This window comes from Columba livia, chromosome 23 (genome assembly GCF_036013475.1).
Source record: "Columba livia isolate bColLiv1 breed racing homer chromosome 23, bColLiv1.pat.W.v2, whole genome shotgun sequence".
Taxonomy (NCBI): Eukaryota; Metazoa; Chordata; class Aves; order Columbiformes; family Columbidae; genus Columba; species Columba livia.
The window spans coordinates 5,884,557-5,954,444 of record NC_088624.1 but is presented as its reverse complement, the minus strand read 5'-3'; the positions used below and the strand labels follow the sequence as shown (position 1 = coordinate 5,954,444).

At 50.0% G+C, this 69,888-nt stretch overlaps 4 protein-coding genes, 1 long non-coding RNA gene and 1 other non-coding gene across 6 annotated transcripts in view; 3 read left to right on the top strand and 3 right to left on the bottom strand.

The window, feature by feature from the left end:
- Positions 1-1,146, top strand: part of LOC106145821 (olfactory receptor 6F1) — a 9,344-nt gene extending 8,198 nt beyond the window's left edge. Inside the window, 2 exon segments of the mRNA XM_065039893.1 lie at positions 546-797; positions 800-1,146. Of these exon segments, the coding sequence (XP_064895965.1) occupies positions 546-797; positions 800-1,146 (599 nt within the window).
- A 19,573-nt stretch (positions 1,147-20,719) lies between these two features.
- Positions 20,720-21,864, top strand: LOC135576230 (feather keratin Cos2-3-like). Its single transcript, XM_065039989.1, has 2 exons — positions 20,720-20,872; positions 21,179-21,864. The coding sequence occupies exons 1-2, from the start codon at positions 20,798-20,800 to the stop codon at positions 21,500-21,502; spliced, it is 399 nt and encodes a 132-aa protein (XP_064896061.1). The 5' UTR covers positions 20,720-20,797; the 3' UTR covers positions 21,503-21,864.
- Positions 21,865-24,655: 2,791 nt separating this feature from the next.
- Positions 24,656-27,287, bottom strand: LOC135576228 (uncharacterized). Its single transcript, XM_065039983.1, has 2 exons — positions 27,081-27,287; positions 24,656-26,482 (listed from the first exon to the last, which is right to left on the bottom strand). The coding sequence occupies exons 1-2, from the start codon at positions 27,130-27,132 to the stop codon at positions 25,911-25,913; spliced, it is 624 nt and encodes a 207-aa protein (XP_064896055.1). The 5' UTR covers positions 27,133-27,287; the 3' UTR covers positions 24,656-25,910.
- A 10,597-nt stretch (positions 27,288-37,884) lies between these two features.
- On the bottom strand, positions 37,885-41,494 carry LOC135576227 (uncharacterized). The gene is made up of 2 exons (XM_065039966.1): positions 41,336-41,494; positions 37,885-40,212 (listed from the first exon to the last, which is right to left on the bottom strand). Exons 1-2 carry the CDS (start codon positions 41,385-41,387, stop codon positions 39,395-39,397), a joined length of 870 nt encoding a protein of 289 aa, XP_064896038.1. The 5' UTR covers positions 41,388-41,494; the 3' UTR covers positions 37,885-39,394.
- Positions 41,495-53,390: 11,896 nt separating this feature from the next.
- Positions 53,391-55,354, top strand: LOC102083920 (uncharacterized). The gene is made up of 2 exons (XR_010467836.1): positions 53,391-54,249; positions 54,629-55,354. It is a non-coding gene; the product is annotated as an uncharacterized LOC102083920 (transcript).
- An 11,715-nt stretch (positions 55,355-67,069) lies between these two features.
- Positions 67,070-68,585, bottom strand: LOC135576226 (uncharacterized). Its single transcript, XR_010467835.1, has 2 exons — positions 68,156-68,585; positions 67,070-67,739 (listed from the first exon to the last, which is right to left on the bottom strand). It is a non-coding gene; the product is annotated as an uncharacterized LOC135576226 (long non-coding RNA).
- Positions 68,586-69,888: the final 1,303 nt, after the last annotated feature.

Genomic DNA, 69,888 nt, shown 5'->3' with positions numbered 1-69,888 from the left:
CCTGACTTTCAGGGTCAGATCTAATAGTCCAAACATATTTCTGCAGCAAATGATTTCCTTGATAATTTAACTTAGGGTAGATGCTGTTTTCCCATGCTCTGCACCAACCACTTTGTCAGGGATGATGGCTTTGTTTCACTACTAGCAACATCTGAACAACCGGCACAGGTATGCAAATTCTCACAGAACCCTTCCTGTCTTTACAGATGAACCTCAACACTTGGGGACACACTGTAAATAGGACAAATGTGGAAGAATTAATCCTTCTTGGCTTCCCAGGCATTTGGCATTTCTAGGTCTCCCTTGAGTGGTATTTGCACAGATGTACTCCCTGGCAGTAACAGGCAATGCATCCATCATAGCCCTCGTGTGGAAAAACAGCAACCTTCATACCCCAATGTACTTCTTCCTCTGTCATCTCTCCTTTCTGGAGATCTGATACACTACAGGTGCTGTTCCCAAAGCCATAGGAGTCATGCCGGGGACTAGCCAGACCATTTTCTTCAGTGCTTGCATCCTCCAGTTGTTCTTTCTTCTCCCCCTAGGCTCCACTGAGTGTTTCCTCCTGTCTGTCATAGCTTATGATCAGTTCATAGCCATATGCTACCCTCTGAGATACAGCTCCCTCATGAACAGTGTCCTCTCTGCTGGGCTGGTGCTCAGCTCCTGGCTGGAAGGTTTTCTGGCCATCTCTCTGCTGGCCTTTCTGACATCCAGGTTGACATTGTGTGGGCCAGATGTCATCAATCATTTTCTCTGCAGTATTGATACCTGCCATGCCCTCTCCTCCAGTGAACATGACATGTGGAACTAATGATCTTCCTTGTCTCCGTAGTTGTTGTGGTAACCCCCTGTGTGGTCACTCTCATCTCCTACATGTACATCATCTCTTCCATTCTGAAAGTCCAGTCAGTCCATGGCTGGAAATAGGACTTTTCCACTTGCTCTGTCCCTCTCAATGTCATCAAGATTTGGTATGATTCCACCAAGTTCCAGTATGTCAAACCATCAGCAGAGAACTCCCTGAGTCTGAATAAACTTGTGATAACCTTTTACACGGTTTTAACTTCTTTGTTGAATTTCTTCATTTACACACTCAGGAACAAAGTGAAGCAAGCTCTGGGGTGGGCTTTCCAGGAAGTGTGAAGTGGCTTTTCAAAAGGCTGCAGTGGGAGCAAACAGTTTCATCCCCAACCTCCCATGACTTCTACCCTGCAGAAGTTTCTCCCAAAAGTGTAAGTGCACCTGGACATCACAGGCAGTGAGAAGCCACAAATTGCCCACTCACAGCCACCTTAGGCTGGGCTGAGCCTCAGTTCTAATGCTCCCACCTCCCTCTGTTCACTCCTGGGTAAACCCAGAATGCCTTACTGTGCCCTTCAGACCAGCACTTAGAAAGGGTCACAAACACCAACCAGAAACAGTTCTCTGATACAGCACTGGAGGAGTGGTCTTCCCACAGGTTTGTATTCCAGTTTGTTGGGTGCTTCATTTTGTCAGGAATTCATGTGAATCCCCTAAAAAGCATGAGCAGTTGGCTCACTTCTTCAGGAAATGGTCATTTCTCTGTTTAGTGTGACATTTCCTGGATGTATCTGGGCCCTATTCTTGTGGATTTTCCAGAGAATCATGCTCTGGTTCAAGAGAAAATTTGGCAATGACTGGCATCTCTCCCTATAGCCGTCATTCCTAGCACGAGACAGTCAACAAAACTTACACTCCCTTTCCTTCCCTCCACCCAGTATTTTTTTTTAATTAAAAATATGCAAATCACTATGTTTCATGCTAGATATGTCAGGGCATTTCCACATCTAAAATTTTCAACAGTCCATCGTTCCACTTTGCTTCATTATGGAAACACTTCAGTGTGATTGGCAAAGTCCCCAAACTGCAGAGCTGCAGGAGGCTGGCTGGTAGCAAGTCCCTCTTTACACTCACTGGGAGGATATTAACACTTCCAAAGGGCATTTGCTTTTCCCCTTCTGATTTTCATTTCAGAACAGAAGAATCATGTTCTCAAAGCTCTTTCTGCATACTGATAGTGGAGTCCATGTCACCACTTTATAAGCAGGCATCAACATGGCAGATACACCTTTATCAGCAGTGTGGGATTGATTTCACCTAAGTGCAGAGCTCTTCAAGTGAAAAGATTGAGTCTGGACTGAACGTCTGCTCCTCCCTTCTGGAAGCAGTGGTGCTTCTGGGGGCAATTCTCCTGTGCCCACCAGTGTTGGGCACTTGGCTCTTTGTCCTGCAGTTAGGCCCAGGCACCAGTGCCCAAGGACAGGCTGATGCCCACCCTTGTCAGCTGTGCTCTCTTTCTCAGTGGCATTTGGGAAAATCCCTGGGACAGGCCACTGAGGCTGGAGAAAGAGCCTGGGCCTGGATCTGTCTTCAGGTAGCTACCACTGCTTGCCATTCTTTGCTTTTGGGGGAAAATTGTGTCTGTGGAGCACTGAAGCCCTCTGAACTCCTAGAGAGCAGCCAAAAGCAGGACCTGAAATGTACAAGGGACATGAGACACAGCGGAGTGCAGGACACTGAGGGCTGCCATCAGCTCCTGGTCAATGCTGTCTAGAGCCCTCTGAGATAAATAAGGGCATGCAAAGGCTCCAATAGGGCTGGCAGAGCAGTCCTATGTCACTTGGGAGAGGTGGGACACCCTTGAACAGCAGTAGGACAACAACCAAGTGCCCTAGTGTTTCTCAGGTGAAGGAGATGATGCTTCATGAGCAACAGACTCCAATTCACTACATGGGGTTTGTCACAGTTGAGATGGACAAACGACATAGATCAGGTTCTTAAGTACAAACAGCAGTCTCCATTTATTGCCACAAACACTTTTTTATATAGTCTTTATTAGCTCATGTGTTTTTTTGCTATTGGTTATAGGTTGCAATAATAACATATCATTGGCTAATTTTACTATCATCAATGTTACTCTTTAACTCCCTTCTTTCTCATAGGTACACCTTAATATCTTCAAGGCCAATCTCTGTTCCCATATCCTCTGTCAGGGAATCCACAGACCCACCGCAGTCCCCCACGTGGGATCCAACTGGAAAGTCAGCACCCTCCAGCTGAGCTACCACATGCAGTGCTGGGGTGGGTGCCTGAGCACAGGTCCCCAGAACCAGTCTTGTGTCCTATGAGAGGAAACAAGATAATTGAGATGTGGTTGCCAACTGTGGGACTGAGAAACAGCATGGACTCAAGGAAATAGGGGTTCCTCCCAGCACTGGTAGTTTCCCTGAGAAGGAGAAGAGACATGAAAAAGAGTGGGACCACTCCCTGGCAATGGATGAGTGTGGGAAGGGTTTGAAGAGAGAATCTTGTTCAGCATTTGGGTGACAAGTCTTATTCAGTTACTGATGTCCAGGTGCAGCACAAGCATTGCCTCTTTAGTCCTTGGGCTATTATGGGCACACGGCAAAACCCTAAGACATGTTGTGCCTCCTTTCACAAGCTTTGCTTTGCAGCTGTGGCCCTCTGTGGAGACAAAAGGAAAAGAAACAAGAAGACAAGCTGATAGGTTATTTGCTGAGAGGTAATCAGACCACTGTATTAGCTTTTTTAAGGAAAAGGCATTTACAGGCCTGGTTGGGTTTGTTTATGGTGTAGCCTCCAGTGGGTCTGCTCCAAGTCAGTTTTCTTCACTCTTTTCTTCATCAAAGACCCTGAATCTAGATGCAGTTCTTGAGGCATGCCGGCATGTTCTTCACCACAGCACAGGCTGGGGAGGCAGAGACCCAGCCTCACCACAGCCTCCAGGTGCCACTGCTGGACAGGTTGATCTCAGAGCTACAAGCAAGCAGTGGCAGGAAGAGAATCAACCTCAGAGCACACACCACATTTCTGTGCAGTGCTGCAAGCTGTGGGCACCAGTGTGGGCTCAGTGCACAGTAATAGGCAGCGCTGTCCTGAAGCTCGGCATCCTGCACATGCAGAATCACCTGGGAGGTCTCCACAGACATTGTAGAGGAATATCTCCCTGAATCCCCACGAGTTCTGTACTTGCTCACCCACAGCAGCATCTGAGGGGGCTGGTTCTGGTGCTGTTGGTACCAGAAGATGTACGGATCAGAAAAGCTGGTGGAGAAATTGCAGTGCAGAGCTGTGCTGTGTCCCACCTGGATGGTCATTTCTGCTGGGAACTGGAGCACAGAGTCCTTTTGGGCATGACCTGTAAAGCCAGAAAGGAGTTTCAGCTTTGCTTACCTGTGTACCAGTCTATCGCTTCATCATCTTGCTCATTTTCCCCACTTTCCATCTCACTGTTCCTAAACTCTGAAATGCTGAGCTCTTTGCCCCTGCACAAGTCTCTCTGAAGGTTCTTGCCACTGCTCTTCCCCCAGATCGTCTTCCTATTCAGCAAGACTGACTGATCTTCCAGCCCACATATCTGTCTCTGAGCTACATTAAACGCTGGTCTCCTCTTCAGCACCAGAAGACATGAGCTCTTTCTTTCTCATCTGTGACCAGATCTTCTTGCTTTTACAGTTCCTCCATATGACACACCACATGCTCTGCCCTTGTCCTGTCCTTGTATGACATTTCAGCTCCTCTCACATCTTGTTAACCTATATGCTGCATTGCTCTGTTCCCTTGCATCTTTCCCTCTTTTGGGCTTCATATATATTAGCATCACATTCAGGAATTCTCAGTACCTGAAAATTTAAGGCGACGTCTTCTTGCTCCTCTTATGTCCATTACTCCTGGCACCTTCCAGATTATTTGTCACACTCATCTGCAGCCTCTGCTGTCCCCACAGAAACACCCCCAGATACCCCAGGGAGTTGGGACTCACATCTCCCCACTACCACCATCAGCAACACAAAATCTTGCCTCATTATACCCAGCCTGAAAGTCACATCTCACCAAAGTCAGTCATTTCCACCAGGGCTGCCAGGAAAATCAGGACCATGTCATGCACTTCCTTCATGACGTGCCCAGGGACCTGCCAGCATAAGGGACTGGCTGCTTGCAACTTCAGCTCTTCTGCTTCTGCCAGATCAAAGAGGCCTCCAAACCCCAGCCCAGAGGGTGGAGCAAAACTCTCTCCCTGCTGCTCCAGACAGCTTCTTTGGGTCTGTTCCCCAACCTCCACCACAAGAGGACTCTCTAGAGCACAGGTGCCAAACACAAGGCCCATGGGCCCAATCCAGCCCTCCATCTTGTTTTATCCAGCCTGACGCTTTGTTTCTACCCAGCAGTAGTACCAAGCTCCTTGTCCCCAGGCTCCTGTGAGTGGCTAGTCCCATGTGCAGCATGTGTGACACACGTTAAGCTGCAGGAGCAGGAGAAGGGCAGGAGCTGTGGTTGTCGCTCCAGGAGAGTGGTGAGCCTGTGTAAGAGTCATAGGTGAGACTGGTAGGAGACACTAGTAACTGCCTTGAGGCATTGAAAGACAAGACAGACAAGAATTATGTGGCATGGGGGAAGTGGGCAAGGGGGCCTTAAAGGGGCACTCTCAACTGGGTAAACATTTCACTTAATTTTTTAATAAATTAGTCAGATATATGAACTTTAACAATTACATGTTATTTAAAAATAAATACCTGTAAAAAAGATATTTTCTAACTATCAGCCAGGGTCCCACTCATTAATTCTACATTGTTTTCCATGGGTAAGGCCATCTGTGTGGTCCATCAGTTGTGGCCATGCTTGCACAATGACATGCTGATGTCATTTAATAATATGTTGTTTAATAACAGGACAGCTCTGGGGCATGAGCAGTAGTTAGGCATTATTCTGCAGTCCTGGTCACTTGCTAAAGTTCATGTACCTGGCTAATTTATCAATTGAAATGTGACTGCCCAGTTGGGAATACGTCTTTAAGGGGAAATGTCTTGAGCAGATGGGGTAAGAAGGGAAGTGCCTGCTAGGATTTGTAATGGTGAAATAAAGCAAAAGTCTCTACTGGGGGGCAGGGGATGGGGGCATAAGGAGAATGCTCCTCATGGGGAGTGATAAAAGGAGAATATCAGTAGGCATGTCCACCCCTAAAGGAACATTCTCCTTATTCCACCATGGAAGAATAAGGAGAATGTTCATACCAGGGAATAGCATTAAGGATAATATTGCTGTCCAAGGGATTGCCGATGGTGGAATGAGGAGAATGCTACTGGGATAGATGGAGGGGGAGAATTGGTGGAGAAAGAGTGACTGCTGTTGATGGGGAAGGGGGGTTGAAGGAAAGGTGAGCCTGTGTGAGAGGGCCTGACTATTATTTAACCTGTTCCTAAAGGACGTCTTGGTCTTTGACTTAGGTGGTGCACCATACCATCCCTGGTGGAACAATTTTAATCCCAAGATATCCAGTAAGAGAAATATTGATGCAGAAGGAAAACAATTTAATGACAGATGGGAAAGCAAATACTTGTTTGTGTTTCAAGGAGAAAAAACAGTAAAAAACAGAAAAAACAGTCTTTTGTGCTATGAGACAGTGTTGGTGACAAAGGAGTACAATGTTTGCAAGTGGCAAACACAAGGCCCAGAGGTGGAATCCTAAAATTACATTCAGTCCTGAGAAGGCAACTGTGAGGCTGATGTGGCCCCTGGTGAAGATAAGCTTGACACCCCTGCTCTAGAGAGGTAACAGACTCATGGCTTAAGCAGTCCATCAAAGGGACAGGCATCGCAGGTGAACTTCTCCTGACATCAGTCACCTAGGCAGCTGCACAGGCCTGCACCCAGCTCTGCAGGAGATGCAGAAGGCACCCCTGCACCCACCCACGCCTACCCTGTCCCTGGGACTATCTGGATGGAGGGAGGACCAGGCACACACTGAAATGCCTGGACCCAGGTCTCACACACTCTCTCCCTTCTCTGGCCACAGAGGAGGAACCTGAAGAGAAACTTATTTATAAAGAGCATCTGCTACAGAAACCAGCCACACAGGGACAGACACAATCCCGCATCCTGACAGCCCTGCTGGGGGCCTCTCAGGCCACAAGGTTTGTCCTCCTGGTGGCGCGCAGTTCTGGGCACACCCTCTTCCTACCATTCCTGTGGCTCTGGAGACTGCCCCAGTGCTAAAAGCAGATGAGGAGATGAACTTCTCCAGCAGTGGAGCTCCATGAGCTCTAATGAGTCATGTTAACTGTCAGACATAAGGGTTTGGCTCAGGCAGTTTGAAATCTCCTCCTGATGACACCCAGTATTTAATATTTGTTTGCCTTTTGATGACACAGTATTTGTATTAAGGCAACTTCCTCTGGCCAGCTTCCTCTCTAGCATTCCAGCCTCAACATGTGCAGCTTCAGGGCTTCTAACTTACCCCAGACACACAACCCATTGTTACTGTGTGAGTACGTCAGGGCAGAACCTCTCTCTGAGTTGAAACTGGAACTGGTCCCAGACCTCCACAACCACCCTATGGTGATCACCAGGGGCGATCCAGAACTTGTAAAACTTTGGGATTATTTTGACTTGTGGAGTGGGGAAGAGTGGGGAACCTGTGGAGCTGCAGCAATAAGGATGTTCTATAGCTCTGAATTTGTTTCTCATGCACATGCTTCGCATGTGAACAAGCTGAAAGTTGAAGAAAGACTCCACAGCTTGTACATCAACACATCTTCTCTCTTTTCTGTAATGAGAATACAATTTATTGTACAACTTCTGTCCAACCCACAAAAGCCTGAAATCCCCCTGCTGTCATTAAATCCACCAGGAGTGGCTGGTGCCTGATTTAGCTTCTTAGCACTGGTCTATCATGGACTTGCCTAAAGTTGACAGGGGCACAGAGGCAGAGAGCTGGCCTGTAGAGTCCTGGTTCTCAGAGCATGGGGAGAGGCTGTGCTGAGAATCATTGAACTATTTTGGTTGGAAAAGACCCTCAAGATCACAGAGTCCAACCATTAACCTAACAGTGTCACTAAACCATGTCACTAAGAACCTCATCTAAGCATCTTTTAGACACCTCCAGGGATGGTGACTCCACCACTTCCCTGGGCAGCCTGTTCCAAAGCCTGACAACCCTTCCCATAAAGAAGTCTTTCCTAATATCCAACCTAAATTTCCCCTGGAGAAACCTGAGGCAATTTCCATGCTGGCTCATATTCAGCCACTGTTGATCAACACCCCCAGGTCCTTTTCCACCAGGAAGCTTTCCAGCCACTCTTCCCCGAGCCTGTTGTTACTGAAGGTGCACTCAATCCCCTCGTCCCAATCACTGACAAAGATATTAAATGAAACAGAACTGGCCCCAATACTGAACCCTGGGGAACACCACTTGTAACAAGCCTCCAGCTGGATTTGACTCCATTCACCACAACTCTTTGGGTCCAACCATCCAACTAGTTCTTTACTCAGAGAAGAGTATGCCTATCCAAGCCATGAGCAGCCAGTTTATCCAGAAGAATGCTCTCGGAAACAGTGGCAAAGGCTTTAATGAAGTCTAAGCACACAAAATCCACAGCCTTTCCCTCATCCACTGAGCAAGTCACCTTGTCACAGAAGAAGATCAGTTTAGTTAAGCAGGACCTGCCTTTCATAAACCCATGCTGAATGGGATTGACGTTTTAGTTGTCCTGTATGTGCTGCCCCCAGGCGGTGTTACAGGCTCAGGGAAGAGTGGCTGGAAAGCTGCCTGGCAGAGCGATCTGGGGGTCTTGATTGGCAGCCGGCTGAATATGAGCCAGCAATGTGCCCAGGTGGCCAAAAAGGCCAACAGCATCCTGGTTTGTATCAGGAATAGTGTGACCAGCAGGACTAGAGAAGTGATTGTGCCACTGTACTCAGCACTAGTGAGGCCCCACCTTGAACACTGTGTTCAGTTTTGGGCCCCTCATCATAAGATGGACATTGAAATACCAGAGAAAGTGCAGAGAAGGGTGATGAAGCTCGTGAGTGACCTGGAGCACAAGTCTTATGAAGTTGAGTTAACTGGAGCCGTTAAGCCTTGAGAAAAGAAGGCTGAGGGGACACCTTATTTGTGTCTGTAACTACTTGAAATGAGGTTGTAGCATGAAGGGTGTTGGTTTCTTCTCCCAAGTAACAAGTGATAAGACAAGAGGAAATGGCCTCAAGTTGCACTAGGGGAGGTTTAGATTGGATATTGGGAAAAAATTCTTCATTGAAAGGGTTGTCAAGCATTGGAACAGGCTGCCCAGGTCAGTGGTGGAGTCACTATCCCTGGAGTTAAAAGGCTTTTAGATGAGGTTCTTAGGGACATGGTTTAGTGCTAGAGTTGGGTTATGGTTGGACTTGATGATCCTGAGGGTCTCTTCCAACTGAAAGGATTACATGATTCTATGGCACTCAGGATGATCTGATTCATAATCATCCCTGTCACTAAGGTAAGACTGACAAGCTTGCAGTTCCCTGAATCATCCTTCCAGCCCATCTTCTGGATGGGCATCACAGTTGCCAATTTCCAGTCCACTGGGACCTCCCTGGTTAACCAGGACTGCACATAAATAATTGAAAGCGTCTTGGTGAGCAACTCCACCAACAGAACCCTTGGGTGGATCCCATCTGGCCCCATGCGCTTCCTCATGTGCATACACATCTGTCTGTGTCTGTGGGTCTATTTGTGCCTGTGTGTTTGCATAGTTGCAAATGCACATGTGGAAGTGGGTGTCTGCCTGTGTGTGTGAACAGGCACAATTCTCTGTGTGTATGTGCATGTGTTTCTGTAGATACATGTTTTTTGCACATGTGTGTGTGATGCCAGTGAGCATGTGTGTAAGCGCATGTGCAGATGTTTCTGTAGATGTCTGTGTTTGTCGACGAGCTTTTCAGAAAGATGGACACAATTCCAAAGATATAGTGATTTCAAAGTGGGTCCATCTTTCTGAAACACATGCAAGTGTTAGTGTGCAAGTACTTATAAGCACATGCAAACACGTAGTTGACTATGGGTCTTGGGGATGAATGTGTGTGTGTGCATGGGTTCCTGTGTAACTGGGTGTGCACACACGTGTCTTTTATCCATCCTGACATCATAGAATCATAGGATATCTCGAGTTTGAAGTGACCCATAGGGATCATTGAGTCCAAATCCCTACTGCTCGCAGGACTACCTACAATTAAACCATATAGCTAAGAGCATCGTGCAGATAGTCCTTGAACTCTGTCAGGCTTGGTGTCATGACCACTTCCCTGGGGAACCTGTTTCAGTGAAGAACCTTTTCCTAATGTCCAATCTGAACTTCTTGGATAGAGATTCATTCCATTTACCTGTGTCTTATCAATGGCCACCAGAGAGAGGAGATAAGCACCTCCCCATTCACTGCTCCCCTCAAGGAACGTGCACACTGCAATGAGGTCCCCCCTCAGTGTTCTTTTCTCCAAGATGAACAAACCAAGTGACCTTGGCAGCTCCTCATAAGTCTTGCCCTGGAGACCTTTCATCATCTTGGTCACCCTCCTCTGGATAAACTCTGATAGTTTGATGTTCTTACATCATGGCACCCAAAACTACACACAGTACTCAAGGTGGGGCCACACCAAGACACTGTAGAGTGGGATAGTCACCTCCCAGTTGGCCCTTTTGGCTGTCAGGCCACACTGTTGATTCATATTCAACTTGCCATAAACCCGGACTCCCAGATACTCTCCAAAATCTCATCCCCCAGTTTGTACATATAACCAGCATTACCTCATCCCAGGTGGAAAATTCAGTACTTGCTCTTGTTAAATTCATATGGTTGGTGATGGTCCAGCTCCCTAGTTTACCCAGATCTCTCTGCAAGGCCTCTCAACCCTCAAAGGAGTCCACAGTTCCTCCTAATTTAGTTTGTGAGTAAAGGGAGGATGGAGCCCTTGGCCATTCTCTTTCAGAGACACTGAGCATCCTCGGCTCTCCGTGCAACGTGAGGGTGGAAGGGATCAGCCTGAAAGAATGGCACATGTGTGACCTCTCCTTCTGCTCCTCCCTCCCCGGGGTTCTTGCACAGCCAAGGAAGCTCCCTGCACCAGTGTGTCTTGCACAGCACAAAGGTACAAGGCACTGTCAGACATCTCAACTTCCTCCACCTGCAGGACGCTGTATTTCCCCGTGGTGTTCAGAGATGTGCTGAAACGGTCGCTGCGCTTCAGGCCAGATCCTGTGTGATATGAGACCAGCTGGGGAGCCTGGCCTTTCCTCTGCTGGTACCAGAGCAAGCCTGGAAAGTATGAGGTCTGGTATGTGCAGGTTGTTTGGAAGGTGCCTCTCTGCTTCACTGTGACTTGTCCCTCTTGCTGGGTGACAGTGACCTGCCCCATGGTGCCTGGAAGAAAGTGAAGGTCAGCAGTTTTGCAGGAAAAGGCTCTGGAAAGCAAACCAGGAATGGATGTAAACCCAGGCAAAGAAAGCTCCTTGTCCCTTGCCCTGCAGGAAAGCCCAGATGCTTGAGGACAGTAAGATGGAGAGCACTTCTGGGCACAAGATTGGAGATCTCAGCCCAGTGTGCATTCTGAGGATAGTTGTGCTGTGTCCCTGCTCCTGCTTCGACTGCTCAGAGGACCATGGAACAGCCTGTCATGCCTGACCTGTGTGTCTGGGGACCAGCACCCCTCCAGCAGGTTGGGCCATCCATGGAGCTATGGAAAAATATTCATGTTGCTTCCCCACAGCTCTCATCTCAGAGGGCTCCTGACTCCCTGAGTGTATAGAATTCTGAGCCTGACAAAAGGAAACCCTGACTGTGACAACAACTAGGAGAGAAGTGTAAGCCATGGCTGGTCTACCAGATGAGAGGCAGAATAGGATATCCTATTAATGTAAATCACATGAAAATTTTATAATCCCTGAGGCAGCTTTGAAAAGATCTGCTAATTTCTATTGAAAAGGAAGAAATGTGAGAGTGCAGAGACATCTGGGATTTTCCGTGAAGATACCATGTGGATCGGAAGAGTGAGACAGAGAGAGATGAGTTGAAGGTGAGAAGAGGAGAGATCTCTCTCCTCTCTCAAACAGTAAGAGCATCTTGAGAGAACCAGTGTAAAACCATAAATGTGAGGTGAATTTTCCAATGTTTTCCTGTAATTCAAGAATATTTTCCCAAATGGACCTGATAAGGCTGGTGAGGCCTTCCACAGGAGAAGAAAGACTGTGTTGAGGAAAATCCAAGACTTACCCAGCAGTTGCCCCAGAAAGGCAGTGAGGACGAGATACCCGAGGTGCATGACAAGACCGACCTGCCTGTTGAGTGAGAGAGTCAGAAAAGCACCTCCCAGCCCCGAGATACCAGAGCTACCGGAAACCACTCTGGTGGGGGAGCAAATGTAGAAGTGGGGAAGACAACTGATCTGTTCTTCCTGTGCCTCAAATGCTCCTTCTGAGTTTCCTCCTCCTCCAGCAGCAACACCTGTGGCTCCTTCAGCCAAAGGCTTCGTCAACATTTCCACAATGAGGGACCCTGGGTCACGCTGCTCTCTGGGATTGTTGCTACTTTTTTGGTAATAGAATATTCTTCTGTTTCTCTCACATGTCCCCTTCCCTGCCTCAGATGCCTGTGAACAACACCTCTCTCCCAAATCCCCCAAAACAGGAGATGATTCCTGCTGTGGAACTGCCCAGAGATTCTGGCTGTGCCCTTTTCAGATGGGATAACCCACAGTGTGGGAGAGGAACCTGGCTCTAGTGGGGTTGCTGAATGCCACAAACCCAGAGTTGACAAGGACAACATACTCCTAGTCTAGGGAAAAGGGTGAGGGATCATCAGGGAACAGGATGAGGGACCAGTGGGTCACCACCTACTTACTCCCAGGGAGCACATGGGGCACCCATCAGAGTGCTGCACTGTGAAGGCTGGGGACAGGTTAGCCCTGCACCCCAGAGCTGAAAGGGTATGTGAATGGATGGGGGTACTGCAGGTGGGGATGCCTACTCCCATCCCCTTTCCAGATTAACTCCAGAGTGCACCAGTTATGGCAGATAACAAACTATACATTACTGTTAAACTGACCTAAACAGGCACAGACCTGTGTTGTGCTGAGCTGTATATATCTACTTGGCAATCCTGTCAATGTTGCCACAAGCACATTCTTGTATTGATTGGAGAGTGAAGCACTGTTTTTTCACATAAATGTCCTTTTGCTCATAGGTATAAATTAGGAGTGGTTTATTCCCCAGAATATCCCATGAAAACTTAAAAGACAACAATGCCAGCAAATCTCAGCATGGCCAGGATTAGGATTATGTGCTAAAACCCAGCTTGAGCTCCACCTCATGCTCTGTAACTCAGGGCTTCCAGCATTGAAAGGGCATAACATCACCTGTGCCATCCCATTTTACACTCTTGTCTTATGTCCAGTTAATGGCATTTCAATAAACACTCTTATTCTAAATGAGGTCTATCTCCACCCATGCTCCACCTTCATCATTAAAAAAATACAATTCCAAATTTCTAGCAGATATTTCCTCTGTTCCCAACCAGATCCATTGCCTTTTGCAATATGCTCAAGCAGAGTTTGGCTTCATCTGGCTCTTCATTCTGCAGTCAAGCATTAGAAGTATCAAAAAGCTCTCTTCAGCTTCTTTGCTCAAGGCTGAATAAGGCAAGTTCTCTCAGCCTCTCCTCATGTCTCATGTTACAGACACACAGATGGGTACATTTGGAAAGGACCTCTGGAGGTCCTTGTGTCCCAGCCTCACTCCAGGGAAGGTAACCTAGAGCTGCTTGCAAAGGATCATGTCCATATGTGTTTTGAGCACCTCCAAGAATGGAAACTCCACAACCACTCGGGAGTGCCAGAGCTCACTCACCCTCACAGTGAAACAGTGTTTCCTGGTGTTCAAACAGAGTCTCCTCTGTTTCCCTTTGTGCCAAGTGCCTCTTCTCCTGTCACTGGATACCATGAAGAAAAGCCTGGCTTCATGTTCTTTACAACCTCCCTTCAGATACTTGTAGACATTGATGAGATCTCCCTGAGACTTCTCTGCGCCTCTTCATGATCTAAGCGTCCCTTTATTGGACTGTCTCCATTATGCCTGTCTCATGCAGTTCCATAGTGCAAACACACCCCCCCTCACCCTCTGGAGTCACCAGCACACCCGCATTCCTGCACTCCTCAAATATCAGCATGGGCCCTCAGCCCATCTCATAGCCCTGCCTGGAGCCAGGGCCTTCTGACCCAGCACCTGGTGCTCCTCCTTTTCCCTGGCATGGCCAGTCTGGTGTTCACCGGCAAACAGATGCACAAAATCAACCACTCATCTCACACTCTTGGATCCCTCAAACGTTACCACAGCTTGGTAGCATCAGTCTGTTGTGCAGCCGTGTGCTGGCCTTGGGCCACCTTACCCATCGCTGGCTTAGACTTTATATACAGCTTTTACTTCCACTCACTGGCTAGGCCAGTTTGCAATATGCAAACATATTCCACAAACACACATGTGCACATCCAGTTAAATTCAGAAAGGAAACCAAGAAACACACTTACATCCCTCCCATCGCTGGTCCATTGACCTCCCACACATGCATGTGCAATGTTGTCCCTCCACTTGCTGACAGCAAGAGGAAGAAGCCCTGTGATATGTTCTTCCTTCTCTAGTTGTTAGCGCACAGCCCTTGCTTACACCCCAGTGCCTCCAGCTGCTGGCACAGAGACCAATAGACCCTGTGAGCAGAGGTCTCCTCTCCAGCTGCTGCACACACCCCAGTCTGTCCAGTTACTGGCACCCAGGTCTCTCACACCAGTCTCTCCAGTTATTTGCATTCACACCTGGGAAGTTACACAGAAGGATGGTTAGGAAAGGATTTAATAAGATGGCAGGGGGCACTCTAGTGGTCAGGCATAGGGATCTTCCCAACAAATGCACTGACCAGTCCTTGCTTAGATGCAGCTACCACCTTTTGTACTTCCTCCTCTCTATTGCCTCATCAAAACAGACTTAATACAAGATGTGTGCACAGTGGGAAAAATTAGATCCCAGAAATATATGTCCCACAAATGCAGCTGCCACAGCTGTCTTTCGGTCAGGGGAAACACAGGGATGTGTTTTCCTGTTCCCAGGGGAGCCACCATAAACTCTTCCCTCTCTTTTTTCTCTCTGCCTTTGCTTGTGTCCCTTACCCAGGACTCTTGAGTCCCCTCTGGGTAGTCTCTCATTGCCATCATCTCTGTCATTATGACTTTGCTTGCAGTTACACCTGCCTTTCCATGCACGCACTCTTTTCTCTGTGAATTCAGCAGTTCTTATTGCCCTGATTTCAGCCCACTGTCACTGTAACACACTCTCAGATGTCCTGCATTTCCTACAAGATCCTGAATCTTCTCTCACAGGTGTTTGTGTACACCCCAGCATTAGGACAGGCCCAAATTCCACCTGCAAGTGGGATTCAAACCAGAACTTTCTTACCCATCCAGGTGTGAATGGGGCTTCTCATCCCCCCTTTCCAGTACATCACAGAGACACTTTTCTCCAGGTGTCTCACTTTCTTTGATTCCTCCTTTCCTCTGGCCCATGTCTCCTTCGGACATATCCCCCACCCTCTCTCTTCCACAAAGCCTGAGCTTTCCCTGTCACCTCAGAAGGCCTCCCTGGAAACGTCTGCTGTCATGGTCTACTGAGGTGACATCAATGCAGTAATTAGAGCATGTTGGCCTGTCGCCATGTTTGCTTTTGTCAGCTTTTACCATGGATGTCCTCAAGGCACAGCTCTTTCCTTTCCAAAACAGACTTATTACCACAAGAGCTGTGTGCACAGAGGGAAAATATAGACCCCAGAAATATATGCCCCAGAAATGCAGCCACCAGTACTTGTCTGTTAGTCAGGGAAATCACAGGGGCACAGGGACTCCTCCTAGCAAAGCACTGGTGAGTCATCAGAGCTGGAGGAGAGCCATGAAAAACAGGGCAACAGCTCCAACAGTTGAACAGAAACTCTTGTCCAGTGCCTGCCTGGCAGGTGTTGCTCATATGTTGAATCTTTCACTGATACTCAAATGCAGGACTAGGAGGGCATTTTACCTCTTTGGGGATTTTTTGGCAATGACGTAAATCCAAAGGAGCAGTCACATCTCCTATCAAGAGTCCTCCAATGGCCATCATTGGTGGGCTCTGAGGGAAGAGTAAGAGCTGGACAAGCATCTGGGATACTTCTCCTGAATACTCACTGCTGTGTCCTGCTCAGTTTCAGCAGCTCTGAGGTGTTCCTGTGTCTGCTGTGGCAATGGACCCTCATGGCAAGGAAGGCCAACAGCAGTCTGGGCTGCAGTGGGAAGAGAGTCAACCAGCAGGACAAGGGACCTGATCCTCCCTCTCTACTCATTGCTGGTGGGGCCACCTCTGGTGTGCTGGCTTCAGTTCTGGGCACCCCAGTACCAGATAGTGGTGAGAGACAAGCAAAATGGTGCAGGGACCGAAACATCTTTCCTATGAGGATATGCTGAGAGGGATGGCAGTGTTCAGCCTGGCGAAGAGAAGGCTCAGGGAAAGATCTTGGCAATGTGTATAAAAAGCTGATGGGAGGAATGAAGAAGAGAATCTTCTCAGCCAGGTGTGCTTGGGATTCCCCACCTCTGCCGTGAGGAGGCTCTGTGGAGAGATCAATTACAGCTTTTTGCTCCTCCTGGGGAGCAAACTAGCCCCCAGCGAGGAAGAACTGTCCATGGAGAACTACTCCTGTCATTCAGAAAGGTCAGGAGAGAGGATCATCTTACAAACTCAGGGGTCTGAATCAATGTGGGAGTGCGGCTGGTGCCCACGGCAGTGCCGATACAGGGTCGCGCAAGCTCCGTGCGGGACGAGGTAGCCCCGGCTGGCGGAGCGGCAGCGCCCCTTGGCGGGTGCAGCAGGACTGTCCTCCCGCCCCCGCCACAGCCGCCCGGCCCCGCCCGCGGCGGTTCGTGTCCGGCCGCAGCCCCGGCTCCTCTCGCCGTGTCTCCCACGGCGCAGTAATACACCGCCGCGTCCCCGCGCAGGGGCCGTTCGAGCCACAGGGCGCTGGACCGGCGGTCTGCCGCCACCGACAGCCAACCCGGCGGGTCCGACAGCACTTTGGAGCCTTTGTGACCGAGTGTGAGGAATGCGGGACCTCGGCCCGGGAGCTGACGGTACCAGAGGATTAAATCAGTGGTCTGTATGTTGGGGTGTGAGCAGTTGATGCTGGTGCCAGTGCCCTCGGTGGTCTCTGCCGATGGCTCCTGCTGCACCTGGGCTCTTCCCGAAGCCACTGCAGAGAAAGAAGGAAAGACCAAAGATCATCAAAGGTCTCCCAGCTCGGATTTTCCCCAATAAGTGGTTAGGAAGAGTGGCAATGAAACAGCTGGACCAGAAGGGATAGGAAGATGTGCCAATGAACAGAGATTGAGAGTGGTCATGTGCTGGATGTGTGTGGAGTGAGGGAAGAAGCCTGGGGGGATTTTGGAACTGATGTACCCAGAGACAGAATGACAGATTCATGGCTGAATAGATGAAGAGGTACGAGGAGTCTGGAGAATGGGTGTGTTACAGTGAAGTACAGAAGGCTGAATTCGGAAAAAGAACTTAGAGTATGTATGGAATAATGGAGAGGTGCAGGAAAGCGAACTTGCTCCTACAGATATGAAGGAAGCAGAGGGAGATATGAGAGGGTTCTCAGAGAGCAGGAAGAGAAATTATTTATGGTAGGGGCCTGGAGAGATGGGTAAAAAGAGGAGTGGAAACAGGAATGAGGAGAGGAAAAGTAAAGAGCAAAGAGTGAGTGCTATAGTGACAGAGGGTTGAATCACAGCAATAAGAACTGCTGAATTCGCAAAGAGTGTGTGCGTGGAAAGGCAGGTATATCTGCAAGCAAACTCGTAATGACAGAGATGACGGGAATGACAGACTACCTAGAGGGAACTCAAGAGACCTCGGAAAGGGGAACAAAGAAGGCAGAGAGAAAAATGAGAGGGAAGAGTTTGTGGTGGCTCCCCTGGAAAAACCCCAGGCTCAGCCCTGTCCCTCACCCAGCCCTGCCAGCCCCGTGCACCTAGGAGCACCGCAGCCAGTCCCGCCAGCCCTGCGCCCCAGCACCACTGCATCACGCCGCTCTGCCGCCCGTGCCTCGCTCCTCTCCTTTCCTCCTCCTCTCCTCTCCTCTCCTCTCCTCTCCTCTCCTCTCCTCTCCTCTCCTCTCCTCTCCTCTCCTCTCCTCTCCTCTCCTCTCCTCTCCTCTCCTCTCCTCTCCTCTCCCCTCCTCTCCCCTCCTCTCCCCTCCTCTCCCCTCCTCTCCCCTCCTCTCCCCTCCTCTCCCCTCCTCTCCCCTCCTCTCCTCCCTACAACTTCACCTCCTAGCAACTGCACTTTGCCCCTCCTCCGGCAAGAAGAAGCCCGCACAGCACCAGCTGCAGCCTGAGGCAGCTGCAGAGCCCTGACTGAGGAGACGGACCAGCTTCCCAGAGCTGTCTCTGAGCTCAGGGGCTGGAAACAGCAGCCACTGATTTCCTGCAGCTGGCAGTGAGGAGGCTGAGAGCCTCCCTTCAGCTGCCTCTCTGTAGTCCCAGCGCTATGCAATGGGCACTTCCCCTCTGTCTCCTGGGCACTTCTAGAGATTAGGTCCATCTTCTTGTGTTCCTCTAAAAAGCAGTCGTATAAAGCCAGGAATTATCCCAAGGCATCTCCAAGATGAACAGACCTAGTCTTTTCAACTTCTCCACACATGTCATATTCATCAGTCTTCTAATATACACGGTGGCCTTTGCCAAACTCACTTCAGTGTGTTGATACCCTTCTTGGACCAGCGAGACTACATGTGGCAGCAATACTCCAGATGTGATCTCAAATGGGACAGAGGGGATGGGACACTTTCCTGCACCTGCTGCCAACACTGACCTGCTGTCACTGCTCAGGATCCAGTTTGTCTTCTTTGCTGCAATGGTACATTACTCTCTGATGTTCAGTTGTGTCTGTCTTAAAACCTCACATTATTTTCTGTGGATCTGCTTCCTAGGCAGCCAGCCCCCAGCCTGCATGTCTGCATAGTTTGGTACTTAATATGCAAAACCTTGCCCTTGATCTTTTTGGTTTCCATGAGGTTCCAGTCAGCCCATATGTCCAGCCTATTCAGGAGCCATGTCTGACAGTTATGGCCCATTCACTTCATTGTGTGTTATCCACAGACTTGCTGGGAGATCCCCACTTCCCACAACTCATAGTGTTCATGAAATCATAAAATAGTTCTGGTCCTACTACTAATCCCTACTATTAGACCCCACTAACAAGTGTTGGACGGATGGGTTTTGCACTGTGGTTACAACTCTCTGAGCCTGATAGTACAGAAAATTTTCTACCCACCTTATAATCTTTTCACTGAACTCATTCATCTCATATTGGGTCATGAAGGAAGTACAAGAGAATCTCTTGAAGGTCTTGTTATACTCTAGGTGCACACATCCCCTGCCTTTCCCTTGCCCACATTGATTTTTATCTCGTAAGAAAACAATGAAGTTGGTGCTCAGGTGCACTAGAGCCTCAGCTCAGAAGCAGCTTCATGGAGAGGGGAATCGGCCCTGGCTGAGCTCTTCCAGCAGAGCTCCCTGGCACTGATCTTGCTGAGGTCACTAAAGGGAAGGGGGAAAGCCCTCGATTGCACTGGCTGAAAGTTGGATCCGTGCTCCAAATGACAGACCTTCAGGAGGGGAGGCTTAGAAAATGTGCCTACTGAGACACAGACCTTGTTAGAAAGAAGGACAGCAGCTGGGTATTGGGGACTCAATCCCAAATCCGGTGTAGTGGGCTGTATTCCATCTCAGCCACATTCTGCACTTCATTGGAAGCAGATACACTCTGGGATGGCCAGGACATGGTCTACAGGATTCCTCAATCTTCCTCCTTGCCCACAAAGCAAACCTCATCCTTTTGAACTCTCTAGCACTGGGAAGAGCAGCTGTGTCCTAGCCTGGAGATGCAGGGAGGGGAGACTGCCAGCCATGCTGAGACACACCCAATGTTGTTATACTGAATTTAACCAAGGATTCAAACTGGACTGAAATCACCCTTGTTGCTTCCTGAAACTGGTAGCAGAAGAGTGAGAACTTTGGACAGGCAGCAAAAGTAGGGCTCAGGAGACAGGGGCTGCATTTAAGGGCCTCTCCCCTGGACAGATCTCCAGCAGGCTGACGCCATCACCACTCAGCTGCACTCAGGCTCCTTCTGACTCTGGGACCCTGCTGCTCTGTGGTGCTCATGGACAGAGCAGTGGAGAGTGTCTCTGCCATGAGCAGCACATTCCCTCATTATCAGTGACACACAAGGACAAACACACACACAGACTCATGCAGAGTGGCATGGTATTATACACAAATATGTACTCTCACATGTACCCACAACAAACTGTCTGCTTACAAGTACACACAGGAAAAGAACATGCATAACAACAACATGAACCATGGTGTTCAAGAAGTCCATGGACTCTGCTGAGGACCTCTGAGGATTGTGCAGTGTTAGGCAGGATGGGGTCAAAACAAAGCAACACAATACTCATACCTGGGAAGGAAAAAGCAAGGGACAATAGGGGTCACCTGAGGAGGGCAGGAAAAATGAAGGCTTGGCATGTCCTCATGCACAGGAGCCCCTGGACATCCAATTAAGGGTGGTTAGATCTTCCTGAGAATGGCATTTCAAAGAGCAGCAACAGAGTGACACAAAGTGACATCATTTACCTGCTCTTCTGCTTTTATTGTTGCATTTGTGCCCTACAAATCCTGCTGCCTCTCATCCTAGGGATAAGAAGAAGCCTTCATTGGGAAATGGGCACGGCACAGATCTGGAAATGAAAAGGCAGCAATGCAGGAAACCAAAACACAGCCCTTATCATTAGCTGTGATGGTTTGCATTCAAGATGAGCTTGTCAGAAAATTGTTACCTCTGCCAAGGTTGCCTCTGGTCCTGCAGCACTGAATGGCAAGTATAAAAGGCAGGCGAAGGCTCTGCTCTCTCATCGACTTCTCTTGCCTCCTTCTGCTTGGGAACCAGGTAAGTCTGAAGCCTCTTCTCCTCTTTAAAATCGACAGCTCTCATTGATGGATATCTTTGGTGATGTTGGCTGTTTCTTGTCATGGGGTTTGCATCTGGGATGTAGCAGAGGGGGCCTCTGGTTTATTCACTAGGAGAGAGCCTCCCTGGGCCAGGGTGATTTTTGTAGGTCAATGAAGACTGTGTGGCTCCTGGCACATCTTCCAGCTCCCCACTCACAAGTGGCCTTGGCTCCTTTTTGACCAGGGAAACCAGTCTGCTCTTCACCCACCCTTGTGCTCTGCTTCTTCCCTGATTCTCTCCCAGGTTCTCCTCCACACTCAAGACATGTCCTGCTATGACCAGTGCCTGCCCTGCCAGCCCTGTGGCCCGACCCCACTGGCCAACAGCTGCAATGAGCCCTGTGTGAGACAGTGCCAGGACTCCAGAGTTGTCATTGAGCCCTCACCTGTTGTGGTGACCCTGCCTGGCCCCATCCTCAGCTCCTTCCCACAGAACACCGTTGTGGGCTCCTCCACCTCTGCTGCTGTTGGCAGAATCCTCAGCTGTGATGGAGTGCCCATCAACTCTGGCTGCTGTGACCTGTCTGGCATTTCCAGCCGCTACTTTGGCAGAAGGTACCTGCGCTGATAAAGATGCTGGGAAAGGCCCAGGGAGACACCTCAAGGAACTGAAAACATGGTGCTGAACAAAAGATGGAAATATTGGATGTGTTTTCAGGAGAGCTGAATGACTTTACCTTTCTTTCCAGTTTCCTTGTTTGTTTCATTTCCCTTTGGCAACAAGGTTTCCCCAGGGAGCATCTCTCTCCACCCTGTGTGGCAGATAGACGAACATAATGCACAGACTCCCTCTTGATCAAGGACAGCGACTTCCTTTTGACCAAGGACAGCCAACTTTCAGATTCCTCTGTGGATTCCTGCACTGCTGTCCTCCACTTGCAGTGACTTTGTTTCCCTCTTTTGGCTCATTAAAGTTCTGCTGCATTCAAACCTGGCATCTATGTGGTTCTTCCCTCTGTGGAAACTCCCCAAGCTGCCAAAGGAGAATGGTGTTACTCTGGAGTGGAAAGGGGGTGAGGGCACAAGGGGATCCTTCTCCATTGGTAGAGGAATGGGAGGTTGGGACACTCTGCAGTGACTTCTCTTTTGGGCATGATACCTTGGAGCTGAGGAAGTCATATCTGGCTGCTCTGCTGCCAGTGGCCATCAGGCCTTGCCTTGCTGTGTCTCTGCCCACAAATGCCCAGAAAGGCAGGAGCCCCTGAGGGGTCAGCAGCCCCCTGAGCTCTTGAGGAAGGATGTTTCCTTGCTATGGCCAGAGCTGTGCTGGGGTGACAGGGGATGGGTGTGAGGCTCTAGAAGATTATTTACTTTGGCAAGAAGAGTGAAGCCTGGAACAGCCCTTGGGATGGTCCATAGCTGCTGCTGCACCTTCCTCTCCCTTCCATCAACCAATATAGGGGCCATGGCCAGTGGGCATGGGCAGGAGTAGCAGGGAAATTTCACCCACTCTTCTGAAGGTGTAGATAGTGGAAATTGGAGCTAAACATGTGGGATCTGAGGGTGGACAGCACAGAAATGGGGACAATGAAATGGTGCGTTTCTGATGGAAATCAAATTGCTCTGACACCGAACATGAAGGCGAAAGAAAAGATCAGCAAGGACAGGGGTACTGGGAGCACATGGCAAGAGAGATGCAGGTGGGCTCTGAGCTCTTGTATGAATGGATGGAATACCCTCAGGGATGGCCACGGCCTCACCTCTGTCTTCTCCTTCCCCCTCCACTGATTGTTCTAGGGCTACGGCCAGCACACATGGGCACCTAGGGATTGGTGGGATTGGTTCCCCCAATGCAGCCTTAACCACCACCCCTACAAAACCTGGCAGGACCCAGGACTGAGCAGGTGTGCAAGACTGACACCATTCACAAATCAGTATTGGGATTAACTACACTTGGTCACACAACGGAGGCCCTGGAAACCCATCACCCCCATGGGCGAGGGCAGTCCAAGGACTGTGACTAACACTCACAGGCCCATCACTGCTCTGTGGTGCCTGGTCATCTGCAAGCATGGCTGAAGCAGCTTTGCTCAGGCCCAGACCTCTAAGGCTCTGCTATGTCAGCATGATCTTTGCTCCAAAAAAGCTCTGTGAGGGAGTTGATCACCCTGGTGCCCTTGAGATGTGTATGTGACAATGGGAAACACTCAGCAGTATCTGTGAATTGTCTGTGGTAGACAACTTTTGTTCATGAGCATCCCTCTTGCTTGGCTGATGCTCCTGGGCACTGGTTTGATCAAAAGCACATCAGAGGCATAATCTAGGAAGAGCCTGAAAAACGTAAACCATTCATCCATGCATCCATCCATGCACCCATGCACCTAGGGACTAGAACATATTGCCCTTTCCCCAGCAAATAAGTTCAGATACGGGTAGAGGTCCTTTTCTTCTGGATGGACAGGTTCCAAAGCCCTTCTCAACATTACCTCTTCTTGCCTGACTGCTTAAATAATGAAGCAGGGTGACTGAGGTTTTGAGGTACTGATCTCATCTCCCTTGCAAACGAGTTGATGACGGCTCTGTAAGCCAAGCTCTCCAGGCCTCAGTGACACAAAACATCTGTCCTCTGAGCACCCCTGAAGCAACCTCCCAGTTTTCAGCCATTCTTCCACAGTTTACAGATGGTGTCCCTACAGAATGTTGGGCACTCTAGGGTCCCACAGCCTTCTGAGCTCAAATTTTGGGCTCAGGCACACAGGGCCTAACAGACCAGGCAAGGTTCCATGCACATTCCTTCTGCTTTAGACTTCGGACAGAGCCACCAACTCTTTCCATCTCTTTGGCGACAGGACACATTCTTACCATGCCCAGAGACCAGGGCCTCATCTTCTCCCACACAAGACCTGCACCACTACCACTGGGGTGAATTGCCAGTACCTGGGTAATCCAGCTCCTCACCCTGCCTGGGACTGCCAGAGTCCTCCACTCTCCCCCTGCCCCAAAGGCAGCCCCAGGGCACAAGCACCAATCCTGCCCTGGGGACGCAGTGGAACGTGCAGACACCAGCCCAACCACAGAGTACACGCTGGGACATCCCCCATGGGCACCCAGCTGCCCAGCAACTCCAGCACCCCTGAGCCAGGCCAGGCTACAGCTTTGCTTGTGGAACACTTGTCCCAGCATAGGTGTGGTGGGTTGACTGAAACCGCTGGACTTCTTGGCACCAGAGGTTCTGGTCCTGCCCAAACAAAATCCCTACATTCTGTGGAAGGAGAGAAGGTCCCCACAGAGCACATAGGGAAATGGCCAGGACCAGGAAGAAGGGAGGGGTGGAAGGAAGGTATTTGAGATTGGTTCTTACTGCTCATTATCCTACTCTGATTTGATTGGTGATAAATTCAATTAATTTCCCCAAGTTGAGTCTGTTCTGCCTGTGAAGATAATTGTTGTGTAATCTCTCTGTCCTTATGATGGTTATCCAAGAGTCTTTCATTGTATTTTCTCACCCTCTCTGGTTGGTAGTCGGGGGGTGACAGAGCAGCTTGGTGGACACCTGTCATCCAGCCAAGGTCAACCCAGCCCCAACACGCCATGCTCATGCTGGCCCAGCATTATGGTAGAAATGGTCAAACACTTTCTTGGCACACAAAGGAGGCTGCAGCAGCAGAGCCACCTGGGAGAAGATGACCACAAAGCCCACCGCCCATGCTCCCAGAACCAGCAGGAAGCAGACTTTCTTTGTCAAGATAGAGTGTTTTACAGAGTGGTTTGCATATGGTGATATAGTGATCAAAGAACATGGCTAAGAGGATCATAAACTCAGTCATGCTCATGAAGATGTGGAAAAATTGAAGCAGCAAACAGAAATTATAGTCCTGGTGCCACAAAAAGTCTCCAGCATTAGGGGGACAAGGGTGGTGGTGCAGGAGATCTCCAGGAAGGAAAGTCTGCCAAGGAAGAACTAGATCCAGATCCTCAGGGGCTGCTCACTCCCCACTGTGACAAGGATGAGGCCATTCCCACCATTGTTAGGAGACCTGTGAAGAAAGCAAAGACAAGCAAAACCATGTACCACTTAGGGAGGTAAGCCTGCTTAACTATGTTTTTGTTTTATTCAGGGCAACGTACTGCTCTGTTTGGAACAGATTTGTCATGTCCAGAGGAATCAACTACCCAGGCTAGGGAGAGGAAGCAGAAGTGTGCTGTGGTCTGTTGGTGGCAGAAGAATAAAAGCAACCATGGCTGCAAGGCAGGGTAACCACTTGAGTGCAGATGAAAGTCTGGCCCTGCCAGAGCTGAGGAGCAGGTGGCAGACCACAGTAAAGAGAACATGGCAGAGCTCTGACAAACCTTTCTGGTTTGTTGGAATGGACCTTTGCCATGTAAGGGCTGACTCTCATTGCAACTCTGGAAACTCCTGGGGGCATTGGTTTCTTCATTGCAACATTCCTAATTGCATCATTTGAATGCCCAAGGATCCTATGAGTTTTATTAAAAATATAGGGTTGAAATCTTTGTGTGTGCCCTTGGGAACGGAAAAAAAAAAAAACAACTGGGTGGGATCTGTTGGTGTGTTTTCACAAGGGAGATAAGCTTTGATGAGACACCCACTAAGCTGAGCATCTCTTTGGAGCATTTGCTGTCAATTTATTTGCATCACCATTTGCATCACTGCCCGGTGCTGTGTCCTCATGTGAAGGACCTACAGCTGTCACTTTGCCTTCCTAAAATGAAAAATAGAGCTCAGCATCCTTGGCACAGCAGGAGGACAGAGGCAACAGGAGGACAGAGACAACAAGAGGACAGAGGCAAGAGGAGGACCAGGCTTCCATGGGCTGGATGGGAATCGATGACCTCTGCGATGCATTTCTGAGACAATGGTGCAGGTCTTTACAGACAGGCCAGAGGATGCCACGTTTCTCAGAACGCTCTGAGCCGTTTCTGGGAAAGCAGGAGAACCTCGTGGGAAACCCTACTCCCCTCCCCGTCTTGCACAGACGATCTCAGACTCCACATGTAGCGCTGCTCAAGCGCGGCTATTTGCTGCCTTCAGGAGCACAGACGCTCAGCAGCCGTCGATGAGAAGAGGTGCTGAGCCCAGACAGCGACTGCAAGGAGCACCCGGAGATTCTGATGCCCATGTTAATGCTGAAGCCGGTGCCGGTCGGGCAGGGGAACAGCCCCGGGGTCGGGCGGGGCTGGGCGGCCCCGACGGGCAGAGCGGCAGCGCCCCTGGCGGACTCATCATAGACTGTCCCCGCCCTCTCCTCCCACGCCGGTTCGTGTCCGGCCGCAGCCCCGGCTCCTCTCCCCGTGTCTCCCACGGCGCAGTAATACACCGCCGCGTCCCCGCGCCGGGGCCGTTCGAGCCACAGGGCGCTGGACCGGCGGTCTGCCGCCACCGACAGCCGCCCCGGCGGGTCCGACAGTCCTTTGATTCCTTTTTGAACGAACGTGATGAATGTGGGGGCTCGGCCCAGGAGCTGACGGTACCAGATTATGGACTCGTAGGGCTGTATATTGGGATGTGAGCAGCTGATGCTGATTTCGGTGCCCTCGGTGGTCTCTGCCAAGGGCTCCTGCTGCACCTGGGCTCTGCCCGCAGTCACTGCCGAGGAGAAAAAGAAGGAAAAATATCCTCAAAACCTGCTTTCTGCCAGGCCCTGCCTGCTGTTCCCTGGGACAAGTTCTGCTGAAGCAGTAAGGAGCATGCAGAGCTGATGATTGGAAATCTCTGCAGAGGCTGGTAACGTGCAGTAACAGAAGTGTCCATTAATAGTAGAGACGAAAGAAAGAAAGAGAGGAGAGGAGAGGAGAGGAGAGGAGAGGAGAGGAGAGGAGAGGAGAGGAGAGGAGAGGAGAGGAGAGGAGAGGAGAGGAGAGGAGAGGAGAGGAGAGGAGAGGAGAGGAGAGGAGAGGAGAGGAGAGGAGAGGAGAGGAGAGGAGAGGAGAGGAGGACTAAGTAATGACTGCATGAGTCATACAAAAGACATGGAGGAAACGAAGAAAAAACTGATGGTTGTAAAAAGAATTGATCGATGAGTTGTGTGAGAGAACGTGGCATAGAGCAGATGGAGAGATGGACGGGAGGCAGGTTCGGAGCCAGAGATCCGTGAAGAAGCCAGAGGGCACGACAGCACCGAGGTAACTGCCGGGACATCCCGGGCTCCGCCAGACCCCCACCCAGCCCCGCCAGCCCACCGCACCCAGGAGCACCGCGGCCAGTCCGGCCAGCCCTGCTCCCCGGCACCGCCGCATCCCGCCGCTCCGCCGCCTGCTCCTCGCTGCCCCTGCCAGCCCCGGCTCTCCTCTCCCTCTCCCTCTTCCTCTCCCACGCCAGCTCCACCCCGGGGCTGAGTTCTGTGCCGGCGCCGCTCGGGGCCTCGCCCGGGCTCACAGGGCTCCGGGGCTCTGCACGGTCACAACTTTGACTCCTGCCAACCGGGCTCTGCCCCTCCTCCAGCAAGAAGAAGCCCGCACAGCGCCAGCTGCAGCCTGATGCAGCTGCAGTCCTGACCCAGGAGATGGACCAGCTTCCCAGAGCTGTCTCCGAGCTCAGGGGCTGGAAACAGCAGCCACTGATTTCCTGTGGTTGGCAGTGAGGAGACTGAGAGCCTCCCTTCAGCTGCCTCTGTGTAGTCCCAGCACAATGACTGTAAGTCGGTTTGTATTAAAGTGCATGTGAGGACAAATGTGCCCATGAATGTGCAGGAGTCAAGGTGGTCAGGGGAGGGAGGAGTCACAGAGTCAGAATGTAGGTGAGAAGTGACCTGCAGAAGTTATCTAGATCACCCCTGTGGTCAGAACAGATCCCATTAGTGGGCACTTCCTCTTTATCTACTGGGCAGTTCCAGAGACTAGGTCCATCTTATTTTCCTCTGAACAATTAATGGCAAAAAACAAGAAATTCTCCCCTGAGACATCACCATGATGAACAGAACAATTTCTCTCAGCTTCATTTAGGTCAACCACCTCATTGAAACGGTGGTCTTTGCTGAACTCTTCTCAGGATGTTGATAAACTTCTTGCACCAGGGAGGCCTAACCTGGATGCAGTACCCCAGTTGTGATCTCAAATGGGACAGAGGGGCAGGATCATTTTTCTGCACATGCTGCCAACAATTTGAATAACACAGCTCAGGATGCAGTTGGTCCTGTCTGCTGCGAGGGCACACTGCTCTCTCATGTTCAGCTGTCTCCTAAAACCCCAAATCATTTTTTGTTGATCTGTTTGCCCGGCAGCCAGCCCCAGCCTGCATGACTGCACAGGCTGGTCTCTCCCTCATATGCAAAATCTTGTACCTGCTTTGTTTGGCATTCATGAGGTTCCAGTCAGCTCATTTCTTCAGCCTGTCCAGGTCCTTCCACCAGCAGTTGTGACCCTGAGTTACAGCCCATTCCTCTCGCTGGGTGTTATCCACAGAGTCTCTGGGATTTCCTCACTTCCCATGACTCATGGCATTAATGAAAACATCAAACAGTACTGGTGCTACTACTGATCACTACTACTACTACACACCACTAATGTGTGTTAGCCAGCTGGGCCTTGCACTATGTTCACAACTGAGCCTAGAAGTCCAGACAATTAATTACCCATCTTTTCACTGAACTCATTCATCTCATGTTTGGTAACAAAGTAAGTATGAGAGAGGCTGCCAATGAGGCTGGCATTACATGCACTAGAGCTTCAGCTCAAAGTATCTTCATGGAGAGGGAAATCAGCCCTGGCTGAAACCATGAAACCATGCTTATTGTGGCCTGAAAGCAGCACCATTCACTGAGATCTTTGGAGTGGCAGGAAAATGATAGCTCAGGAGACAGAGGCTGCATTTAAGGGCCTCTCCCCTGGACAGATCTCCAACAGGCTGGTGCCATCACCACTCAGCTGCACTCAGACTCCTTCTGACCCTGGGAACCTGCTGCTCTGTGGTGCTCACAGACAGAGCAGTGGAGAGTGTCTCTGCCATGAGCAGCACATTCTCTCATGATCAGTGACATACAAGGACACACACACAGAGCCTCATGCACAACTCTTTGCAATTATAGACAAATCTTTGATTGCACATGTATCCACAACAACCTATCTACATACAAGTACACACAGGAAAAGAACATCCATAGGAGCACCATGAACCATGGTGTCAGAGAAGTCCATGGACTCTGCTGAGGACTCCTGGGGACTGGGCAGTGTTAGGCAGGATGTGGTCAAGACCAAACAGCACGACAGTGACAAAAAAGATGGGACCACTGTGGTGAGCTGAGGAGGGATGCAAATATGAGGACTTGGCATGTCCTCAAGCATAGGAGCCCATGGGCGTGCAGTCAAGAATGGTTGCAGCTTCATCCTGAGACTGGTATAGTAAACAGCCCCAACAGACTGACCCTGGCTCACATAATTTGCTTGCTCTTAGACCCATCCAGCACTTGAGCTGAGTCTTCTGCCTGCACTGCTGCATTCCTGCCCTAGAAATCCTGGGACCTTTCATCCCAGGGATCAGAAGTATATTTCATTGGGGAACAGACATGGCACAAACCTGGAAATGAAAAGGCAGCAGTGTTGGAGAGTAAAGCGCAGCCCATTTCATTAGCTGTGACGGTTTGTATTCAAGATGAGCTTGTCAGAAAATTGTTACTTCTGCCAAGGGTGCCTCTGGTCCTGCGGCAATGAAGAGCAGATATAAAAGGCAGCCCAAGACCCTGCTCTCTCATCCACTTCTCTTACCTCCTTCTGACTGGGAACCAGGTGAGTCTGATTCTCTTCCAACTTGACCTTTCTCTCGTCGATGGACATGTCTTCTGTTATTCAATATATCCTGCCCTTGGGTTTGCATCTTCTTGTCATGGGAGATGGAAGTGAGGAGGTCTGCTTACAGAGAGGCTGAGATGTGGCAGAGGGGGATTCTCATTTATTCAGTAGGAGAGAGCCTCCCTGGACCAAGCTACTCCTTATAGGGTGATGAAGACTGTGTGGCTCCTGGCACAGCTTCCAGCTCTCCACTCACAAGTGGCCTTGGCTCCTTTTTGACCAGGGAAACCAGTATGCTCCTCATCCACTCTTGTCTTCTGCTTCCTCCCTGCACTCTTTCCCAGGTTCATCTCCACCCTCAAGACATGTCCTGCTATGACCAGTGCCTGCCCTGCCAGCCCTGTGGCCCGACCCCACTGGCCAACAGCTGCAATGAGCCCTGTGTCAGGCAGTGCCAGGACTCCAGAGTTGTCATTGAGCCCTCGCCTGTTGTGGTGACCCTGCCTGGCCCCATCCTCAGCTCCTTCCCACAGAACACTGTTGTGGGCTCCTCCACCTCTGCTGCTGTTGGCAGAATCCTCAGCTGTGATGGAGTGCCCATCAACTCTGGCTGCTGTGACCTGTCTGGCATTTCCAGCCACTACTTTGGCAGAAGGTACCTGCGCTGATAAAGATGCTGGGGAAAGGCCCATGGAGACACCTCAAGGACCGGAAAACATGGTGCTGGGCAAAGGATTGAGCTATTTGATGTGTTTTCAGGAGAGATGAATGGTTTTGCCTTTTTTTCCCTTTTCTTTGGTTGCTTCGGTTCCCCTTGGCAACAAGGTTCCCCCAGGTCCAGCCTGGTGGGGATCAGCTGTCTCCTTTCTCCCTATGGGGCAGGCAGTTGAACATCATTCATTAACTTCTTCCTGACTATGGACTGCAGACTTGTGGGTTCCTTTGGGGATTCCTGCACTGTTGTCCTCCACTTGCAGTGAATTTATTTCCCTCTTTTATGCATTAAAGTTCTACTGCATCCAAGCCTGGCGTCTATGTGGTCCTTCCCTCTGTGGACACTCCCCAAGCTGCCAAAGGAGAACGGTGTTACTCTGGAGTGGAAAGGGGGTGAGGGCACAAGGGGATCCTTCTCCATTGATAAAGGAATGGGAGGTTGAGACACTCTGCAGTGGCTCCTCTTTTGGGCACCACCCCTTGGAGCTGAGGAGGTCATCCCTGGCTTCTCTGCCGCCAGTAACCTTCAGGCCCCTGAGGGGTCAACAGCCCCCTGAGCTCTGAAGGAAGGATGTTTCCTAGCTATGGCCAGAACTGAGCTGAGGTGTCAGGGGGTGGATCTGGATCTCTGGAAGATGATTTGCTCCTCAAAATGGCAATAGTAATATAGCTGGGAACAGCTCTTGGGATGGCCCATAGCTGCTGCTGCACCTCTTTTTCTCCTCCATCACCCAATGTATGGGACATGGCTGGTCGGCATGGGCAGGAGTAGCAGGAAATGTCTCCCACACTGCTGAAGGTCGTGAGGGTAGAAATTGTATTTAACTGTAACAGGGTAGGACGGTGAAAAATAAAACTAAAAACTTTCTCCCACCCTTCCCTTCTTTCCAGACTCAACTGCACTACTAAATCTTCTGCTTCCTCCTATCAAATAGAGGAGGCGGTTGGGAAAGGGGGGTTGCAGTCAGTTCCTAATGGTTCAGATCTGCTACTCCTCTGCTCTAGGGTGGGGTCCCACCCACAGGAGATAGTCCTTCACAAACTCCTCCAATGCAGGTCATTTTCATGGGCTACAGTCCTTCAGGGATGGAATGCACCAGCACGGTCCCTCATGCAGCCACAGGTTCTGCTAGAAAGCCTGTTGCTGTGTGGGTTGCTCTCCAGGGGCCACAGTTTCTGTCAGGAGCCTGCTCCAGGGTTGGTTCTCCACAAGCTGCAACTTCCTTCAGGGCACATCCACCTACTGTGGCAGGAGGTCCCCCATAGCCTGTAGTGTGGATATCTGCTCCCTCATGGACCCCACTGAGTTGCCAGGAGACAACCTGTGTCACCATTGTCTTCTCCATGGTTGCAGGGGAATCTCTGCACTGGTGCCTGTAAGCACCTCCTCCCTTCTTCACTGACCTTCACTGTCTGCATTGTTGTTTCTCTCACTTTTTTTCACTCCTTTTTTTGCAGCTCCTGCACACCAGTATTCACCTTTTCTTAAATATGTTATCACAGAGGTGCTACCAGTGTCACTGATAGTCTCAGCTTTGGTCAGCAGTAGGTCCATCTTGGAGCCAATTGTCACTGGCAATGTGCGACATGGGGGCAGCTTCTGGCATCTTCTCACAGAAGCCATCCTTGCAATCCCTTCACTACCAAAACCTTTTCAGGTTAACCAAATACACCCTTATTATTCTTGTATTATTATGTGCAGAAACTGTTTTGCATACAGGAGCCTGGGCTGCAAGATAAACTCAGCCAGCTCAAGGTTAACAGAAGAGGCTGCAGGCAGCTTCCTCGTGCCGCAGGCAATTGCACCGCATGCACCCACATGCAAAACACAAGAAGAAAAATGGGCAGCACATCAATTACAATTTGGGAAAAAAGGAAAAGAATGTGTGTACATTTACAGGACAGCCAAACCATTTCTTTAGCTGCTCTGTAAATTAATGTTGCTCCTGCATTTCTCTGCCTTTTGAAGAGAGGGTATTTAAATTAAAGCGAGTCTAGAGACTAGTTCACTACTACCTACCTCCCTTCTGATGTCCCAGCCTGTGTCTGTAACCTCAGGGGAGTCTGGATTGTCCCAGACACACACCCTTCTGCTGCTGCATGAGGCTGCCACTGTGGCACTGCTCCCTGTGCAAGGGCAGGGGCTGGTCCCAGACCCTTGAGGAGATCAACAGGGTCAGGTGGAAGCTTCTAACACTGCAGGATTTTATTTTCCTTGTAATGTGGGAATTCTTTGTGCGGCTGCAACAGTGGGGCTATTCTTTCGTTTTTTATATTATCCATTACACACCAACTTGGAACATGGAGAGGTTCCATGTTTGGAGAGGCTGTGACAGCATTGACTCTGCTCTGGTTTGTCTCTGTCTTACAGTGAGAAAGCAGCTGACTGAACCATTGCCAAACCCTGGAGCTCAGTAAGCTGATGGGGCTGGCCAGTGACTGATTTGTTGTCTTTACTGTAGACTCTGAAGTACTTGAATAGATTCATCTAGAGGGGCTGAGAGCTGGTGTTGGGAGACCTGGTTCTCTGTGGTGTGTGTCCACAATGGTGCTCAGATGTGTGCTCCTCTGGCTGTGCTCATATGTGCATTCACATGTACATGTATGTGCCTGTGGTAATACACATGCAAACGTGGATGTGCACAAGTGTTCTGTGTGTGTGTGTGTTTGGGAAACTGTGTCTGTGAGTGTGTATGTGTTTTAGCACACACACATGCCTTCATGCAGGAGAATATGACTGTGTGTGACTGGTCCGCATACGGGTAATTGTGTGGACATAGGTGTCTGTAGATGTTTGCTTTTGTGTGTGTACATCTGTGTACAGGAGCATGTATGCAGGAACATATAAACGTGTAAGCATGTGTGTTTGAATATCTGTGTGGACATGTTGGTGTGGGAGGTGGCTGTGCATGTATGGATATGGGCTCCTTTTGGAATGTATGTGCACACAACTCTGTATAAGTGCAGATGTTCAAGTTGCTCTTTGGATGTGTCTAAGCTCACATTTGTGGTTGTGCCCCTGTGTGTGAATTTGTGTGTGCACTGAAGGGGAAATTCCAATTGGAACTGCTCAGTAGTGGTGATTTGTGACCAAGCAATGCCAGAAACAGAAGGATCCTTGTAAGGGAGTGCAGTTTCCCTTGGAGAGGAGATGAGGAACAGCTGCAGCATTGTCTTGCAGCAATCCTGGAATGTGAATGTTCAGTGGCCACCTCTGGGGAGTAGAGCTGGTGCTGGGGGATAGACACAATGCCAGGCAGAGCTGCCTCATGCCAGCGCTCACAGGGTTGGTGCTGCTGCCAGTGAACATAAGGAACTGGCTTGTGACATGTCTTTGCAGACAGCCTGTAGAACTGCTTATGATGGTAGGACACTGTCCAGTACATTGATAATTTGGTGGGTCACTTTTCATACCTAAGCAAAAGCATGTTTTTAATTTGCCTCAAAGTATACTACAAAAATTCCCCAATGGCACACATCTTTGTGTGTGTGCATGCTGTGAGTGTGCACAACTCTATGTGCATGTGTGTGCACCCATCAAGGTATAACAAATGTCTTGCTAAAGTCAAGGTACACCCCAGCCAGTGCCCCTCTCCTTCCCCACAGTGCCAGTCACCTATTCACAGAAAGCAATGAGGATGGTGAGGCATGATTTGCCCTTAGCAAACCCATGGGAGCTGCTCCCAACTTCCTTATGGCCTTTCATGAGTTTAGAAAAGGTTTCTGAAAGTATTTGCTCCATCTTCTTTCCAGGACTGAGTAGAGACTGTCCAGTCAGCTCCTTGAACACACTTGGATGCATCCCAAGTATTCCCATTAACATGTGTATGTCCAAAAGGTATTAAGAGCTCCTTAGTTCTTTCTTCTTCTGCTGTGGGTGCTGCTTCCTTTCCATAGGATCTGTGGGAAATTTCAGGGATGTTGTAGGCCTGAGGAGAAGACATATGAGCAAAAACTGAGGAGAAATATGCATTGAGTCTTCCGGTCTTTTTACTGTCATTTCTCAGGAGGTTTCCATCTATTTAGCTTTCTAAGCACCTCCATCCCATGGCTAAAGCCTGTATCCATGCCAAGGTACTCAAAGACAGATGGGCAGCAGGAAGAAAGTTTTTGAGTGAGTGAATGGCCTCAAGCCGGGCACGTTACTCTCATTAGTGACATCTCCCTCGCACAGCAAGTGCAGATCAGTCTCCCCTCAACCACATCAACACAGGACTTGCAGAAGATGACTCTGGGTGAAGGCCTGTGTGAAGAGAGAACATTATCCATCTCTGACAAACCCATGAGACCCCCCACAGAAATCCCCTTCTTGGTGTGGCCAGTCGGAGGTTGAGTGTGTTAATGAAGTGGTTGTGGGGATGTTCTTATGCTAACGATGTTGGTGACTCTGATGTATGCTCTCCCTATGCGGAGCTAAACTGCAGAGACTTTACCCAGTCTGTGTGCACATAAGATTGTCCTTTGTGGGAGTACAGCGGTGGCTGTGAGGGGGTGTCATTTAGGCCACAATAATCTACAGTCCATTCTCCATTAGGCTTTGGCACAGGCCATATAGGACTGTTGAAAGGTGAGTGAGTCTTACTGATCAATCCTTGACTCTCTAGTTGTCAGGTCACTTTATGAATGGGGATCAGGGAATCTCAGTTGGTGCGATATTGTCGTCTGTGCACTGTCGTGGTAGCAATTGGTACCTGTTGCTCTTCAACCTTAAGCAGTCCTACAACAGAACAGTCATGAGAAAGACCAGGCAAAGTAGACAGCTTTTTAACATCATCAGTCTCTACAGCTGTTATACCAAAGACCCATCTATACCCTTTTGCGTCCTTAAAATTCCCTCTCCTTAGGCAGTCTACACTAAGGACACATGGAGCATTTGGACCAGTCAAAACTGGGTGCCTTTCCCACTCATTTCCAGTTAGGCTCACTTCAGTCTCTAATACAGTCAATTCCTTGGATCCCCCAGCCACTTCTTCAATATTGATGGATACTGACCCTTTATGATTCAATGGCATCATTGTACACTGTGCACCAGTGTCTACCAGGGCTTTACACTCATGTGGTTCTGATGTACCAGGCCACCGAATCCACACAGTCCAACAAACTCGGTTGTCATTGTCCCTCTCATCCACCTGACTGGAGGTCGGGCCCCACTAATTGGTGCTTTGCCCAGTCTCTGGTAGGAAAACCTCCCACTGGAAACTGGAGCAACTTTTCTCTTGGGAGATTTCTTTTTCAACTCACATACCCATTCCTGTAGGTCAGCAGTGGGTTTTCCATGCAATTTATTCATATCTTCCCCCTGGTCATACAGAAAAAAACATAATTCACCTCATGACATATTGCGTTTCTCTCGAGCTGGTGCTGCAGAAGGACATCTTCTAATAGCTGTGACTCAGATCTGTGTATGTGACGAGTAGGATCTATCCTCCCTCTTGAGCAGTTTGTCATACAGTTTCTCCACAGCTGTGACACAGGCTTGTAAGGGAGAAGAAAGAGTGTCTTCATACTGCCACAACATATCTGCTACTTCACCCACAGTTGATCAATTGTCTTTTGAAAGGGTGAATAATCCTAAAGTGTGGGCATAAGACGGTGGTGTGCTCTGCACAAACTTCCGCATTGTACCTCGGGTACATGGCACTTGGAAGGCTTGGAAGAAAGCAAATATACAAGCTCAGGAGTCCTTGAGTAATGACTGTCATACTAACCTGCTGCCCTGTGCCAGTGACATCTCAGTAGGAAACTGTGGGAAAATAACAGAAGATTGGTGAGAAGGATTGTAAGCACGCACAAGTGACTTGCAGCTGGGTACAAGATATACATGTATCATACCAATGGTTGCTTAACCTTGTGTGCTGGACAAGTAGAAGCTTGTGTTTAGATAATATTGTCCTGTAATAGACTTAGAGACACCATATAGAACATGCTTGAGATTACTGCCCTGTTGTGTGAAAGATCAAAGCACAGTGGTAAACTACACTTTTATGAATCCCTGATAAACAAGCAAAACCAGCAGGTTCATGGATTCTCCAGCAAAGACTGAGTTCCAAGGTGTCTGTCTCCCTGGTTGTTTGCCTCTCCCCGGATGCTGCTTTGGGGAAACAGTGGCTGGTGAGGTAATGAAAATAAATTTTCTCTCTGCATTTCATATGACATTTTGTTAGTTGTTCCTGCATCCTGCCTGTGCTGACTCACACAGAAACCCTTGTGATCAGCTGAAGAGTTGAGAAAATTTCTTTCAGTGCCACATTGTCTTGACGGTTTTCAGTTCCCTCAGTGTCATGTGCTGAGATTGCATCTCAGTATTTCCTGTCTTGAAGAGTGCAGGTATGTTATTCCCTTCATCTGCAACAACCTTTCACACAGCTGGAGACCCCCAGACTGCCCTCCACAGTTCCCTAAGTGAGATTTTCATCTCATGGAAGCAACTGCATTAACCACGTTTTAAAGGAGATGCTTGTGCTTGATCTCATATATAATTTTATATGTCCATTTGACAGTGTAGGTCTAACCTCCAGGTTCAGATTTAATTGTCCAAACCTGTTTCTAAAGCAAGTGATTTCACTGACAAATTAAATTAGGGTAGATGTTGTTTCTCTGTGCTATGCACCAACCACTTTATCTGGAATTATGGTTTTGTTTCACTACTAGTAGATTCTGAAGGACCAGCACAGGCGTGCAAATGCTCACAGAAATGTTCCTGTCTTTGTGGATGAATGTCAACACTTGTGGACACACTGCAAATGGGACAAGTGTGGAAGAATTCATCCTTCTTGCCTTCCCAGGCACTTGGCATTTCTGGGTGTCCCTAGTGGTGGTATTTGCACTGATGTACTCCCTGGCAGAAATAGGCAATGCATCTGTCATAGCCCTCGTGTGGATGAACATCAGTCTCCATACTCCAATGTACTATTTCTGCTGTAATTTCTGGAGCTCTGGTACACCATGAATGTTGTTCCCAAAGCCATAGAAGTCATGCTTGGGGACTAGCCAGATTTATTCCTCCAGTACCTGTATCCTCCAGTTGTTCTTTCTTTTCTCCCTATTTTTTCCTGTTTGCGCAATCAGTGACAGCTACTTAGCCTTAGGCTACCCCTTGAGATACAACTCCCTTATGAACAGTGTCCTCTGCTTGGCTGGTGCTCAGCTCCTGGCTGGGAGTTTTTCTGGACATCTCTCTGCTGGCCTTTCTGACACCCAGGCTGACATTGTATGGGTCAGATGTAACCAAACATTTCCTCTGTGATATAGATTCCTGTATCCAGTTTATAAATGTACTTTTTCTATTTTTAATTAAAAATATGCAAATCACTATGCTTCATGCTAGATGTGTCAGGGCATTTCCACATCTGAAACCCCACATCAGTTTTCAACAGTCCATCATCCCACCCATTTTGGGCTTTGCTATGGAAACACCTTAATACGATTGGCGAGTTCCCAAACTGCAGAGCTGCAGAAGGCTGGCTGGTAGCAAGTCTCTCTTTACACTCTCTGGAAGGACATTAGAACTTCCAAAGGGCACTTTGATTTTTGTTTCAGAACAGACGAATCGTGTTCTCAAAGCTCTTCTTTCTGCACAGTGATGTTGAAGGGAGTCCATGTCACTACTTCATAAGGAGGAGGCATCAACATGGCAGATACACCTTTATCAGCAGTGTGGGACTGATATCACCTGAGCTCTACAAGTGAAAAGATTGAGTCTGGACTGAATGTCTGCTCCTCCCTTCTGGAAGCAGTGGTGCTTCTGGGGGCAATTCTCCTGTGCCCACCAGTGTTGGGCACTTGGCTTTTAGTCCTGCAGCCAGGCCCAGGCACCAGTGCCCAAGAACAGGCTGATGCCCACTCTTGTCAGCTGTGCTCTCTTTCTCAGTGGTATTTGGGAAAATCCCTAGGACAGCCCAGTGATGTTGGAGAAAGAGCCTGAGCCTGGATCTGTCCTGCTTGTCCTTCCTTGCTTTTGGGACCTGAGACACAATGGAGTGCAGGACACTGAGGGCTGCCATCAGTTCCCCACCAATGTTGACTAGGGTCCTCTGAAATAAATAGCCTCTAATAGGGCTGGCAGAGCAGACCCATATCACTTGGGATGACAGGGTAACACACTCCCCATTGTACAGGCAGTCCTGCTGTGATCCTTGACCTCCCCACATTACCTGCAATCTCCAGCTTCTGGTTCTGCCCTGGGGCCCTAAACCCCAATACACAGGCAAGAAAAAGGGCTGTTTGACTTTAATGTCTTCTGATGTCTGATGCCTGGAGCAGGGCTCCTCTGCCACTTTTCACCCAGGGCCCTTTGCTCACACAGTTGGCAGGAACTGCAGAAAACTGGTTTTTAGTATAGCAGCTCCCATTCCCAAACGTGCTACCACAAGGCCTTCAGAGTCCTGTTGTTCAGTCAAGGCCGTGGCAGAAGGACTCTGGGCTTTGCTCTCCAGTGACTGGAAACCTGCCAGGAGTTCCCTTGTAATACAACTACAGCTGCCACAACAGTCCCCAGATGAGGCAGGGAACAGGGTTCTCTGTTTCTAAAGCCTGTGGACATGGGCTTTCAGAGCTGTGTCAGCTCCTATATCTACACGGGCCTCCCTGGGGCCTGTCTGGACCCAGGACCAGGGATCTGGGGCCTGTCTGGGCCCAGAAGCCTCTTCTTGACCTCAGACCCTCAGCCCTGTAGAGCAACTTAGCAGGTCTCTTTGTGGCTCACTCTTGAGGTCTGAACTTGAGCATCAGGTGTGCCTTTCAACAAGTGACCAGTTCAAGATTCTTTCCTGTCTCCTGGGTTTCACTTCAACACCAAAGGCTCTCAATCTGAGGTGAAGAGGAATCCTGTGCAACAAGCTCTATGTCCCAAACACCAACCACTGTGGGATAGACTTGCAGGTGTCTGCGACACTCATTGTCTCCTTCTCATATTCGTGCCGAGGTAGAACTTCAGTGTCTACAGATTGACTTTCTAACACCAAAAGGAGCATCTGCGAAGTAGAGTGTGAAGCTGGAGGATTACATTTGTAATTGTGTATCTGAGCCTTTTTACAAACTTACCAGCAAGAAAGCAGTTCTGCTATGGTGTCAAAGCAATTGCTTGCTTGTGCATGGAGTCAGCTGGATTCTGAAAGAGATCCCCAGGCCCTGCCCGTTGAGCAGCAGCAATGGGCCGTTGGTGTCGCAGGAGCGAGGGCTGTGCGGCTGCCCGTGGGCAGGAGGATCTCTGCTGCTCACCTCCCTCTGCAGAGCAGAAAGTCTCTGCTCCTCTCCGGGAGCCGCCGGGAACAGCGGCTGCAACCGCTCCTTCCCGGGCACCGCCAAACACTGGCACCGCTCCGCTCGAGATTCCTCCCCGCTGTCGCGTCCCGCTGGGAGTGAAGCTAGTGCCGATGTCGATGTCGATGCCGGTGTTGATGCTGAAGCCGGTGCTGGTCGGACGGGGAAACCGCTGCGAGGTCGGGCGAGGCGAGGCGGCCCTGGCGGGCGGAGTGGCAGCGCCCCCTGGCGGGTCGACCAGGACTGTCCCCCCGCCCTCGCCACGCCCGTCCGGCCCCCCCCGCGGCGGTTCGTGTCCGACCGCAGCCCCGGCTCCTCTCCCCGTGTCTCCCACGGCGCAGTAATACACCGCCGCGTCCCCGCGCCGGGGCCGTTCGAGCCACAGGGCGCTGGACCGGCCGTCTGCCGCCACCGACAACCAACCCGGCGGGTCCGACAGCGCTTTGGAGCCTTTAATACCCCACACGAGGAGTTCGGGACCTCGGCCCAGGAACTGACGATACCAGAGGACAAACTCGTTTGACTGTCTGTTGGGATGTGAGCAGTTGATGCTGATGCCGACACCCTCGGTGGCCTCTGCCGATGGCTCCTGGTGCACCTGGGCTCTGCCCACAGCCACTGCCAAGAAAGGAGAAGGAAAGACCAAACATCATCAAAAGTCCTCATTAATGTTTATAAATACATAAGGGGTGAATGTCACGAGGATGGACACTGGCTCTTGTCGGTGACAACCGATAGTAAGACAAGGGGTAATGGGTGCAAACTGGAACACAAGACGTTCGGCTCTCACAGAGCCTGGAACAGGCTGCCCAGAGAGGTTGTGGAGTCTCCTTCTCTGCAGACATTCAAAACCTGCCTGGACACATTCCTGTGTAACCTCATCTAGGTGTTCCTGCTCCAGCAGGGGGATTGGACTAGAGGATCTTTTGAGGTCACTTCCAGTTCCTAACTTTCTGTGATTCTGTGATTCTGTCACTGAGCTCTGATTAGTCTTTTCCCAGAGAAATCGCTAGGAATATTGGAGTGAGGCAGTACAAGTCCAGAATCAATGGCCACATGTGCTCATGAATGTGGTATGGATTTGCAGAGTAAGGAAAAAAGTCTGGGATGGAATTTGAAACAGATCCATGGAGAGACAGAATGAAAATCATATGCATGGATACATGAAGGGTGAGAGGGAGTGGGGACAAGAGAGCTGGGTTTGTTACAGTGAAGGATGGAGGGATGAATGGAGAAGAATAAATGCTAAATGCACAGGGCATGAGAGGATGTATGGAATAACCCTGCAAGAAAGCAAACTTATGCTGACAGGTACAGAGGAAGCAGAGGAATAGATGAGAAAGTGGTCTCAGAATAGGCAGAGGGGTTGCGAATGGTAGATGCTTGGAGAGATGTGTTCAAAAATGGGTGGGTGAATGGACAAAGAGAAGAACAGTAGACAGGGAGAGGAATTCTTACAGTGAAGGACAGAGGGCTACATTCAGGGCAATAAGAACTGTCGACTGCACAAGGAAGGAGACGGTGCACGAAAGCAGGCTCGTACACTCAGATGTAGCGGAGATACAGGGAGAATAAGAAGAGGGGACGTGGAGGGTTGGGAAAGGATCATAAAAGGTGTCAAAGAAGCAGGGAAAGGGAAAGAAAGGACACGCTGAAGAAGAGGGAGGAGTTGGCGCTGAGGTCGCCTGGGAACACCCCAGGCTCAGCCCCGTCCCCTACCCAGCCCCGCCAGCCAGCGCACCCAGGAGCACCGCGGCCAGTCCCGCCAGCCCTGAGCTCCGGCACCGCCGCATCCCGCCGGTCCGTCGCCCGCGCCTCTCTGCCCTCCGCCAGTCCCGGCTCTCTGCTCCGGCCACGCCCCCTCCTCCTCTTCCTCCTCTTCCTCCTCTTCCTCTTCCTCCTCTTCCTCCTCTTCCTCCTCCTCTCCTCTCCTCTCCTCTCCTCTCCTCTCCTCTCCTCTCCTCTCCTCTCCTCTCCTCTCCTCTCCTCTCCTCTCCTCTCCTCTCCTCTCCTCTCCTCTCCTCTCCTCTCCTCTCCTCTCCTCTCCTCTCCTCTCCTCCTCCAGCTCCGCCCCGGGGCTGACCCCTGCGCCGGCACCGCTCGGGGCCTCTCCAGGGCTCACAGGTCTCCGGGTCTCTGCCGCTCCTCCAGCATGAAGAAGCCCGCACAGCTGCAGCCTGGGGCTGTTGCAGGACCTTAACTCAGGGGATGCACCAGCTTCCCGGAGCTGTCTCCAGCTCAGGGGCTGGAAACAGCAGCCACTGATTTCCTGCGGCTGGCAGTGAGGAGGTTGAGCGCCTCCCTTCAGCTGCCTCTGTGTAGTCCCAGCACAATGACTGAAAGTTGTGTTCTGGCAGATGCGGTATGAGGACAAATGTGCCCATGGGTGTGCAGTGGTGTTGGGGAATCACCAAGTCAGAATGGAGGTCAGCAAGGATCTCCAGAGGTCATCTAGATCAACCCCCACTTTGAACAGTTCCCATTTGGTCAGGCCACTCCAGGATGGAAATTGCAGAAACTTTCAGAGACATCCATTCCAACTCTCATAATTTCTTTTAGTCTGTTGCTTAAGTTGTTCTCCCCATAGAATTTGTTCTTCAAAAAGGGCAAGAAGGAGGACCTGGGTAACTATAGACCTGTCAGCCTCACCTCCATCCCTGGGAAAGTGATGGAATGATTTCACATTGGTGCCATCTCAAAGCAGATCAAGGATAATAGGGTCATTAGGGGCAGTCAACATGGCTTCACCAAGAGGAAGTTGTGCTTGACCAACCTCATCGCCTTTTATGAGGACATAACGAGGTGGATAGATGATGGCAGAGCAGTGGATGTGGTCTACCTTGACTTCAGTAAAGCATTTGACATAGTATCCCACAGCATCCTCACAGCTAAACTGAGAGAGCGCAATCTGGATGATCGGGTAGTGAGGTGGACTGCGAACTGGCTGAAGGAAAGAAGCCAGAGAGTCGTGGTCAATAGGGTGGAGTCCAGTTGGAGGCTTGTATCTAGTGCAGTGCCTCAGGAGTCAATACTGGGGCCAGTATTATTCAATATATTCATCAATGATTTGGATGAGGGAATAGAGTGACTATCAGCAAGTTTGCTGATGACACCAAGCTGGGAGGAGTGGCTGACACGCCAGAAGGCTGTGCTGCCATCCAGAGACCTGGACAGGCTGGAGAGTTGGGCAGGGAAAAATTTAATGAAATATAACAAGGGAAAGTGTAGAGTATTGCATCTGGGTAAGAAAAACCCCAGGTTCCATTATAAGTTGGGGAATGACTTATCAGAGAGCCGTGTAGGGGAAAGGGACCTGGGGGTCCTGGTGGACAGCAGGACGACCATGAGTCAGCACTGTGCCCTTGTGGCCAAGAAGGCCAGTGGGGTGTATTAGAAGGGGGATGGTTAGTAGGTCTGAGAGGTTCTCCTTCCCCTCTACTCTGCCCTGGTGACACCACACCTGGAATATTGTGTCCAGTTCTGGGCCCTCCAGTTCAAGAAGTACAGGGAACTGCTGGAGAGGGTCCAGTGCAGCCACCAAGATGATTAAGTCAGTGGAGTATCTTCCTTATGAAGAAAGGCTGAGGGAGCTGGGTCTCTTTAGCTTGGAGAAGAGAAGATTGAGGGGTGACCTTATTAATGTTTACAAATATATAAAGGGTGAGTGTCGGGAGGATTGAGCCAGACTCTTCTCAGTGACAACCAATGGTAGGGCAAGGGATAATGGGTTCAAACTGGAACACAAGAGGTTTCACTTAAATCTGAGAAGAAACTTCTTCTCAGGAAGGGTATCAGAACACTGGAACAGGCTGCCCAGGGGGATTGTGGAATCTCCTACTCTGCAGACATTCAAAACCCGCCTGGACATGTTCCTGTGTAGCCTCATTTAAGTGTTCCTGTTCCGGCAAAGGGATTGGACTAGATGATCTTTTGAGGTCCCTTCCAATCCCTGACATTCTGTGATTCTGTGATTCTGTGAATCATTTTGTTTGGAAGAGACCGTTAAGATCAAGATGGAGTCCAACCATAACCTAAATCTAGCACTAAAACATTTCACTAAGAGCCTCATCTATATGTCTCTTAAACATCTCCATGAATGGTGACTCCACCTTGGGCAGCATGTTCCCATGCCTGATAAACCCTTCCTGTAAATGAATTTTTCCTAATATTCAATCTAAACCTCCCCTGTCATAGTTTGAGGCCATTTTCTCTCATTCTATCAGTTGCTGCCTGGGAGAACAGACTAACAACTTCCATGCTACAGCATCCTTTCAGATAGTTGTAGAGAACAAGAAGGTCTCCCCTCAGCTTCCTTTACTCCAGGCTAAACAACCCCAGATCCCCTCAGCCTCTTCTCATAAGACGTGTACTCCAGACCCTTCACCAGCTCTGTTGTCTTTCTCTGAACTCACTCCAGCACCTCAAGGTTGTTTTTTTTTGTCATGAGTGGCCCAAAACTGAACACAGTATTCAGGGTGGGGACTCATCAGTGCCAAGTACAAGGGAAAATCACTGCCCTGGTCCTGCTGGCCATACTATTCTTGATGCATGTCACAGTGCTATCGATCTTTCTGGCCACCTGGGCACACTGCTGGCTCATATTCAGCTGGCTGTCAACCAGCACCCCCAAATCCCTCTGCCAGGAAGCTTTCCAGCTGCTCTTCCCAAGCCTCTAGCCTTGTATAGGATTGTTGTGATACAAGTGCAGGACCTGCCACTTGGCCTTGTTGAACCTCATACAATTGGCCTCAGCCCAATGATCCAGCTGGTCCAAATCCCTCTGTAGAGTCTTCCTACACTCAAGCAGATCAACACTCCCACCCAGCTTGGTGTCATCTGCAAACTTACCGAGGGTGAACTCATCCAGATCACTGGTAAAGAGATTAAGCAGAACTGAACCCAATACTGAACCCTGGGGAACACCACTTGTGACTCACCACCAACTGGATTTGACTCCATTCACCACAACTCTTTGGGCCCGACCATCCAACCAGTTCTTTACCCAGAGAAGAGTATGCCTGCCCAGGCCATGAGCAGTTACTTTCTCCAGAAGAATGCTGTGAGAAACAGTGTTAAAGGCTTTACTGAAATCTAAGTACACAATATCCACAGCCTTTCCCTCATCCACTAAACAGGCCACTTTATCACAGAAGGAGATCAGGTTGGTCAAGCAGGACCTGTCTTTCATAAACCCATGCTGACTGGGCCTGATTGCTTGGTTGTATTGAATGTGCTTCATGGTGGCACTCAGGATGATGTGCTCCATGACCTCCCATGGCACCGAGGTCAGAGCAAGAGGCCTGTAATTCTCTGGAACTTCGTTCTGGCCCTTCTTGTAGCTGGGCCAACTTCCAGTGAATTGGGACCTCTCCAGTCTGCCAGAACTGCTGATAAATGATTCACATTGGTTTGATGAGGACCTCTGCCGGCTCCCTCAGTACCCTTGGGTGGATCCCACTGGGTCCCATAGACTGGTTTGGCTGAAAATGAGTTCATTTTCTTCATGCAGTTTTAATGTTTTTAATTGCTCTGATCTGAGAGCTAAGGATGTTGTTAGCCCTCTGCCCACAGGTGTGAGGCATAAAGGAAGGGGGGCATGGATAGGGCAGAGCTTGACTGACATCCAGACTAATCAGTAAGAATATTCCATGCCATTAGCATCATGCTTCATATTTAAGGGGAGTCAGGATCTTCTGGCTAGGCTTTTGTTTTAGTTGGAGCAAGGACAGAGATGGGACTTGTAGTTTGACCTTTTGGTATCTTGTTAATTTGCAGAGGACTCTGGGCCTTTCTGCCTTTTTCTCTTTACTCTCTCTGGGATCGGCTGTTTGGGACCAGCGTGGTGCTTCCTGGGACTGGCTGCTTGGTGCAGATGGACTTTGTGAAGAATTGCATTGAGTATCTTTTCTTTTATAGGTTATTTCTATTTTACATATATTTTTACTAGTAGTGCATTAGTATTTTGTTAATTAAAATGTGTTTATCTCAGTCCACAAGTTTCTCCCTTCCCTTTAAATTCTTTCCCCTATTTTGATGAGGATTGGGGGCAGTGAGTGAGTGGCTATCATGGTTATGTTGCTAGCATGGGTTCAACCATGACACTTGTGAATGTCTAAGTGGTGTAGCAGGTCTCTAACCATTTCCCCTTGGATTATTGGAGCTTCATTTTGCTCCCTGTCCCTGTTTTCCAGCTCAGGGGGCTGTGTACTTGGAGCACAACTGGACTTACTATTAAAGACTGAGACAAAGAAATCATTTACTACCTCAGCCTTTCCTCGTCCTCTGTCACTATGTTTTCACCCACATTCACCAGAGGGTGGAGATTCTCCTTAGCCCTCCTTTTGTTGCTGATGTATTTATAGAAGCATTTTTTGTTTTCTTTTACAGCAGTATCCACACTTAGCTCTAGTTGGGCTTTGGACCTTCTAATTTTATCCCTGCATAATTTCACATTATCCTTGTAGTTCTCTTGAGTAGCCTGCCCCTACTTCCACAGGTTATAAATTCTCTTTTCATTCCCAAGTTCCAGCCATATTCCTGGCATTCTGAGGAAACCTGTGGAGAAGACAAAGACAAGCAGCACTACATGCCACATGGTGAGATCACCCCGATTAACTACATTTGTGTTTCCCTTGAGGAAACATACTGCATTGTTTGGAACAGCTTTGTTTTGTCCAGAAGGAATCAGCTACCCAGGCTTGAGAGAGGAACCAGAGGTGTGCTGGGGTAAATCCTTTGTGTCTGTTGGTGCCAGAGGAATAAAAACAACCATGGTGGCAAGGCAAACACTTGAGTGCAGGTGAAAGTCTGGCCCTGCCAGGGCTGAGGAGCAGGTGGTAGACCACAGTAAAGAGAACATGGCAGAGCTCTGACAAACCTTTCTGGTTTGTTGGAATGGACCTTTGCCATGTAAGGGCTGACTCCCACTGCAACTCTGGTAACTCCTGGGGCATTGGTTTCTTCATTATATCATTCCTAATTGCATCATTTGAATGTTATTAATAAGTGTTATTAAAATGTTCTGTTGACATCTTTGTGTGTGTCCTTAGGAAGGGAAAAAACACTGGGTGGGAGCTGCTGGTGTGTGGGAATAAGCTCTGGTGAGACACCCATTAAGGTGAGCATCTCTTTGGAGCATTTGCTATCAATTTATTTGCGTGACCATGAACGCCTTGTGCTGTGCCCTCATGTGAAGGACTTACAGCTGTCACTTTGCCTTCCTAAAATGAAAAAAAAGAGCTCAGCATCATCATCATAGCAGGACAGAGGCAGGAGGAGGACAGAGGCAAGAAGAGGACCAGGCTGCCACGGGCTGGATGGGAATCAGTGACCTCTGTGATGCATTTCTGAGACAACGGTGCGGGTCTTTACAGACAGGCCAGAGGATGCCTTGTTTCTCAGAACGCTCTGAGCCGTTTCTGGTGGAGCAGGAGAGCCTTGTGGGAAACCCTACTCCTCTCCCCGCCTTGCACAGACGATCTCAGTCTCCACATGTAACGCTGCCCAAGTGCGACTCTTTGCTGCCTTCAGGAGCACAGACGCGCAGCAGCCGTCGATGAGAAGAGGTGCTGAGCCCAGACAGCGACTGCAAGGAGCACCCGGAGATGCTGATGCCGGTGTTGATGCTGAAATCGGTGACGGTCGGGCAGGGGAACCGCCCCGGGGTCGGGCGGGGCTCGGGGCCCAGACGGGCAGAGCGACAGCGCCCCCTGACTGGTTCGGTCGGAGCTGTTTCCCGCCCCGCGACGCCCGCCCGGCCCCGTCCGCTGCGGTTCGTGTCCGGCCGCAGCCCCGGCTCCTCTCACCGTGTCTCTCACGGCGCAGTAATACACCGCCGCGTCCCCGCGCCGGGGCCGTTCGAGCCACAGGGCGCTGGACCGGCGGTCTGCCGCCACCGACAGCCAACCCGGCGGGTCCTGCACTGGTTTTGTGCCTCGGACAGCACTTGCCACCAGCTCGGGTCGTTGGTCCGGGAGCTGACGATACCAAATCGTATAGTCTGCATCAATTTTGGGGTGCGAGCATGTGATGTTGATGCCGATGCCGTGGGTGGTTTCTGCCGAAGGCTCCTGCTGCACCTGAGCTCTGCCTGAAGCCACTGCCGCGAAGAAAAAGAACAAATAAGGTCTTCAAAACCTGCTTTCTGGCCAGCCCCACCTGCTGTTTCCCGGGACAGCTCCCACAGGAGCAGTCAGAATGAAAATAGTAAAAAATGAGAGAAAAAAGAAAAAGGAAAGGAAAGGAAAGGAAAGGAAAGGAAAGGAAAGGAAAGGAAAGGAAAGGAAAGGAAAGGAAAGGAAAGGAAAGGAAAGGAAAGGAAAGGAAAGGAAAGGAAAGGAAAGGAAAGGAAAGGAAAGGAAAGGAAAGGAAAGGAAAGGAAAGGAAAGGAAAGGAAAGGAAAGGAGAAAGGAGATGGTGCACGAAAGCAGGCTCGTACACTCAGATGTAGTGGAGATACAGGGAGAATAGGAAGAGGGGACGTGGAGGGTTGGGAAAGGATCATAAAAGGTGTCAAAGAAGCAGGGAAAGGGAAAGAAAGGACACGCTGAAGAAGAGGGAGGAGTTGGCGCTGAGGTCGCCTGGGAACACCCCTGGCTCAGCCCCGTTCCCTACCCAGCCCCGCCAGCCCCGCGCACCCAGGAGCACCGCGGCCAGTCCCGCCAGCCCTGAGCTCCGGCACCGCCGCATCCCGCCGCTCCGTCGCCCGCGACTCTCTGCCCTCCGCCAGTCCCGGCTCTCTGCTCCGGCCACGCCCCCTCCCCCTCTTCCTCCTCCTCCTCTTCCTCCTCTCCTCTCCTCTCCTCTCCTCTCCTCTCCTCTCCTCTCCTCTCCTCTCCTCTCCTCTCCTCTCCTCTCCTCTCCTCTCCTCTCCTCTCCTCTCCTCTCCTCTCCTCTCCTCTCCTCTCCTCTCCTCTCCTCTCCTCTCCTCTCCTCTCCTCTCCTCTCCTCTCTCTCCGCCGCCAGCTCCACCCCGGGGCTGAGTTCTGCGCCTGCACTGCTCGGGGTCTCACCCGGGCTCACAGGGATCCGAGGCTTTGCACGGCCTCAACTTTCGCTCCTGGGAAATGGACTCGTCTTCTACTGCAGCAAGAAGACGCCCGCACAGCGCCAGCTGCAGCCTGGGGCAGGTGCAGATTCCTGACCCAAGAGATGGACCAGCTTCACAGAGCTGTCCCCGATCTCAAGGGCTGAAAACAGCAGCCGCTGACTACTCGAGGATGAAACTTACTGAAGCTCTCAGAGAAACCCTTTCCTATTCTCATTTGTTTCTTTTAGCATGTTGCTTAGGTAGGTCTCCCCATGTTCCAGAGCATTGCTTGTACTCCTGTTGCAGATGACTTCCACAGTTTAGTCCCTCTTCTGTTTTTCCTTTGAATAGGCAGTTCCTGGACACGCTGGAACAATCTGGCTAAGAGAGATCCCTGTTCTGCCTGTTCCCTGCAGTTGGGTGTAATTTCTAAACTTGCAGGTTTTCTTGTGCAAGTTCTTTCACTCAGAGCACAGCAACCTCAGGCTCCATGTTCCTTCCACTCAATACCTGTTCAAGGTGAGGACTCAGCCCCTGCCTGACACAACACCTGGTCAATGGGCTCACAAGGACATTTGTCCTGGGCTTAGAGAGGAGAGGGGGATCTGTCACACCCAGACACCATTGATACGGTATTGAAAGTAGATCCACTCAGTGTTGGCCAACACATGGTCATCAGGATCCCTCAGCCTTTCTTCTCGTCCATAAAGCAAACCCCATCTGTCTGAACTCTCTTGCGCTGGGGAGAGCAGCTGTGACCTGGCCTGCAAAAATGGGGAGGAGGGACTGCCGGCCATGCTGAGACACTCCCAATATTGTCACAATGCATTAAAGTAAGGATTCAAGCTGGAGTGAAACCATCCTTGTTGGGATCTGAAATCAGCAGCAAAGGAAGGAGAACATTGAATGGGTAGAAAAAAGAGGGCTCAGGAGACAGGGGCTGCATGTCATTGCCTCTTCCCTGGACAGATCTCCAGCAGGCTGGTGCCGCAACCATTCAGCTGCACTCAGGCTCCTTCTGACCCTGGGAACCTGCTCTTCTCTGGTGCTCATGGATAGAGCAGTAGACAGTTTCTCGGTTGTAAACAGCGCATTCCCTTGTGATTAGTGACACACAAGGACACACACAGACAATTTCAATCATACCAACACGTAATCCTGCCCTCACATGAATTCACACAAACACAGCTGCTCACAAATGCACACATGACAAGAACATACATAGGAACACAACCAACCATGGAATCTGCTGAGGACACCTGGGGAAAATTGAAGCAGGGTTAGAGCATTCTGGGGAAGGACAAGGTCCCAGGAAAGCCCATGGCATTGATTCTGTACTCACAGACTGCACAGAGAGAAACATGGAAATTATTTTTTCCTAAGAGCAGTGGTAGGCGTGATGGGGTCAAAACCAGTAGCACAATGCACACACCTGGGGAGGAAACAAGAAGTGACCATTGAGGTAGAGCTGAAGAATGAAGGAAAGAGATGGATATGGCACGTCCTCATACATAGTGACTAACCCTTGTGTTTCCAGCTGCGAAGAGTTGGAGAGTGACACTGCAAACAGCCCTAACAGAATGACCCATGCTGACTTAATTTACCTGCTCTGGACCCGGTCAGCATTTCAGCTGAATCTTCTGCTGGCACTGCTCATTCCTGACCTAGAAATTCTGGGGCCTTTCATCCCAGGGATCAGAAGAAGCTTTTATTGAGGAACAGACATGGCACACACCTGGAAATGAAAAGGCAGCAGTGTTGGAAACTAAAGCACAACCCATATCTTTAGCTGTGATGGTTTGCATTCAAGATGAGCTCGTCAGAAAATTGTTACCTTTGCCAAGAATGTCTCTTGTTCCCGTGGCAATGAAAAGCATGTATAAAAGACAGCCAAGTCCCTGCTCCCTCATTCACTTCTCTTGCCTCCTTCTGCTTAAGCACCAGCTGAGTCTGAAGCCTCTTCTCCTCCTCTTCCAAAGCGAAATCTCTCCAATGGAAAGCTCAGCTGATATTTGCTCTGTCCTCTGCCATGGGAGAGGGAAGTGAGGAGAAGATCTGCTTAGAAAGGATGGAATATGGTTGACAGGCAGCTGTTTTTTTTCATTAGGAGAGAGCGTTCCTTTGCCTGGCCTCTCCTTGTCCAGCGGTCCCTTCCAACCTCAACTGTTTTGTGATACTCTTGTGCTCTGAGAGCAGCTGATGCTTAACAGCTCCATGTTCCTGGCATTTGAAGGGATGTAAGATTGGCCATATCATCATCTCTTTAGCCTGAGCACTAATAAATGGCATTTCAAGCAATGCTTAGGAAAGGCTGAGTGACTTTCTTACAGGGATCAGTCAGTACCATTTCTGGTGTCCCAGCCTCAGTGTTTGCAGCCTGTGGGGAGTCTGGCTCATCCCAGGCACACTGTGCTCTGCTGCTGTGGGAATACATCACTGAGGCACCACTCCCTCTGCAGAACTGGAGCCCATCCCACAGCTACCTTAAGGAAATCACTAAGGACACCTGGAAGCGTTGAAAGCTGAAGGAGTTTTTGGAATCGTAATATGGGAATCCTTTGTGGCTGCAGCATATAGATGCTCTCTGGATTTAATGCTATTCCTGACCCACAGACATGGCTGGGTCATGGTATGGGGAGATGGCGAGGCCTGTGTCTGCACACGGGTTTCTTTGGAAACATGTGTGTACCTGTGTCTTTAGAAGTGCACACCTTTGAGTTACTCTTTGGGTGTATACAAGCCCACATGTGTGGTTGTGTCTGTGTTTATGAGATTGTGTGTGCGTGAATATCTGTGTGTGTTCATGCCTGTAAGTGTGCACACCTCTGTGTGTATATAAGTGTGCATGTGTGTGCACCCATAAGGGTATGTCAAAGGTCTCACTAAATCAAGGTACAGCCCAGCCAGTGCCCCTCCGCTTCCCCACACTGCCCGTCACCTCCTCACAGAAAGAAATGAGGTTAGTGAGGCATGATTTGCCCTCAGAAAACCCACATGAGTTGCTCCCAACTCCCTTCTGGTCTTTCATGAGTTTAGAAAAGTCTTCCAGGAGTATTTCCTCCATCTTCCTACCAGGGACTGAGTAAAGACTGTCAGCTCATGGAACACCCTTTGGTGCATCCCAAGTGATCCCTTGAACCTGTGTGTGTCCAAATGTTAGTAAGAGCTCCTTAGTTATTTCTTGTTCTACTGTGGGCGCTGCTTCATTGCCAAAGAGCACACGGGAAGTCTCAGGAATGTGGTAGGCCTGAAGAGCCAACCCCTTACTCCATTCATGGATTGCTTGCATCAAAAGTTTTCCTTCCATACTCCTCAGCCAATGTCCTGGTTTGCTTGTGCCCATCAATTTTGGTCCTGCAGCAGATGCTGAGGTGGTGAAAGTCCCCCATGGGTACCAAGGCCTGTGACTGAGAGGTTTCCCCAGATGCCTGAAGAAGGGGTCATCTGCCTCCTCTTCTTGAACAGGAGGTGTATAGCAGAAAGGTAATTACACCACAACTGGGCCACAGGGGAAGTGTGAGAGCCTCCCCCAACATGCTGTCCCCTCTGCATACCATTTCTACTCCTTCTGACATCTCTTCTTTAGTCTCTGGTAGATGCTCCCCTCCTGACCTCCTTTAATCTCCTTCTCCCTAGTTTAGTGGGTGTTTGCAATGACACTCTTGCCTCACCATGCCACATCCCACTGCTGCCATGCAGGCTGCCCAAATAGCCTCTTGAGGGAGGATTCCCTTCTGACTTCTGTGCCTTGCTTTGTGTCTCACTAAATATAAGTAATTAAGGGGTAATGAGCAAAATGGATCAAGATCCCCTCAGGGGACATATCCTTCTAGTCCTGTGGGACCAACTCAGATTCCGGAGACATCCTTGTGTGGAGGCTCTTTCAGCCCAAACTCAGTGGCCCGGAGGGAAGGGCCTCACAGACCAACCTTTGTTACCAGCATAATTCATAGAATCATAGAACTATTTGCGTAGGAATGGACATTGAAAGACCATATGGTCCAATTCCACTGCCATGGCCAGAGACATCTCTCATTGGATCAGATTGCTTAAAGCCCCGTCTAACCTGACCTGGAACACTTTCAGTGATGGGGCATATACAACATCTCTGGGCAACCTCTTCCAGTGTCTCACCACCCTCATTGGAAAAATTGTCATCCTTATGTCCAATCTAAATCCACTTTTTACTGCTTACAGCCATAGCCTCTTGTCCTGTCATTAGAGGCCTTAGTAAAATGTCTTTCTCTGTCTTTCTCATAAACCTCCGTTTAGGTATTGAATGAGTGAAATTACGTCTCCCCAGAGCCTTCTCCTCTCCAGACTGAACAACTCCACCTCTAGCCTTTCTGCATAGGAGAGGTGTTCCAACCCTCTGATCATTTTCATGGTCTCCTGTAGTCTCTCTTTTAACAGACTCTACAGATTCTTCCTACAGTCGGAGAAGAGACACCAGCTCACACACAGGACTCAGCCCATCCCAAAGCAGGTGTGCACTGTAAATGGGATAAATCATCTTTCTGGAGACCCAGATCCTGCCATTACTGATTGTGGTTTCACTCCAGTTCACAGTATCACAGTATGTTTGGGATTGGAAGGGACCTCAAAAGATCATCCAGTCCAATCCCCCTGCTGGAGCAGGAACGCCTAGGTGAGGTCACACAGGAAAATGTCCAGGCGGGTTTTGAATGTCTCCAGAGAAGGAGACTCCACAACCTCCCTGGGCAGCCTGTTCCAGTGCTCTGTCACCCTCACTGAGAAGAAGCTTTTTCTCAAATTTAAGTGGAACCTCTTGTGTTCCAGCTTGATCCCATTACCCCTTGTCCTATCATTGTTTGCCACCGAGAAGAGCCTGACTCCATCCTCATGGCATAAGGTCATGGTGAACCCTGCAGACCTGCTGTTGTCATGGCTTGCTTTATCATACAATGAGAAATGAACCCACAGGTTGTCCTACCAGAGCCTACAAGCTGTTCCATCCCATGGTTACAGCCCATATCCATGTCCACAGTACTCAGGAACAGACAGACAGAAGGAAAAGGATTTTCATGATGGTGAATGGGCTCAGGCTGGGCACAGACCAGTCTTCCCTCAACCACACTGAACCCTTGGAAACAGGACTTGCAGAAGGTGAGTCTCCCAATTCCAACACCTGTGTGGTGACTGTGCACAGTGTAGACAGACCCACACTGGCTGTCCTGAGGCTTCTCAATTAACTCTAGAGGACTAGAGGTCTAGACATATGTGTGTATGTATGTGTGTTGCCTGTTGAGTGTATGTCAGGTGCCCGTTACTAGACTCTTCCATCATGGGAGCTGAGTCCTCTGCCCACAATGATGTGTTTTGCACGGGAAATGCATGAGCCTCTCATCCGGTCACACAAAAGATGCCTTCACTAGGGAATGTGCTTGGCATACAGCAGGAAATGGAAAGACAGCAGCTGAAGAAGCCAAAACACAGCCCATAGCATTAGCTGGGATGTTTTGCATTCAAGATGAGCTTGTCAGTGATTAATCACCTCTGCAAGGGATGCCTCTGTCAGCCTGGGGCAGTAAGGGTGCGTGATAAAAGTCAGCCCAGCTCCTCACTCTCTCATCCACTTCTCTTGCCTCCTTCTCCTTGGGAGTCAGGTGAGTTTGAAGCCTCTTCTCTTTCTCTGCTTTCTCTAAAAGGAAGTCTCACCTCAAGGGACCTCTTAGCTGACACCAGCTTTGTTCTGTGTCAGATCACGGGGCAGCTTGCTATGAGAGAGGGAGCTGGGGAAAAGGTTAGACATGGAGGGAGGCTGGGACTGTAGTGAGGTGGCTTCCAGACTCAGGGACTAACCAGTAACTTCATAGGAGTTGGTGATTCCTTTTGGACCTGGCACAACTAAGCTAAGAAGCCCTTATGAATCTTTTCACAGACTGCACCTCCTGTCCCTTCATGTTCTTTGGCTCCCCCATAGTGTGGGGCTGGGCTGCTCCTCACTCATTCTCACATTTTGCTTCCTCAATGCCCCCTCTCCAGGTGCAGCTCCAGACTCAAGACATGTCCTGCAATGACCAGTGCCAGTCCTGCCAGCCCTGTGGCCCCACCCCACTGGCCAACAGCTGCACTGAGCCCTGTGTCAGGCAGTGCCAGAGCTCCACCATCATCATCCAGCCCGCCCCTGTGGTGGTGACCCTGCCTGGCCCCATCCTCAGCTCCTTCCCTCAGAACACCGTTGTGGGCTCCTCCACCTCTGCTGCTGTTGGCAGAATCCTCAGCTGTGATGGAGTGCCCATCAACTCTGGCTGCTGTGACCTGTCCTGCATTTCCAGCTGCAGCAGATGCCCCCCATGCTAAAGACGTTGGCAATGGCCTTGGCTACGGACCCCTAGGAACTCAGATCGTGGTGCCGGACAGACAATCAAACTTTATGCCATTGTTTCCAGACATTGTTTTCAAGTCTTCTCTGGCTTGTCCTTCAAGGGTAGGCTGAAACATGACTTTCTGAACACATGGAAAATGTGTACTTTCCCTCTCTTCTGCTCACGCTTTTTTTCTCTTTGTTTTGTGCTCCCCTCAAATCCTGCTATGAGGACCCCAGAATCCAACCTGGGGTGAGCTGCTAAGCTGTCCCCTCTTTTGGAACAGCTGGACAGGAAAAGGGGAACAGATTCTTGGCTGTTCCTGCTCCTTGCCATACTGGGGCCTCCAGCTGGAGTGAACTTATTTCCCTCTTTAGACTCAATAAAGAATTCTGCAAGCCTGCCTGTGTCCCATAGGTTGTCTTTCCACCTACATACTGCCTGCTGAGGGAGAAAGCCATTGCTTTGTGGAAATACCGTGTGCAGGTCTGGGAGCTACAATTTAAAAAGTATATAAAGCTTCAGGAGAGTGTCCAGAGGAGGCCCTTGAAGTTGCTGAAGGGTTTTGAGTGGAAGCTGTAAGAGGAGTGGCTAAAGTCACTATGTCTGTTGAGTCTGGAGAAGAAGACACTGAGGGTAGACCTCATCACGGTCTACAGCTTCCTCACAAGGGGAAGACAAGGGGCAGACACTGATCTCTTCTCTCTGGTGGCCAATGACAGAACCCAAGGGAATGGCAAGAAGATGTGCCAGAGGAGGTTTAGGTTGAGCATTAGGAAAAGGTTCTTCACGCAGGGAGTGGTGGAGCTCTGGAACAGGCTCCTCAGGGAGGTGTCACGGCCAAAAGCTCGACAGTGTTCAAGAAGTGACTGGACAACACCCTTGCACTCATGGTGAGAACTATGGGGTTGTCATATGTGGGGACAGGAGTTGGACTCGATGATCCTTGAGGGTCCCTTCCAACGCAGGACATTCTATGATTCTATGGATTGGGTGGAAGCATACCTAATTCGTCACTCCTAGAAGCACTGGAAAGTGGGACACATTACAGTGGCTTCTCTTCCTGGTACTGCCTCTTGAAAGTGAGGAAGACAACCCTGGTTACTGCACAGCCAATGGCAACCAGTCCTTGCCTTGTTGCAATTCTGCTAAGAAATACCCCATTGACACTGGAGAATGTCATGTGAACAGGAATGCTGACAACTGCTGTCCTCCAGAGAGGATGTGTGGGCATTTGGGAGGCCCCAGGGAGGTCAGCAGTCCCAGAGACTCTTGGGGAAGAGCACTCCCCTTGCTTTGGGCACAGCGGTGCTGGGCAAGGTGGCTCAGAAGAAGGGATTGGCACAGGATGCCTGGAAAGGGTAAATTGGGGCCTTGGGGATGACTTACCCTCTATATTCCATGTGCCACATCACCCGGTCAGGGGCCATGTCCAGCACACCTGTGCATGGACAGCAGGGACAGACTCCCCATGCAGCCGTATCACCCTTCAGCGGAGCATCTTGCATGGCCCACATATTGCAAATGTTTTCCCAAAACCAGGGTTCAATTCCAGGGCACTGTTGAGCCAGATTTTACACACAGAGATGAGATACTATTTATTACAGAGTTGTGCAAGTCCAGATGCTGGAATAAATCCAGCATGACAGAAAGAATAATAATAGCTATTACTCTCATAATCCTATCAGTTCATCCACACATTTAGGGCAGTACTTGAGAACCAACTGGTTACATGTTTCCATATTTGTTAGGTGAAAATTTTAGCATATAATGAGTAACGTTCAGCTAAAGGATTCTTTATCTGACAGTCTCAAGATATATGCTAAAAAAAGACTCAGTTAATTCTTCAAGCTGCAGAATGTCTAAAGCTGCAAGGTCACTAGTCTCTGTAGTTTTTGATTAGGTGTTTTGTAAGTCACTCTTATCTTTACTTTCTTTAGACTTCCTCTTGTTACTATTATACTTAAAAAGGTCTTTCTTGTTGCCTGAAACAACACGGCCAATATCAACTCTAATTGAGCTCTGGCTTTTCCTGTCTTCTCCCTGGATAGGTGAACCACAGCTCTGTAATCTTCCTGTGAAACACAGAGACTGCACGATTTCTTTTTTCTCTTGAGTTCTACAAGGAGTTTCCTGTTCAACCAAGCTAGTCTTCTGCCATGCTTTCTTAAGTTAGGACACAATGGAATTGCCTGCTCCTGTGATTTTTAAAGGCAGTTCCTAAAAACAACCACCACTTGTGGATTCTAAAGCCTTCAAAAGTAGATTCACAGGGAGCAATCTCAGGATGGAAGCCTGTCACTTCTGGAACGGAGTGGGGCTGCTGCCCCACCCAAGGGCTGACAAGTACAGAATAGGTTCACTGCCTTCAACATTAAAGAGGTGCCAGATGTGCCTTGAAGCAAAGCACCTGGTCTACCTGACCCTAAACCACGCGTGGCTACCAGGAGGAAGCAGTGAGTGATCCTTGTGGATGATTTTGTGTTGCAGGGGACAGAGACACCAATCTGTCAACCTGGCCTATCATCTAGAGAGGTTTACTACCTGCCAGGGGATCATGTCTGGGATGATGTGGAGGAACTGCCTAACCTCACTTGGCTCTCTGACTGTTACCCCTACTGTTATTCCTTATGGGCATAAATGATACTAATAGGGGAAACCTGGACAATACCAAAAGAGATTACAAAGCTCTGCAGAAAGGTAGTCAACGGCGTGGGGGTCCAAGTGGTGTTGTCCTCAGTCCTGGCGGTGTGAGTAGAAGGGAATTGATAATGCAGGTCAAAAATTGGCTGGAGCTGCTGACAGGGTTTAAGGTCCCACAGCCATGGGACCCTGTTTGCAGAGCAGCATCTGCTCAGGAGAGGTGGGATCCACCTCACCAAGTAGGGAAAGTTGCCTTTGTGATTAAGATAGCTGACCTGATAAGGAGGCCTTTATACTAGGAATTACGTGGGAGGGAGAGAGTATCCAGCAGCCCTGTGAGGGATTGATGAACACAGCTGATGAGCAAAGGGCCTGGGGTGATGTTCCAGGAAGGGATCACACGATCAGAAAAAGAGAGCTTAAGGGGGCTCATAAGGTTCAGCAAGGCAAAGTGCAAGGTCCTGCACCTGGGTCAGGGCAATTCCCAGTATCAATATAGGTTGGGCAATGAAGGAATTGAGACCAGTCCTCTGGAGAAGGACTCGGTGACACTGGTGGTCGACTACTTGGACATGAGACAGCAATGTGTGCTTGCTGCCCAGAAAGCCAATTGTATCCTTGGCTGCATCAAAAGAAGTGCAGCCAGCAGGTGAAGGGAAGTGATTCTCCCCTGGACTTGGCTCTCGTGACACCCTTCCTGGAGGACTTTGACCAGTTCTGGGCTTCCCAATAAAAAAGACATGGACCTGTTAGAGTAGGCCCTCCAGGAGATGGCCACAAAAAAACAATTCAAGAACTAGAACTGATGAAGAACTAGTCTGACGAAGAAAACTGAACTAGAAGTACTAGTCTGATGAAGAAAAGCTGAAGAGAAGGCTGCAGAGAGACCTCTGTGTGGTCTTTCAATATATTAAGGGGGTTAAAGACCACCTATGTCCTCCTTGTCCCTTGGTAGGAGGCAGAATGAGACACAGACCAAGGTACCTGGAAGGAGGAGTCAGCATGAGTCCCTCTCCCCACAGGGGTTTACTGCCCCCTCCTCCAAGGCCATGGATGAGTCACCTCAAGGCAAAATGTCTGGGAACAGCACCAGCTGCAAACACTCCTACCCAGGTTCAGACACACAGCTTCTATTTGGCAGGAGGACATCCAGCATAAGCCTGTTTACCATGAGCTTCTCACTAACCGTTAGGTTATTACAATCGTCCCCTTGTGTGGGGATGACACCTCCCGTAAAGGTGAGGTGATCATCATATAAACTGCGGGGTGTTTCTGCCCACAGGGAATGAGACTCCTTAGGGGAAGCAGTGAAAATTATTTGGGGAGTGTGCAGGGCAAGAATGTTCATGGGAAGGAGCAGAGACAAGGAAAAGCGGCCCCGGCGGGCAGAGCGGCAGCGCCCCCTGGCGGTTCGACCAGGACTGTCCCCCGCCCCCGCCACGCCCGCCCGGCACCGCCCGCGGCGGTTCGTGCGCGGCCGCAGCCCCGGCTCCTCTCCCCGTGTCTCCCACGACGCAGTAATACACCGCCGCGTCCCCGCGCCGGGGCCGTTCGAGCCACAGGGCGCTGGACCGGCGGTCTGTCGCCACAGACAGCTGCCCCGGCGGGTCCGACAGCGCTTTGATTCCTTTTTGAACAAACGTGAGGAATGCGGGGCTTCTGTGCGGGAGCTGACGGTACCAGTAGATGTATTCGAACGATTGTATGTTGGGATGCGAGCAGTTGATGCTGATTTCGGTGCCCTCGATGGTTTCTGCCGATGGCTCCTGCTGCACCTGCGCTCTACCCGCAGTCACTGCTGAGGAGAAAAAGAAGAAAAAAAAATCGTCAAAGCTTGCTTTCTGCCCAACTCTGTCTACTGTTTCTCAGGACAAGTCCTGCAGAAGCAGTCAGGAACATAGATGTGATGTGGAAATGGTTTCCAGAGGACGTCAGCGTGTGAAGTAATGGACAAAGAATAGAGCGATGATTTTTCTAGAGGCAATGTGGGATGGACAGGAGGGTGGTTCGGAACCAGAGATCCATGAGGTAGTCAGAGGGGATGAGAGCATCGAGGAAACTGCGGGGGACACCCAAGCTCAGCTCTATCCCCCACCCAGCCCCGCCAGCCCTGCGCACCCAGGAGCACCGCGGCCAGTCCTGCCAGCCCTGCGCCCCGGCACCGCCGCATCCCGCCGCTCCGCCGCCCGCGCAGTCCCGGCTCTCTCCTCTCCTCGCCTCGCCTCGCCTCTCCTCGCATTCTCCCCTCCCCCTCCCCTCCCCTCCTCTCCGCTGCCCTCCGCTCCCCTCCTCTCTTTTCCCCTCCTCTCTTCTCCTCTAGCGCCGCTCAGGGTCTGGCCCTCCAAAAGCCCCTTTTTGAAGCGGGGTCTCGCTCCAGGGCTCTGCACGGCCACAACTTTGGCTCCTGGGAAATGGACTCGCCTCCTCCTCCAGCAAGGAGAAGCCCACACAGCGCCAGCTGCAGCCTGGGGAACAGCAGGGCCCTGACCCAGGAGATGGACCAGCTTCCCAGAGCTGTCTCCGAGCTCAGGGGCTGGAAACAGCAGCCACTGATTTCCTGCGATTGGCGGTGAGGAGGCTGAGAGTCTCCCTTCAGTTTCCTCTGTGTAGTCCCAGCACAATGCCTGAAAGTTGTGTTGTGGCAAGAGGGTGTGTGAGGATTATTGTGTCCAAGGACATGAAGGGGTCAGGGAGGGCAGGGGAAGGAGGGGATTACAGAGTCAGAATGTAGGTGAGAAGTCACCTTCAGAGGTCATCTACATCACCCTTCACAGAATCACAGAGTCACAGAATGTTAAGGATTGGAAGGGACCTCCAAAGATCATCTAGTCCAATCCCCTTGCCGGAACAGGAACACTTAGATGAGGTTACACTGGAATGTGTCCAGGTGGGTTTTGAATGTCTTCAGAGCAGGAGACTCCACAATCACCCTGGGCAGCCTGTTGCAGTGTTCTGATACTCTCACTGAGAAGAAGTATCTTCTCAAATTTAAGTGGAACCTCTTGTGTTCCAGTTTGAACCCATTACCCCTTGCCCTACCATTGGTTGTCACTAAGAAGGGTCTGGCTCAATTCTCCTGACACTCACCCTTTATATATTTGTAAACATTAATAAGGTCACCCCTCAGTCTCTTCTTCTCCAAAGTAAAGAGACCCAGCTCCCTCAGCCTTTCCTTATAAGGGAGGTGCTCTACTCCCTTTATCATCTTGGTGGCTGCACTGGACTCTCTCCAGCAGTTCCCTGTCCTTCTGGAACTGGGGGGCCCAGAACTGGACACAATATTCCAGGTGTGGTGTCACCAGGGCAGAGTAGAGGGGAAGGAGGACCTCTCTCAGCCTACTAACCGCCCCCGTTCTAATACACCCCAGGATGCCATCAGCCTTCTTGGCCACAAGGGCACAGTGCTGACTCATGGTGTCCACCAGGACCCCCAGGTCCCTTTCCCCTACACTGCTCTCTGATAAGTCATTTCCCAACTTATAATGGAACCTGGGGTTGTTCTTACCCAGATGCAATACTCTACACTTTCCCTTGTTATATTTCATTATTTTTTTCCCCGCTCAACCCTCCAGCCTGTCCAGGTCTCTGGATGGCAGCACAGATTCCAGTGTCAGCCACTCCTCCCAGCTTGGTGTCATCAGCAAACTTGCTGATAATCACTCTATTCCTTCATCCAAATAATTGATGAACATATTGAATAATACTGGCCCCAGTATTGACCCCTGAGGCACTGCACTAGATACAAGCCTCCAACTGGACTCTGCCCCATTGACCATGACCCTCTGGCTTCTTTCCTTCAGTCAGTTCGCAGTCCGCCTCACTACCCGATCGTCCAGATTGCACTCCCTCAGTTTAGCTGTGAGGATGCTGTGGGAGACTGTGTCAAATGCTTTACTGAAGTCAAGGTAGACCACATCCACTGCTCTGCCATCATCCATCCACCTCATTATGTCCTCAAAAAAGGTGATGAGTTTGATCAAAGATGACTTCCCCTTGGTGAAGCCATGTTGACTGCCCTGAATGACCTTCTTATCCTTGATCTGCTTTGAGATGGCACCATGAATAAGTTGTTCCATCACTTTCCCAGGGATGGAGGTGAGGTTGACCAGTCTATAGTTACCCGGGTCCTCCTTCTTGCCCTTTTTGAAGACTGCAGTGACATTTGCTTTCCTCCAGTCCTCAGGCAGCTTTCCCATTTCCCAAAACCTGGCAGAGATGATGGAGAGTGGTCCAGCAGTTACCTCAGCCAGCTCCCTCAACACCCATGGGTGCATCCCATCTGGATCCATGGATTTATGGATGTCCAGATTGCCTAACTGCTCCTTAACCCTGTCCTCATCAACCGAGGCAAACTGTTCCATTGTCCTGACTTCCTCTGGGGCCTCAGAGGTATGGAGGACAGCTTCAGGCAGAGTAGACAGAGACAAAGAAGGCATTCAGTAACTCTGCCTTCTCTGTATCTTCTGTCACCGGGGCACCCACCTTATTCATCAGTGGGCCTACATTGCCTCTGGTGTTAGTTTTATCTGCCATGTATTTGAAGAAGCTCTTTCTGTTGTCCTTGACCCCTCTCACCAGGTTTAATTCTAAAGAGTCCTCAGCTTTCCTTGTTGCCACCCTTGTGCTCAGAATGGATCCCATTCAGTCACGATGCTCAAAGTCACATTCAGTCCATTCTTGAATACCTCTCAGGATGGAAAATACACAAACTCCTCGGCATTTTTGCTCTGTCTCCTTCAAACTTCCATCTTCTTCTATTCTGCTGAAAGAGTATTTGTAGAAAGGAAGAGTCTGTCCTCTGAGGCGTTTCCAAGATGAACAGAGACAGTTCTCTCAGCCTCTCCTTGAATGTCATACTCATCAGCTCCCTAATTTATGCGGTGGCCTTTGTTGAACTTAGTCCAATGTGTCAATACCCTTCTTGTGCCAGGGACCACCCCTGGAGGCAATATTCCAGATGTGATCTCAGATGTGCTAGAGAGGCAGAATCATTCTCCTGGACCTGCTGTCAACAATTTGAATAACACAGCTCAGGATGCAGTCAGTCCTGTTTGCTGCCAGGGCACACCACTGTCTCATACTCAGCTGGGTGTCTCTTAAAACCCCACATCATTTTCTGTGGATATGTGTGCCATATAGCCAGCCCTGGCCTGCATGACTAAACTGTATTTTTTTCCCCTCATATGCAAAACCTTGCCCTTCCACTTTTTGGCATTCATGAGGTTATAGTCTGGCAATACATCTAACCTGTACTGGTCCTTTGAACAGGTGCCATTTCTGATAATTACAGCCCATTCCCCTTGCTCGTTGTTTTCCACAGATAGCAGTGTTCCTTACTTCTCACACCTCATGGTGTTCATTAAAATATTAAACAGTATTGGTCCTACTACTGATCCCTACTACCAGGCACCACTAATGTGTGTCAGTCAGTTGGGCTTTGCAGCAAGATCACAACTCTCTGAGCCTCGTAGTCCAGCAGAGTTTCCACTCAACTTGTCATCCACTTACTGATCCCAGTCATCTCATATTTAGTCATGAAGGAAGTACAAGACATGCAGTCAAAGGTCTTGCTAAGCTCTAGGTGCACACATCCCCTGCCCTTTCCATGTTCACAGTGCCTATTACCTCACGAGAAAACAACGACGTTGGTTGACCTCAGATGCACTAGAGCTCAAAGCAGCTTCTTGGGGAGGGGAATCAGCCCTGGCTGAGCTCATCTCACTGATGTCACTAAAGGGAAGGAGGAAAGCCCTCAACTGCACTACCTGCAGATTGGATCTGAGCTCCAAATGACAGACATTCAGGAGACGAGCCTTAGAAAAGGTATCCACTGAGCAAAAACCTTGTCGGAGAGAGGGACAGTGGCTGGCTTTTGGGGATGTGTTCCCAAATCCAGTGTGATCTGTGTTGCATCTCAGTAGCCTTCAACAGTAAATTGGAAGCACATCCACCCAGGGGTAGCCAGCACATGGTTGGTTCTCCTTGCCTATAAAGCAAACCCCATCCTTTTGAATGCTCTAGAGCTGGGGAGACCAGCTCTGTCCTGACCTGGAGATGCAGGAAGGGGAGACTTCCAGTCACGCCAAGACACTCCCAGTGTTACACTAAATTAAACCAAGGATTCAAACTGGATTGAAACCATCCTTGTTGTGTTCTGAAATAGGTGATACCGGAGTGCAGGATTTGGAGTGCCTGGAAAAAGAAGACTCAGGAGACAGGAGCTGCATTTCAGGGCCTCTTTCCTAGACAGATCTCCAGCAGGCTGGTGCCATCAGCACTCAGCTGCACTCAGGCACCTTCTGACCCTGGGACCCTGCTGCTCTGTGCTCATTGAGATAACAGTGAGGAGCGTCTCTACCATGACAAGCACATTCCCTCATAGTGCGTAACATACAAAGACACACACACACAGCCTCATGCATGCCAGTTTGCGATTATAGACAAATTTGTGTTCCCACACATCTGCACAAACCTGTCTGCGTACAAGTACACAGAGGAAAAGAACACGCATAGCAGCACCATGATCCATGGTGCTGGACAAGTTCATAAACACTGTTCAGGACCCAAGGGACTGGGCAGTGTTAGGCAAGATGGGGTCAAAACCAAGCAGCACAACACATGCACCTGAGAAGGAACAAACAAGGGGCCATAAGGGTGAGCTGAGGAGGCTAGGAAAGATGAGGACTTCACTCGTCCTGATGCATGGAAATCCACAAGCATCCAGCTAAGGACAACGCGATCATCTTCCTGAGAACAGCTCTTAAACAAGCCCCAACAGAGTTTCCCAGAATATCATCTTTTGCCAATCTAGATCCCCCCAGCACTTGAGCTGAGACTTCTGCCTGTACTTTTGCATTTGTGCCCTAGAAATCCTGGGGCCTTTCATCCCAGGGATCAGAGGAAACCTGCATTGGGGAACAGGCATGGCACAAACCTGGAAATGAAAAAGCAGCAGTCTTGGAAAGTAAAGCGCAGCCCATCTCATTAGCTGTGATGGTTTGCATTCAAGATGAGCTTGTCAGAAAATTGTTACCTCTACCAAGGGTGCCTCTGGTCCTGTGGCAGTGAAGGGCAGGTATAAAAGGCAGCCCAAGTCTCTGCTCTCTCATCCACTTCTCTTACATCCTTCTGACTGGGAACCAGGTGAGTCTGAAACCTCTTTTCCTCCTGTGTAGACCTTACACCTCTCATTGATGGACATCTCTGTTCATATTGGCTATGTCCTGTCCTTGGGTTTGCATCTTCTTGTCATTGGAGAGGGAAACAGGCAGAAAATCTGCTAAGACTGAGGCTGGGACATGGCAGAGGGGTCTTTTGGTTTACACACTAGGAGAGGGACTCCTTGTGCAAGCCTGCTGCCTGTAGGGCAAAGCAGATTTTGTGTCTCCTGGCACATCTGCCAGCTCCCCCTCAGAAGTGGCCTTGGCTCCTTTGCCAACGGGTAACCAGGCTGCTTCTCACACACTTTTATGCTCTGCTTTCTCCCTGCCCTCTCTCCCAGCTTCATCTCCACCCTCAAGACATGTCCTGCTACAACGAGTGCCTGCCCTGCCGGCCCTGCGGCCCAACCCCATTGGCCAACAGCTGCAATGAGCCCTGTGTCAGGCAGTGCCAGGACTCCAGAGTTGTCATTGAGCCTCCTGCTGTGGTGGTGACCCTGCCTGGCCCCATCCTCAGCTCCTTCCCACAGAACACTGTTGTGGGCTCCTCCACCTCTGCTGCTGTTGGCAGAATCCTCAGCTGTGATGGAGTGCCCATCAACTCTGGCTGCTGTGACCTCTCTGGCATTTCCAGCCGCTACTTTGGCAGAAGGTACCTGCACTAATATATTTGCCAGCAAAGCCCCAGGGAGACACCTTGAGGAACTCAAAACATGGTGTTGGACAAAGGATCTAGATTTTGGTTACATTTTCAGTACAGCTGGATGGCTTTGCATTTCTTTCCTTTTTCCTTTGATTGCTTTGGTTCCCCTTGGCAACGAGTCTCTCCCAGGGTCATTCATGTGGGAATCATCTGTCTCATCTCCCTCTATTGAGAAGGCAGATGAACATCATGCACAAACTTCTTCACGACCACAGACTGCAGACTTTTGGGTTCCTTTGGGGATTCCTGCACTGTTGTCCTCCACTTGGAGGGACTTTGTTTGCCTCTTTTGACTCATTAAAGTTCTGCTGCATTCAAGCCTGGTCTCCATGTGGTCATTCCCTCTGTGGACACTCCCCACGCTGCCAAAGGAGAAGGGTGTGTGCTGGTTTGACTGAAAATGAGTTAATTTTCTTAATGCAGTTAGAAACCTTTCTTTTTCATAGCCAGCATGGTCGTTATTTGGACTTAGTTTGAGAACAAGGAATAACACCCCAGGACAGAGTCTATGTTTTCAATTGTTCTTGTCTGAGAGTCAAGGACGTTCTGAGCTCTGCCCACACGTGTGGGGCATTGAGAAAGGGGGCATTGATGGGGCAGACCTCAACTGACATCCAGACTGATCAATAAGAGTATTTCATCCCATTAGTGTCATGCTTCATATTAAGGGGAGTTGGGTTATTCTGGTCTCTCTCGCGTTCTTCTTGCTTTGCTCTTTTTGTCAGAGCCGGAAGTGTTCTGTTCCTTAGTTTCGTTAGTTTGGCCGTATGCCATCCTGCACATTTGCAGAGGCCTCTGGATGTTTTTGCCCTTTTTTTTCCCCCCTCTTTTGTCTCTCTGGGATTGTCTTTGGGACCAGGTGCTGTTTTCTGGGAGTGGTTGCTTTGTGTGGATGGAATTTGTGAGGAACTGCATTATCTTTTATTTTGTTCTCTATTTCTATTATATATATGTATATATATTTTTGGTAGTGTATTATTACTGTGTTATTTCATACAAGCTGTGTTTATCTCAGTGCAAGTTTCTCCTTTCCCTTTTGATTTTCTCCCCTGTTTGGGGGATGGGGATCAGTGAGTAAGTGGCTGTTGTTGTTGTATTGTTAGGGCAGGACATTGAGTCACAGGTAAATGAGAAAAGTGGGGGAGAGGATTTACCAAACTCTGCCACACTAGCGGTCCTTTTCTAGGACAAGGGTGGGTGTGGGTGTCTTTTAGTAATTTGGTTGAAGTCGTTACTTAGAGAGGAGGCATGCTTGTAGTATTGGCCTCACAGTTCCAGTGCTTTCATAAAACCTTAATAACGGCTGCACCATCATGATGTCCTGACCCATAAGTGGTGTTGCAAACCGCCTCATCGATATGGGCTCTTGGAGAGGAATGCATTGTTCTCCCTGGGGAAGCTTAGTCTATTGATCGATTATTTTGTGTCTGGATGCTATTAGAACACTGAGGGGTTGCTCTTGGTTAAGAGATGTGCTCTTACTTTTGGAAGGTCTGTTTTTTTCCAAAGTCGCCCCAAACAAAAAATGTGGGTCGGTGATTAGATGGGCAGTGAGCCTGGTAGGGTTAACTCCATTGTGTGTTGGCTGCTGTTTTTTAAGTTCCACAAGGCCTTCTCATCTTATGTGTTTATTCCTGCTTTTGCACAAGAAGAACAATTTAACTGATGATCTCTAAGAGACAGTGAAGAGCTCATTTAGCCATTCATGCAAATATCGAATTATGGGACAAGGGATTGTGCTGCCTTCACACGGTTATGATATCGCGGCCGTTATTCCTGCAGGCATCCCGGAGGGAGTGCGGCTGGTGCCGATGCGATCCCGCTGCAGATCAGGCGGGGAAACCTTCCCGAGGCCGGGCGGGGCGAGGCGGGCAGAGCGGCAGCGCCCCCTGGCGGGCCCGGCCAGGGGTTCTCCCATCCACCGCCACACCCGCCCGGCCCCGCCCGCGGCGGTTCGTGTCCGGCCGCAGCCCCGGCTCCTCTCCCTGTGTCTCCCACGGCGCAGTAATACACCGCCGCGTCCCCGCGCCGGGGCCGTTCGAGCCACAGGGCGCTGGACCGGCGGTCTGTCGCCACAGACAGCTGCCCCGGCGGGTCCGACAGCGCTTTAATTCCTTTATGGCTACTCACAAGGAGTTCGGGACCTCGGCCCGGGAGGAGACGGTACCAGAAGATGAAATTACTGGTCTGTATGTTGGGGTGTGAGCAGTTGATGCTGATTTCGGTGCCCTCGGAGGCCTCTGCCGACGGCTCCTGCTGCACCTGGGCCCTTCCCGTGGTCACTGCCGGGGAGAAAAAGAAGAAAAAAAATCCTCAGAACCTCAAAACTCCTCAAATCCCTGCTTACTGCTTCCTGGAAAAAATCCCGCAGAAACTAAAAGAGATGATGGGACGGGTTTCTAGAAGGTGTGCATACACGAGTAAGGGTAGTGCCCACTACGTTTGGTGGAGAGATGAATGCATGAACGAAAGGCGGAAGGGTGGAATCACTTAAGAAAGTAAGGGGGATAAAAGACTAATAACCAGAAAGTGGCAAGGGGAAGGAATGACTGCGTGAGTTCTAGAGAGAGACACAGAGGCAATAAAGGAAACAGGGAGGATTGGACAAAGAACAGAGTGATGAGTTTTCTGAGGAAATATCGGATGAAGCGGGGGTTGGTTCGGGGCAGAGATCCAAAAGGAAGCCAGCCCTGCGCACCCAGCAGCACCGCGGCCAGTCCCGCGAGCCCTGCAACCCGGCACCGCCGCATCCCGCCGCTCCGCCGCCTGCGTCTCACTGCCCCTGCCAGCCCCGGCTCTCTGCTCCGGGCGCGCTGCCTTCTCCTCTCCTCTTCTCTCCTCTCTCGTCTCTCGTCTCTCGTCTCTCGTCTCTCGTCTCTCGTCTCTCGTCTCTCGTCTCTCCTCTCTCCTCTCTCCTCTCTCCTCTCTCCTCTAACAGCTCCGCCCCGGGGCTGAGTCATATGCAGGCGCCGCTTGGGGTGTCGCCCGGGCTCACAGGGCTCCGGGGCTCTGTGCACACCACAACTTTGTCTCCTGGAAAATGGACTCTGCCCCTTCTCCGGCATGAAGAAGCCCACAAAACACCAGATGCAGCCTTGGGCAGCTGCAATGCCCTGACGCAGTTGATGGACCAGCTTCCCAGAGCTGTCCCGGAGCTCAGGGGCTGGAAACAGCAGCCACTGGTTTCCTGGCTGCTCCAGGATGAAGATTACAGAAGGTCTCAGAGAAATCCTTTCCTATTCTAATTTGTTTCTTTTATCCTGTTGCTTAAGTAGGTCTCCCCATGTTCCAGAGCACTGCTTGTACATCTGTTGCAGAGGACTTCCACAGTACAGTCCATCTTTTTCTTTTGAACATGCAGTTCCTGGACTTGCTGGTAACAACTTGCCTAACAGAGATCCCTGTACTGCCTGTTCCCTGCAGTTGTCTCATTTCTAAACTTGCCACATGTGCTGACCTCGTTGCTTTGGCTTTCCTGTGCAAGTTCTTTCACCCAGAGCACAGCAACCTCAGGCTCCATGTTTCTTCCACTCAATACCTGTTCAAGGTGAGGACTCAGCCCCTGCCTGACACAACACCTGGTCAATGGGCTCACAAGGACATTTGTCCTGGGCTTAGAGAGGAGAGGGGGCTCTGTCACACCCAGACACCATTGATATAGTATTGAAAGTAGATCCACTCAGAGCTGGCCAACACATGGTCAGCGGGATCCCTCAGCCTTTCTTCTTATCCATAAAGCAAACCCCATCTGTCTGAACTCTCTTGCGCTGGGGAGAGCAGCTGTGACCTGGCCTGCAGAAATGGGGTGGAGGGACTGCTGACCATGTTGAGACACTCCCAATGTTGTCAAAACGCATTAAAGTAAGGATTCAAGCTGGAGTGAAAGCATCCTTGTTGGGATCCGAAATCAGCAGCAAAGGAATGAGAACTTTGGTTGGGCAGGAAAAAGAGGGCTCAGGAGACAGGGATTTCATTTCATTGCCTCTTCCCTGGACAGATCTCCAGCAGGCTGGTGCCGCAGCCATTCAGCTGCACTCAGGCTCCTTCTGACCCTGGGAACCTGCTGTTCTCTGGTGCTCATGGAGACAGCAGTAGACAGTTTCTCGGTTGCCAGCAGCACATTCCCTTGTGATTACTGACACACGAGGACACTCACACATCAGCTTATGCACATCAGCATATAATCATGCACAAATTAGTGCTCTCACGTGAATTCACACAAACACAGTGGCTCACAACAGCACACATGACAAGAACACACATACGAACACAACCAACCATGGAATCTGCTGAGGACACCTGGGGAAAATTGTAGCAGGATCAGAGCATTCTGGGGAAGGACAAGGTCCCAGGAAAGCCCATGGCATTGATTCTGTACTCACAGACTGCACAGAGAGAAACATGGAAATTATTTTTTCCTGAGAGCAGTGG

What these genes read in the sequence shown, in the direction of transcription:
- LOC135576230 (XM_065039989.1), top strand. Translation starts at nt 20,798, where the DNA reads ATGGCAAGTATAAAAGGCAGGCGAAGGCTCTGCTCTCTCATCGACTTC. An exon ending in TCCTTCTGCTTGGGAACCAG is followed by an intron (nt 20,873 to 21,178) that starts GTAAGTCTGAAG and finishes ATTCTCTCCCAG; the next exon opens with GTTCTCCTCCACACTCAAGA.
- LOC135576228 (XM_065039983.1), bottom strand. Translation starts at nt 27,132, where the DNA reads ATGCGGCGGTGCCGGGGAGCAGGGCTGGCCGGACTGGCCGCGGTGCTC. An exon ending in ACTGGCCGCGGTGCTCCTGG is followed by an intron (nt 26,483 to 27,080) that starts GTGCGGTGGGCT and finishes TCTCCTCGGCAG; the next exon opens with TGACTGCGGGCAGAGCCCAG.
- LOC135576227 (XM_065039966.1), bottom strand. Translation starts at nt 41,387, where the DNA reads ATGCGGCGGTGCCGGAGCTCAGGGCTGGCGGGACTGGCCGCGGTGCTC. An exon ending in ACTGGCCGCGGTGCTCCTGG is followed by an intron (nt 40,213 to 41,335) that starts GTGCGCTGGCTG and finishes CTTTCTTGGCAG; the next exon opens with TGGCTGTGGGCAGAGCCCAG.